Below are 68,575 nucleotides of genomic sequence, written 5' to 3'. Positions count from 1 at the left end.
TAAATAATATTATTTTATAATTCTTTTAAAATTCAATTGTACAAGTCATTTATGGTGAATTTTACAAGTCATTTCATATTTACAACGAATAAAATAAAATGCTCTCCGTATTTGTAGACTTAATTTATTTCTCTAATAAAAAAAAAATAAAACATATAACTTATTAATTTTGAATTTTGAATTTTCCATTCAAACATAGGGTATTTTATTTATATTATACTGATATTAACATAGAAATACAAATTCCATTTCAAAAAAAAAAACATAGAAATACAAATTAAAATTTTTTATTGATTGAATATTTATACATCAAGCAGTTTGCACATAATCCACGTGCTCTCTCGACAAAACTTCATCAGTGGGTTTTATCCAGTGAAGAGCCTCCACCGGGATCATCACATGCTCCGGGAAGCCGACGATTCTCAGAGGATGCAACTATCACGTATGGCATGGATTTAAGCGGCAAAGGTTGAACAAAATTCGTGAAAAGTTGTAGAGGCTGCAGTCAATAAAATAAACATTCCGCCGGGGAAGTATAGTTATGAGAAGGAATTGGAGTGGGAATCAGGGACTTGATTGATAGGGACGTCATTGAACTTGGACAGAACCAAATTGCTGGAGGGGCAGGGGAGAACCGACGGATCGACGGAAGAAAACCTAACCTCTGGCGGTGAAAAAAGAAGGAGACGAGAGAACTAGGCCAGCACTGAAGATGAAATGAAACTTTTGTAAGCCACATACATGGCCTTATACTTGGAGGGATCTACGACCTCTACTCCATGGCAATGTCCCTCCACAAAATGACTCTCAACTATTATACCCTTCTCTCTCAGTATTTTTACCAACTCACCTTGACGGTCCATCAGTAGATCTCCATCACCCCAATGAACGAAGATCCTCCATCCTAATTCCCTAATTTTAATCAGCGCCTTCGAATCTCCCTCCAGTACCGTTGGATTGCAATACTCATGATCACGGTCAGCACCGATTGGCAAAGCTAAGTCCCACATCAGATCACTCGAACAAAGTGGTAATATCGGATCGTTCACCATCCTCAACTCCGATTCTGTCCTCTTTGACCCACCGAAGAAGGGTTGGCTCAATATTAGACCCTTGATCTTTAAGGGATCTAGATCTTCCACTGTCTCAGCTACTCGGAGCCCAGCACGGTAAGCAATATTAGCGCCTGCACTATTCCCCATGAGGAAACAATTGCTAAGATCAGCAAATACTCTGAACCACTCATCAGGACTTGATTTAATCCAGTACAGTGCCTCCACAGCATCCTCATAAGCAGCTGGCAGACGGTGCTCGGGAGCGAGGCGGTACTCTATGGATACGACAATAGCAGCGAGCTCAATAGCAAGGTTTACACAGGAATCGTGCCAAATGGTTGAAGCGGCGCTGCAAAGTATGAAGCCTCCGCCATGGAACCAAACAATAAGAGGAAGCTTAGGGTGGGAAGAAGTGTAATCTAGGGATTGTTGGGGTACGAATATGCGGGCCCAGGTTTTATTTGATTGATTAATAGTGATGTCTTTGGTGAGAATAGGAACAGGGCGATGAGGTATGGGTGATGAGCTTATAATTTCTGGTAAGCGATGAATAGTGCCGTCAGGGAGCGGAATGATACGGAGGTGCTTGTATGAATCGATGGTGAGATTTTCCGGTGGAGTTTGAGTTGACATAATGGATTGGTTTGAATGGTAATATGGTAATATCGTGTTATCAACTCAGTTTTACGGATGAAGAAAGCCTCAACTTAATAGGCGGGGAGGGGTCATTATTGAAGCAGTCCCCAACACGTGAACCATTTAGCTTGCAAACAAAATGTGTGAAATGCGAGTTGAATGTCCACAGCCACTGTGGACCAGATCGTGAGTTGGAAACAACCATGCATGACGACAGTTATTTGTGGGAAAGATTTACTTTCCACAGAATTCAAAACAAAACACATAAAGGAGCGTTTTATAAAATTGGGTTTAAAATTGCAAGCTTATCGTCTTTTTTTGGAACGTTTCTATGATGATGGAGCTTCTTTGGTTTGGTGATATAGATGAAATAAGACCATTTATATATTATAGTTTAGAAAAATTTTTGGATCAATCCGATTTATTAGGAGACTTTATATGAATTATTTATAAAGAAATTTATTTAACTGTATTTTCAGTTTATATGATTTTTTTTATGAATTTGTTGATTTTTAAAGAAAATATGAAAATGAAAAGACAAATGAGATGAGAAGGTTGTTTAAGTTAAAATCTTTTGTTTGGAGGCAAAAAATATAGAGGAAATAGTAAAAAAATGAAAGGGAAATTGAAGAGCGGAAAATAAAATTTCATTTTTTTATTTAAAATTATTTATATAATTTAAAATTTTTGACACATTAGTATAGTGATTGAAAAACTGGTTACTGCATATAGAAAAGGATTTTTTTTCCAATAAATTTAAATTTATGTGATTTTACATTATATTATAACACTCTAAATTTGAAGATGATGATTATATATATATATGCTCTCTCACTTCTTTTTTTGGGAGAATCCATGTTCTTTCACATTAAAACTGTGATTATGGATATCTTTTTAACAGAATTTATGAAATTTGATAGTTGAAAGATCAAGATTTCAGAATAAATTGGCAAAATACTCATTTATTAGGAATAGCTTTTGGTCAAAAACGAGGGATAAGAACTAGTGAGCCTTCTAGAACAAAGATAAAAAAATAAAATAAAATAAAATAAAAAGCTAACAAGTCACACTTGATTCATTTTTCTATATAAAACAAATACATCTTTGTTATTTTATATAGATCTGAAAAATAATAAGTGTTATTTTATTCATTTTTTTAAAAATATATATATTATTTTATATTTTGCATATATTACTTCAGCAATTTGATGATTTTTTTTTCTTTTTCAAATGGAGCAGATAGTCCACTAAAAGCAAAACATGAAATCCTTGATAACCACAAAAAGTGAGTCAGCCTTAGACATCTCAATTAACTCCACGCTATGGCAACCCTCACCAAAGTGAGCCACAGTTCGCACTCCTTTCTCCTCCAGCATATTGGCAAATTCCACCTGCCTGTCAATCAACGGATCCCCGTGGCAACCCGTCACCAGAATCCGTAATCCGTTTGCCCGAACATCTTCAAACATGTTTGACCCACGCCCAGCCATTGGATTAGAATATTCATGATCCCTGTCTGCTCCCACCGGCAATGACAATTCCCACATGAGATCATTTCCAGACAGCGGCAAAATTGGGTCCTTCACCATTTTCAGCTCCGATCCGGTTCTCTCTAACCCTCCAAAGTATGGATGGTGCAGTATCAAGCCCTTGATCTTCAATGGTTCCAACTCCTCAACTTGCTCACATGCTCGTAGCCCTGCATGATACGCAATATTACCGCCTGCACTAGTGCCCATCAAAAAACAGCTCGATAAATCAGTAAATTTCCTCAACCAGTCTTCTTCGCTGGTACTGATACAGTGCAGAGCTTCAATGGCGTCCTCATAAGCTGCCGGTAGACGGTGTTCCGGCGCTAGGCGGTAATCAACGGAGATTACAACTGCGTCGAGTTGTTCAGACATTAATAAGCAAAAATCATGCGTTACACAAGAAGCTGCACTCAACAAAATAAAGCCTCCACCATGATAGTAAACTATGAGAGGAAGGTTGTGTGCGGTAGAGGAAGAATCAAGCGCACGGCGGGGAAGATATATCCGTAGCCAAGTTTGTTTACTGGGATTAATAGGTATGTCCTTGGAGACGACCGATGAGGTGGACTGGTTGGGATCAGGCGAGGCAGGGACGGTTGGCACTTGCAAAAGACGCGTATAGGTGCCGTCAGGATTACAGACGATTTGGGGTTGATAATCGGAAGAAGGAATTTGCACTGTATTGCTTTCAGGCATGTTTGATTGCTACGATTGAGACTTGGGAACGCAGAGAAATATGATTAAACGATCGATGTCTAATTTCAAAGTGAACTAATATGTGTATATATAGAAGTCCCCCTTTCTTTTCTTGAATGTAAACTTCATTGCTTAATTAAAAATGAACTCTTAAAAAAATTTTCTTTTTCAACCACTAAAAATAAATTGATGTTGAATATTTGGGAGCGAGGAGGAGAAAAATGCAAGCAAAGGAGAGTTGTTGGGTGTTCTTTGTCTTGATTTGATTATAGTTTAAACCAACCAACCACTGCTTCGCGGCTTATTGCCGAAGCTACTTAAATATTAGATGAAGAAAGTCGAAGCTTGAAATTTGATACCAAATTGATAAAATGGTCAGGCGGCTTCAAGACCAAAAATTAAAAAAAAAAAAAAGAATTTATACATTTATATATTTGAATATGAATAATGTATTTGTAGCTTGAAATGGAATGATGGAGGTCGGGCTTGGCCCAAACCTCGAAGTAAATCTGGATTATCAAGATGGACTCTTCCACCCCTAAACTCAACATTCTAACGTCCGAGTTTGGGCTATCCTCTGACTGCCCTCATTTCCTTTTCTTTTTCTTTTAAATAAAGGTTTAGATCATAGATCTCCATGATAGAGAAGAGAAAAATCAAAATTAAAGTATTATTTTTTTATAAATTTGATACCATCAGAAACAATATATATATGTTTTGTATATTATTAGTTAATTTTTTTATTTGCAAAAAAGACATTTATTAATAATATAAACTAGACATTTAGTATGCTAAACCTACTTTTTAGACTTTAATACACTTAAATACTTCTCTCATTTATGTGTTATTTTTACATTGAATGAGATTTAAATTATGTGGCCTCTACTCAGTTGAAGAGAAGGGTTTTATCAATTGTGGTGAGAGACTTTAAGAGGGGTTTATTGGCTATTGTGGAAAGGGACTTTTTATCAATCATGGTGTAACACAATCCTATGAAGAGAGGAACAATTAAAAACATCATTTGTGGTGAGTTATTTTTAGAAGAGATTGAAAGAGAATAACTAATATATTTATTATGAGCAGTTTATATAAAAAAAAATTATTGAGTTAATGGATAAATAACTTAAAGTTTTATTAATGATTTTATGGATAGATAGTGAAAGATGAATGTCTGTAAATATAACATAGTTGAACTACTTAAAATTTTATATTATTCTTATTATTTGTAAATTATTGTCACAACATTATTAATAGAGAATGTGTAAAAAGTTAGCACAAGTCTTCTTCTTAATCTCTAGCTAAGGATGTTTTCTTACAAACATGTCTAATGTGATCACTATTACATTTTAGGATTTAAATAATAGTATTTTAATAGCAATTGTAATATTATTATTTTAATATTATTAGGTAATTTAAATTTTTTTATAAAAAATCAATTTTAATTAAATAATAAAATATTTAAAATATTATTTATTTTATATTTAATAATATTATAATTTTAGTCATGCTTTTATCCATTAAAAAAATAACACCGCTTTATATTATGTTGGAGGAAGTAGATGCAATTATTTTTAAATTGTTATTGTTAATTTATGGATGATGATGAATTGAAATCCAGAAAAATAGAATTTTATAAGGGTTATGTGAATTTAAAAAAAATTTAGCCCTAGAGGAGAGTATTTTCTCTCTTTTATTCTCTTTCTTCCCCTTCACGCGAAATGGCCTCTCCGCTATAGGATCACCTACCTCTTAGTGCAGGTCCGTACGTAGGGATAACTCCAGGACTCCTCTGTGTCAGCCAAGCATTTAATTCCCTTCGACGCGTGAGTGGACATGACTGCGAAATGACTGAATCCGCAGTCTTTTCTTCTTGTGATCGGGTATAAGGGAAATGGACCGGAACCTAGGAAAGAACTGGCTTTAAGGCTGAAATGGGCCGGGCCGGTCTGAGTGAGTGACTTAAATAAGAATCCGATCAGGAGGATGACCGGGTTGGGCCTGACTTATTCTGGAGCTTAGGGGCCTTCTGATTATGGGCTGCTACTATCGGTCTGACCTCGTAATGGGATGGATAAATCCAGCGGATGATATATAATTTAGATAACAATTTATAATTATTATTTTAAATTTACTTTTGTAAGTTAGTATTGTTGATCCATTTTTATATTAGCAAATAGCGTAACAATGTCTAAGTTGGCAACAATATACTAAATAAAAAAAAATCTAAAAAAAATATCATTACAAAATTGTACTAAGTGAAGATTAGGTACAAAAAAGACCAAACTAGCAAAAGCCAAAATTAAGCAAAACAGGCAGCAGCCAACTTGAATTCAAGACCTGATGAAGGTTAGAAATTCTTCTGCTCAAAAAACACCCTACTTAATTAACTTACCTAAGCAAAGGAGCCCGCTATTGAATTGACTTTACGAAACTTTCTTCTTTCAACTTAAAAAGTTGGGACTTCTGGAATTTATTTTGTCAAAAAAAAAAGGGGCAAAAAGGGAAAATTATTATGGCAATTCATATAAAAAGCAGAACAATTTCTTGGTGAAAAAAGAGGAAGAGATGCCACATTTCATAACAAAGGTTGCTTGGTGGATGAGGCTATTTCACTGGTAATTAGTTTGAGAAGGGCTGAGGGATGAGCTTGACCTTGAAGTAGGGGAGTGTCTTAAAAAAGAATAGCAACCCAAAAAGGCAATATACACTAGGACTCGTGTTCCCTATCTCAAAACCTTTGCATTGTACGCTCTCTGCAGGCCTGCAGCCAAGGCATGGCACGGCGGCAGGCAGGAGCAATCTTGAAGGTTTCTGCGTAGTGGCTGACACACCAGCTACATTCATAGATATTTGCATACCTCATGTCACATGCAATGAAATCCAAGTTATATCAAAATTATGAGTCACATATCTATCTGCTTCATAATTGAAGGGCTCGTTTTAGGCTATAGGATGCCACAATGGAAGCACAGTGTCCCCACTTGCTCGGCAACTTCCCATCCGCCAGTACAACAAAATATGGACGGAGGATCACCTCCCACTACTCTCAAACGTTAATATTTACCATGTATGTGTTATATTCCAAATCATGCATTCCTTGTATGCACCCTACGATAAAGATGTATCATATATATTTCTTTCTTTTTTTTTTTTTTAAATGTTGGGTGGTATGTATAGTCAACTTCTATGTTTTTATTGAACGCTGGCAATAATTTCGTTAGTGTAAGCATAATGACAAACCCTAAACTTCCTTCTGTATTTGCACAAGAGTTCAATAAATGAGTCTTAGAAGCCGGTCCGTCCTCCATCTTGAAGAATGATTTGTCTAAGATTCGATGAGATTAGGAGATGATTACACAGTAGGCGAAAGTTTAATTTATAGAGAAGTTAATAGATGTGATTAGGTAATTGAGGTTCGAGAGTAGATTGAACTGGTTTTTCTGATTTTCGAACAATATTGAAATTCTCGAGAGAAGTTTAAAGTTTTAGGATTTGAAATTTATAAAAATCTTTTTTGCAACGTAATTGGTCCAGTGATATTAATATATTGACCATTTTGGAACGTTCTGACAAATTGTTCTATTGAATGCGATGGTGGAGTGCTGAGGCAAACGTGTCAGATAATTCATTTGTGGCTGGCAGTCGTCTAATAAATGTTGAATCGCTTTTACTTATATCTTGTTTATTACACATATCTTATCTGTCAATTCTGCTGTACGCACAATTATAACTCTAAAAAGGATCTGCGTGTTTTAAAAAGGTCGGTTTGCTTACTCTGAATATTAGTGAATTCGGAGAATGAAAAATGATTTTTTTTCATAAAGTGATTGATGGATATGTTAGCGTGAACCTTCTATTTTTTTTAGACGTATCATGATCTCAGAAAACGGAACCCATCTTTATTATGTTATTAAAGAAAGATCTATCCTATTCAACAACAGTTGTAAAACAGCATGATATGTTTAGCAGATCTCCTTCTGCACAGCAGAAATAGGACTACTTTTATTTGGTTTCCTATTCAGCTAACTCACTAACGAAATATATCTTTTTATGAATTCTATTGTTGTCAAGGTCTTCTTTGTTCATGTAATTCTATTTGAAATTTAATTTATGAGATAGTCAAATAACTATTTTATTAACAAAAAAAATTAAAAGTCAATAATTATATTTAGTATAAGTATAAAATTTTTAAAGATAATTTACAGTATCCTCCTTTAGATTTAGTAAAACTCAATTTATTAAAAACAACAATTTAGTTACAGAGTTTCATTTTGTTGACAAAGTAATGCTTTACTAAATAAGCTAATGAAATGTGATTAATTGTGTAATTTACCATAATTATGACTAATTTGTCAATTTTACACTTAAATTATTTCTATATATGAACAGGTTCAACATTCTTCTAGTTCAAGTGAGGCCAAGCAAATACTCGAGCATTTTAATATTGATGTCTAGACTAAAATAATTATTTCTATATAAAATTACTGGATTTTATAATCAAATTTTCTTGTCCTAGTCGTATAACCCAGCAGCAAATGTAAACAAATTGAGATCAAAATTCATCACAAAGGAAAACTCGTCCAGATTACACAGACCACAGATCAAGGAAAGAAAAAAAAAACATCAAAACACAGAAAGATACTGCAACAATTAAATGAAATGAAATAGGAAAATCTGAGACTTGATTAGACAGAAAGGAACCAACTGTTGCAACCCATGAGCCGCCCTGCAGCAGTAGCAGCCGCCATTTTTCTCTAGAAAACAAATTTAACCTTCTCAATTGAATTTTTAAGGTATCAAAATCTGCCCCCATAACAATCTTCTCCACCACCCTGTAAATTAACATCCTATACAGCCCACTATTAAAAGTCACAAAACAAGCCCAAACAACCGCATATGCTTTACATCTGTCAATTCAATAGGGCCCCCCTGAGGAGGATGATTGCAGTGATGACTGCACTTGCAACAGGTGGTGATAGCAATCGGCGGCAGTGGGTCTCTGCTCTGGGTTCTGGTCTAGGCACCTATTTTGCAACTCTCTAAGCATCTTTGGCACAGTATTCGGACCCAATCCACACGTCTTCACCAAGTTACCTACGCCCCACACGTCTACTTTCACCCCATGCAATCCCCTTCCCATCTCCGGAGCGTGTCTCCCACGTGCTTCCACTATTCCATGTGGGTATAACTGAGGGGCACCCACCGCCTCATCGAATCCGCATACAAACCACTCATTTTCTCTGTCCGTCCTCCTCATTACCTTGTCCCAACTCAGGTCCCTGTGCATGAAAGATAAATCATGCAGAGCTACCAAGGCTTTGGTCACGTATTTTAGAGCCTCTACCAGTTGCTCACAGTTTATCGGCTTAAATTTCACACCTCGAGGTTTAAACACCAATGCCAAATCTTTTTCCAGTGATCGGAATATAAATTCTGCGTGTGGGATTCTCTGGTCAAGATAATCATATATTTCTTTGACTGCTGCCCATTTTCTCTTGCTGGGGAAGAATCTTGTAACTGTGTTGGGTGTCATTTCAATAATGTTTCCATCACCCGCGTCCACTCTTTCAAAATCACTGAAGGTTAACTGCTTAAAAGTTCCTCCATTATTGATGTTGTTGAAGCAGCGTTCAGCTAACAATGGCAATAACCCAGCTATTCTGTAACATGGCACAAGGGCTTTTAATCTCTCCACCGGCGAAGATAGGTCTACAGCACAGAGATCGGTTCGGATTATTCGATCTTGTGATCGATACAATGCACAAAATGTTACCGAGTAGCCAACTGCATAGTAGCCCAGAATATACGGGATGTCCATATATGTCCATAAAAGCTTCTCTACTATGGTAGAAGAGGGATCAGCCTGCCCTTCTCTCAACTGGTCAGCTTCCTCTCCTCTCCACAAACAAAAGTTTCTAACAAATCCTGTAACGTTTGGCCACTGGTCCTGCAACGTATCCACCAACGATGGAGAAGAAGAAGATGCTTTTCTAACTATAACCACTTCAACAGAACAAAATTTCGACACAACCCTATTAATGCAATCATCCCAAATGCCAATATAAGAGTCTCTACTCGCAGCAGTGGCACCACTGATGCTAGGGTTAGTTCGGATAACTGAGCTCAAGATATCAAACGCGATGCCTCTACAATCTAACAATTCAGAAGCAGTAGTGAAGAACTGTTCTTTGCCTTGTGGCAAATCTCTATAAACATCTTTCCTTAGTGGGAAGCGTAGTTCTTCGGGTGGTGGCTCCTGTAAATACCATGAGAGTTCAAACAAGTTTGGAAGTGCTGTTGGTGGAACTCGAAGACAGCCCACGTAATATTCAGTTGGGTCTTGAAAATCCCACGCTGGAATCGCTGTTGATACAGTTAGCATTTTAACATAAGAACATGCATATACATCGATCTCATAAATGAAAACTGTATTGCAAGTAGCTAACCTTACAATAATTTCCCATGTACAAAAAATATTTAAAAATGAAGAAATGTAAATTGAAAAGTTCGCAAGGAATAAAAAACCATAAGCTCAGTGTTGGATAACAATAAATCACTGGACTCACATCTTACTGGAGGTTCAATGGACGGAGGCGGAACTCTTTCAACGAAACCTAGTCCAAATAGAAAAAACTGTGAGATGTTGGATTCCTAGGCTGCTGTTTGAAAATGCACATGTTAAGAGAAGGTATTTGTACCAGAAGCTGAAGCAGAAGACTTTCTTCTGCCAAACACTTTCACTTGTTGGCCAGGAACGAATCCATCAACTGAGAAACCTTTTAGAGGTCCATCTTCGAAGATTTCCATGGTGCAAGCTACCATCGAATCGTCAAAGAATGTAAGCTCATCTGCATTCAAAAAGCTTGATCCTTGAATCCTCACTCTCCCTCTATGTTCCCCTTCTTCAGCCCATAAATTTACTGATTCTTCCCATGTCATTCTTATTTTACCAATTCTACGAAGCTCCTTTGATGATGAAGCAGCACCAGCAGCCACGTCCATCGAAGATTCAAACCCTAGTAGACTCCCTCTACTACTCTGAAAGTAAGCTTCACTTCCACTGGGCATGACTTGTTTTGTCCTTGCTGCATGACAATATAGAGTTGCATTCCTTGAAAAAAACAAGTGAAAGAAATAGAAAAACATGGAACTTTGTTATTGACTAATACATGTAGTGTGCCTACCTGAGACGGAGTAGTCATCTTCTTTGAAAAGAGGGGGGAGAGGAAGGCTTCTTGCACCAGCAAGAGCAGACCTACCATCATCAGCGGTACCGATGGCAGCTCTGCTCGAAGTTCTCATGCGAGAACCCATATATTGGGACAACTCTTCAAACACTTCCTCGTCAAAAGAAGCAGGCAATCTATATTGCTTCCTTTCATGAGGAGAAAGTCTAAAATAACTCTTTCCTACTTGATCTCTCTCACCGCCTCTCTCCCACTCATATACCTTTCTAAACTCGCCCAACATGTTATCCCATTTTGTACCCGCTGTTTTTGCATCTCTATTTACCCCATGCCTTTGTAAGAAATCTGCCACCTCTCTATCTTTATCAGCTCTCGTTTTCCCCCTCGTTGACTGGACTGTGACTTCACCGCCGGTGGTTTGACCAATATCTGGGTGCTCAGTTCTTGAAGATGAACCAGAGGCATCATAACCACCTTGGTATTGGACTCGCCAAGCTCTGGCTAACCATAACATCTCATTTGGTTTCCAAATTGGGCTCACATACTTGCCTTTTCTGAACTGGTGGTGGGGTTGTTGTCCTTCCGTTTTGGTTGTCTCGTGACCAGAAGCTGCGGAGAGAGAAGCGAGGGGAGAGTGTGGGGGAGACGACGCCGTGTCCGAGGAGGAGGCAGCTGTAGTGTGAAGTTGTTGGGTGTGAGGGTTGGTGGTGGAAGTGGGATTTGCTGATGGTGATGGGCTTGATTCGTGGGTGGCAATAGTAGCCATCGCGGTCTGTGTTTGTTGTTGTTGTTGGGGTGGAGATGGTAATATTTTCCATTGTGCAGTAGCATATCTGGGTCTCTTGGGGGTCACAGTCTCAAATTGTTGGTCAAAAGCAGAGGAAGTTGCGCCGATTGGAACATAAAGAGTAGAGATAAAAGGAGCTGCAGTGACGACAAGAGACGACGGTGGCTGTTGGTGATGCTGTGGTCTCGTTTCTGGTGTTTCCTCAAGAGGGTCTTTTGGAGAAGATGAAAGCTGCTGCTGCTGTGATTGTTGGGTTTGCTTCTTGGCCGTTTCTCCTTCGTTTTCACCCATCTGAAATGGGCCCAAAGAAAAGGAATTCGATCGCTAAGAGAGAAGCAAAGGGCTTTAGGCCGAAACCAGAACGAGAAGAACAAGCGCCGTTGTCATAGAACTAACTTGGTTAAAAAGTTGTAGAACTTGGTCCGATGTTTGTTTTATTGCGAAATCTCCCTCTGGTGGGATTTGTTACTTGAAAGCAATCTTTAAAAGGTTAAAGAGTCAGAAAATAAGAGTGGGAAATGATAGCAAGCTAAAAGCAACATCAAAGGAAAGAACAGAAAAAGACGAGATTGTGGAACTGCCACGAATAAGACCCTTCAGTTGATTATTAATCAGTTAATGCAACAGAGATTAGTAAGTTGATGTTTGATTTGGACAAGTAATGGAGACAGAGAGAGACTGATAAAAAGGAATACAACTGCATGATTATGATTAGAGAAAAGGTCATGATTGTACTTTGGACTGAGAAGAGCGGCCCTAAAAGAAATAATTACTAATATATTTCTCTTATTTTAGGACAGTTATTTAATTGTGTTTGGGAAGAGAGAAAAAGAAGAAGAGAGTCCCCGCGACGAGTGAGGGAGTGAGTGGAAACTGTGAGTGTGCGTGTGAAAGAGAGCAGCAGCAGCAGCGTACTTTGGCCGCAGAGTGTAGGATGTGGACGCATCGAATCAATGGCTCCCCGCCTTGCCTTAGTGCCTTGTTTTTCCCCTATTTTGTTTCTTTCATTTGCTTCCTCTTTCCCTTTTTCAATTTGCTTCCTCTTTCCATTTATTTCTTAAGCTTTGACCTACAAAATAAAATTAATTACTTAGTTTTCTACATAAAATTTTATTTTTATCTAACGGAAGTTTCAAAAGACTAGTATTCTATCTCTACAGCCATTGAAAGAGCCTGCATAGAGGTACAACACATCCAATCTGAGTAAGAAGCCAGCTTTCCAGCAACCCAACTCATCACATTGCCCATACATACATCATTATATTTGGTTGGGTGCATGCTTGATTTTGTGTAATAAAAAAAAGATGCATGGCAATGCCATTGCCGTAGGTGTAAACAATTAATGGGACATGAAACTCGTAAAAGGAAAGTGTCCATAGAAAGGAGAAAGAGAGAGAGAGAGAGGTTTTTATGTCTGTAAAAGCTATGAAAGAAAGACATGTAGGGCGGCTCACAGAGTAGAATTTCAATTACTGAATACTGACTGACCAACCCAGTATTAAGATTTAAGAGCAGCGTTTGCTAAAAAGACAACGCCCTCTGTATCTCTCAGTCAACTTTTCGCCCGTAGCTTCTCCCCTATTCCCTTCCTCTCTCGTCCTTTTTGTCTCTCCATGTTCATTCACTCTGTGCTCTTTCTTTCTTCAATTTCTTGCTCCAACATTGATTCTGCGATATCTGCTATTTTTTTTATTAAATATACATATTTTGTGTTTTTTCTTCTTCTCATGGCGCCAGCCTTATGTAAATTTTTTTTATGCCCGTTTGATATTGAATTTGAAGGTTTAAAAAAAAAAAAACATTTTAAAAAAGGCACCATTTTAAATATTAAAAAAAAAAACAGTTTAGAAAAGTTATTTTATTATTTTTTAGTCCATAATAAATTAAATCTATTTAAAAATTTCTCTAAGTACTAAATATATTTTGCCATTTAGTTTTAAATGTTTTCAATGAACTATAAAATACATTTTTTTAAAAAAAAATATAATTTTAAACTCTGTTTATTTAATAAAAAAATATATATTTGATGCATTTTTTTTATATTTGGACTATTTAAAAATTTATTCAACAAGAATATTTTATTGTCAAAAGAAAATTAAGCTATTATTTTGTTCAAACTATTTTTTTTCAACAACATGTAAACTAATATTTTTCTAAAAAATACTTTTTTGAACTCTAAACAGACTCCACATGGCTGAATATTTCAAGTAAACTGTGCATAAATAAAATTTCACGACCTTTAATAAAAATTAGTAATTTTTTTGTTAGCCTTTCATTCAATTTATATAAATATAATTTCATCAAATACATATATCAAAAGCAAAATCCTTTTCTTTGCATAATTTTATTTTTTTTTCAGATGCTAGATATTAAGTAAAAAAATATATATATTGTACTAACTTGCTTGCTTTATTATGAAAAAATCTTCAACATTTCAATTGTCGCATCTAATTTCCAACACTCAAATACGAGATTTTATAATTTTAAGGACGATTTTAGAAATTTCTTGATATATTTGATAATGAAATTACTGTAACAAGTCAGGCGTCTCTTTAAAGAAGAAATTTAATTGGGTTAAAGCAATAGTCGCCGGCTACTTCACTATAATTGAGATTTTTTATTTCGGCCGTTGCCGCTTTCCGGCCCACATATGTCTCTTCATTCCTTTCTTATTTTTTTCAAAAACAGGCCCACCAATATTTGCTGTCTTGTTTTGTGGCAAAAATTTAACTAATTCAACTGATCATAGCTCCCTACTCCCTACACATTAAATTTCAATTTATTTATATATATAATTGAAATGGCCAATTTAAGTATTTTAATTTTTTTTTTGTCAGTTTCCACAAACTTTCTTCCTCAAGTAGTCTTATTTCTGTATTTTTAGAAGAAAGAATTGCTGATATATATGTGTCTGTAAATATAATAATCTCTGACAAGTAACATCATTTTCAGTAGAAGAGAGTATAGAGTGAGGTAGTTAGTGTTTTTTGATCCTTTGATGTAATATGCTTCTCGTGATTGCCATTCATGTCATGGCATGGCATTGATCCACTCTCCTCTCACCTAATTTCCTTGTGAACCTGCAATAAGGCTGCAACTATGAAGCTGGACCATCATGCCCATGCAACTCCTTCCCATTGACCACACTTTTCTTCTCTTTTAAATAATTTTTTTACAACAAAAACAAACCATTAGCCGTTGAAACACAAAATGTAAAGTAATTAAATAGCGTGGACTCTACGGGGGGGGCTCAAACTTGAAAACCCTAGACATATATAACAGTTAGGCCGGCTGATTTCCTTTTCAGCTAGGTCCAACTAAGCCCCTTTTCTTTCTTTGTTTGCCAATGAAAATGCAAATGGCTTCTACTACCGTTATCGTTTTACCCTTCAACGGATAATTGCATTGCTTTTTATGACTGTGATCAGAGATTATAATACATAAACATGCATGCACGTTTGTCCTGTCAAGTCCTTCCGTTTACCAATCAAATTAAAGGAAGCCTCCCCAATTCGTAGGGAGTCCTCATAACTAAAGCTAATTACACACCTACGACACCTAGGTTTTTTTTTTTTTCTTTTTAATAAAAGAAATGCACTTTGGGATTTGAGAAGCTAAAGGCTGTTGCTTTGTAATATTCTGGCTATACAAACAACTTTCTTCTGAATTTTGGACTCCATTGTCCAATGTGTTTTGTATAGTAGCTGGAACAAAATTATTTTGTCCCAGTTTATGTTGAACATAAAATAATGATAATTAAATTTTCAGAAACATAGCACTTGGCAATTTCCAAATCTGAATACTAACTACACTGTTATTTTGGGCTAGCACATCCGGTTCACTTCTTCTAACAATAACCTTTTCAATATTGACAGTGGGCAATGTGAAAAAAAATATGGAAGGTATGTATTCCACCAAGATGAAGAACTTTCTTTGGAAAGGACAAAAAGCTATTCTGCCCACTAAAATTAATCTACAAGATGGAAAATGGTCGATGTTACTCTGGAGGTTCATCTTGCTCTAAACCGATTGGCATCAATTTGCCAGTTAATTTTTATGTCAATGTCAAATTTAAACTATGTATTTTTATTTTCTTCAAATAAAAACCATTAGCAAAGGCCCATTTTAGCTTTTGACAATGTCTTTTATATGTTGCTTGTAAGAGCTAAAGTTCCTAATAAATTATAAATAAAAACAAATGGAGAACTTCAAAAAAGAAAAAAAAAAAGTCTTTCAATTTCTTTATTTACATCACTTGAACAATAGCCGACAATAATAAATTGAAGATTCCATTGAATAAATAACATTTAATTTTAAATATTGTCTAGCTATTATTTCATGTTGAAATTTTCCACTTCAAAAATTTCTTCATAATCGGTATCATTCTGGTCGTCTTCATCGACCTTGTCTTCTACATAGGATACCTCTTTTGTCCTTCTCTTCAGCCCACCCTTGAGCCAATCTACCACCTCCATCATGTTCGGCCTATTCTCTGGGTTACCGTCTGTGCATCTTATTGCCACCATAATCGTCGATTTGAGCTGAGTTCGATCAAATTTGCCCTTCAATCTAGGGTCAACAATGTGATCAAATGCACCCTTTTGAATATATGGAGTGACCCATTGAACAATGTCTCGCTTTCCTCCTCCTCGAAGTTTCTCTAATGGTTTTTTCGAACTAATTATTTCTAAGAGCAAAATTCCAAAACTATAAACATCACAGCTTTCAGAAACTTTCCCCCACATAGCATATTCTGGAGCCAGGTATCCTAAAGTTCCTTTTACCCTAGTGGTCAAATGAGTAACCCCATCTGGTATCAGCTTTGCAAATCCAAAATCTGCAACTTTTGCTTGGAATTCTTTATCTAGGAGAACGTTGCTGGCCTTTATATCTCTGTGTATTATATGAGGATTGGCCTTGTGGTGCAAATACCTAAGTAGCTGGAATCAATAAACAATCTGTTTGATATAAATTGTTTTGTTTGTAGGAATTAATTAAGATTACTTACGCCAATCCTTCAGCAGATCCAATGGCTATGTTCATTCTCCGAGTCCAATCCAGCAAACAATCTGAAGCGAGTTGGCCATGTAAATGAGTGATCAAGCTATGATTAGGCATATAATCATAGACTATAAGCCTTTCATCCCCACCTGCATAGAATCCTCTTAAACCTAACAAATTCTTATGCCTCACCCTCCCAAGTATCTCCACTTCTACTGCAAATTCCATCTCCGCCTTTGCACTCATCGCCTTCAGTCGTTTTACTGCTATCTGCGACAGCAATTTCAAATTCACATAAGCTGCTTAATTATATAGCTATATATTAAAGATTTTGTTTGCTTCAAAATTGTTAAAAAATCAATGAGAGAGAGAAGAAGAGATGAACATGATTGCCTCAATTCCTTTACTTGTTCGACCCCAGTAAACGCTTCCAAATCCACCTTCGCCAATCTTGTTATCATTATGAAAGTTGTTCGTTGCATGCAAAAGCTCCTTGAGAGTGTATCTTTCCCAGGGATAATCTGTCTCGTTACTTGCACTGAAAATAAGGATTTAAGGGTAAAAAATTCAAAGCATGAAGTATTAATTAATTGATGAATATAGTGTGGCATACCTGATCATCTTGGGTTGAGTTTCCCTGGGAAAGCCGCAGCAGAGGCATTTCAAAATCATTTCTTGTGCAAGAAAATTGGCAGATGTGAACCCAAATTAAATTACAAGTGGGAAAATCGAAAGAGCGATCGAAATTGGAGAAAACAAGAAGCACAAAAGGAAGAAGTCTTATGGTGAAGACAAAATGCGGCCTAGGAAGTCAAGCAGAGCTTGGCTGGTGCCTAGTGGTATAAGATTGTTGAGAGTTTAACCATCATTATTAAATATTAGGTTACGTATTTAACTTAATAATAATAATTCAGATAATAAAATATATTTAAACTTATAATAATCACATCAAAAAATATTTAAAAAAAAAAAAAAAAATACAAGAAGGAGCCTCTTGCTTACGTGGTCATAACGTGGATGTAATTTAGTGGTTGTTAGTATGCGTAAACCTGCTTCCCCATTCGAAATGTAATGATATTAAATTATTACTTATTCCTTTGAAAATTCTGATGAATTAGTAGTGCAGCTATGACGAATAATTAACAAAGGTTTAAAGAAGTTTTGTTTAGTGTAGGAAAGTGACGAAGGATCAATTGCCTCTGGGCTTTAAAAATTTAGATGTGGATTGGCTAAATAAAGGTCATATATCAAAGACAATTGGTAAGCTGTCCAAAATTTCTTTTAAAAATATTTGTTCTCTCTTTCATGATCCAATGAAGGAGAGGAAAATTGGACATTTTAAATTCTATTTTACTCCTACTATCTAATAAGCTTGATGGGAAGTTGCCAATTCAAAGTTCATATGATTTGATGCTCAGAATAATTTATTTTTTATTAAAATTTTATTTTTCTTTTACGTATTTACGTTTTAATTAAATCATTTAATTATGACAATTAAAAGTAAGTATTTTAATTAAAGCTTTGATCTCTCCAAAGAGTTGTTTTAAATTTTATAAAATATCATTTTAATTAAATTAATCAATTTGATAAAATTACAATCAATTTCAAAAATTATAACTAAATTATCAAATCTAGAAAAACTTATAAATTTGTTAATATATTTTATTTTTTAAAAATTAAAATTAAACAAGACAAAAGTCATTTTATTAAAAAATATTTTCTATAAAAAACATTTCTAAAAAAATCCAAAATACAAATTAAATTAATCATATCATCAAAAATTTCTTTGATATTATTATTATTATTATTAATATTACTGTTGGCAAAATAATTTTTTAAACTAAATTAATTGATAGCATTATAAAATCTTAAGTATTTTTGGCATTTCAAATCGTATATTTAAACAGGCAGTTGCCGTTTGCAGATGCTTATCTAAATCTTCGTAGTTCCAAGCAGCGTTATATTGTGGGCTCCAGGATCTCTTTGTTGCCCTATCGGGGCCTCAAGCCTATCCGATTACCCAATCTTAACGATGGGCCACCCGTGCCACTTGACAGAAACTCCTTTATTTTTCTCTTCAGGAAAACTTACAGAAAGTTGAAATATGAAAAGTTTTTGTATTTTCATTTAATATACTCTTTAATTTCTTACATTTATGTAAGCTTTTTATTTATAATAAATGGATTTAAAAATATTTCGTTTAAGTAATTAATTTGTAGATTTCTCTATGAAATGAAGAAAAAAAAAAAAAGATATGGTTCCTTCTTCAGTAGTATGTAAAATAAAAATTTGGGAATCATAGGATATTGTTCATTATTTAATGAAAAAAAAATAGTACTGTAGCTTTTTAAAATTTAAATATGAAAAAAATTTTAAAGACATCTAAGAGGAATTTATTATTGGAACTTAATTAACAAATTGAATTCTACCCTCCACAATCCAAAATTTTGAAAAAATAAAAAAGATAGAATAATAGGAATACAGCGCAGGTGACCTATAAGCAAATATGTTAATCAATTCCTACTCGGATATATGCAAAAGAAGAAGAAGGAGTTGGATTTTTCTTGTGTACTGTACACTAGGAGAAACAGTTCTCTGTTTCACCATATATATGCATGGATCCAACCCTAATTCGTCTACGACTCGCTCTGGATGGAGACATGACAATCATGAAAATCATAGTCTTCCTGGTACGTACTATATATTCTGTGTGTTATCGCGCGCATTGTGCCTACAAAATTCTTGCTGCTCTATTGCCAACTTCCACAACATGCCTAACTAGCTACAACAAGCGTACGTCAGATCATGCACTAAGTGAAACAAAAAACCTAGAAAAATGCAAACAAAACCTACCCAAGAGAATAAAAGCCATAAAGACTGCTATGAGTTCAAGATAAACAAACCAAGAAATAGGGTGCCACAAAAAAAAAAAAGATAAAGAAATCAAAATCAGATTTTGTGCTGCATCATTTTAACAGATGCAAAGGGCAATACAGCTCCAAGAAAATTTATAGCCACCAACTTTATAAATATATAAGTGTGATAATTTTATCAAAATATTCATGAAAATCCTCAACATGATGAATCCTGTAACTAAGCTCGATCAGCAGACCTACTCAATACATCCAATCTAAAATAAGTCATGTTAAATAACAAAATCTGGAAAAAAAACAAAATCACTACAAAAAGAAGAGGCAATAAAACACAAAAGTATAACAACCTGAACTAGAACATGTGATCAAAACCTGCAGTAATAACTGCTAACATTGCCTTGCTACAATAACACTCAATCTATCGTTTATGCTTCAACACAAAAGTATGAAAAAATCACTATGTAGTCAAGAATACTGAATAAGCGAGTATGATAGTTAGATAAGAATGAGTTGCTTAGCAGTTATGTGTATGAATGATGTATGCTTCAAAGTTACTGTACTTATGCAAGATGATGTAATTATATATTTGTCTTAATTAAATTTATTAAAATATAGTAAATAGCTATTATTGATTTTACATATTTATAATTATATATCAACTTCTATAAATGCATGCTTTCAACAAAAGGAATTTAGAACTTCATTTTTCAACTATTTCACAAATTCTCTTACTAGTTAGAATATGTTAAATTTATCATAAAAATAAACTAAAAATAGCTAGCACATAATCAACACATGTCCAAATGAAGACTGAAGTAGTATTTAGAAATACTATCTTCGTAATTCTCATCATCAGCATTGCAGTAATTATTAATAAAATTACCTGAGTGGCCTTCTTCCTTTCCTCAGTGATTCCCATCAATCCCCTGGATTTCATGTCATATAGATTATTTTTTTTTAATCAAAAATAGGCAAACTACTTAAGGAATATCACGAAGATATGGTTAACGATAGAAATCAACATCAGATTCTTTTTAGTTCACACTCTACAAAAAGAATATCTCAGAAGGACATCATCAAACAGTTTGCAACTGCATGTTCATATATATACATATATAACCAATTCTAGCGTTCATCATAGCTCTTGAGGCGTGCAGATATAAATACTCATGAACGAGAAATGAATCTCGATGACAATATCACATCATTCAGTTTCTGTTGCAGTGCAGCTACATCAATGCAAGTGAGATGGCTAGTCTGCAAGGGAAATCCCAAAACGTGAAGACCAGAACAACTTAGCAAATTTCACATACCCAAAAGCCTAAAACGCTAGAAATCTTAATAAATTGTTGCAAGAGCATCAATACCTGGCACTGCATAGTGTTATATAACCTTCCATCTCTTTTGGTGGAAATGCAGCTAACAACTTCAAATCCTTCTTCTATAACAGCTTCCAGCACTCTTGATAGAAGAAAATTGCCTTCTCCGGACTCAGAACTTACAACAATCTCCACTCCACTCACACGAGACAGGACAGTAACAGTATTGTTCATCAAATTATCGAGTGAACTAATTTCATTCCCTTGGTCATCAAGAGAAGTCGAATTCAACAGATGCTTGAGCTTATCTCTCGTAACACTCAATTCTTGGACGTTATTCTGAAGGTCTTTTATATATTTTGCAGCCTCATTTATGTGATCAGATATTGCACGCTTTCCCTGCAACCCCATCAACGAAACCCTAAAACCATAATTATGTAAATCAAAAATACCAATCCAAAATATAATTCATTTTTCCTTTTTGGGTCTGATATAATTAAGCAGCTCTAGTAAATTTAGAGAGTAAAGACAGCGAGAGAAAGAGAGAGGGGCCATTATTATTATTGACCTTGAGTGATTCAAGAGGGAGGAGGGATCGCAGCGATGCACAAAGAGTAGACATTTGTTGCCTTCTCTGCCGTTCAATCTCCTTGCGAATGATCTTCTTGTCATCGCAAGAAAAACCAACATCATTTTTAGTGTTTGAATTTGCTAATATTGCAGGAGGCTGAGGCTGGCCATCCCCCATTAACTTGGTAAGGTTGTTAGAAGCTCCACCCGAGAATTGATCGTTTTGGACAATATCTTGGTGGGGATTACAAGGGATCTGCTGCTAAAATTCAATAATTTGTTGGAAGGGAAACATTGAACAGAGGCAAAATCGAAATTAGGTGAGGCAATAATTGAGTAAAAGAGATGGATATGCTGGCTGACACTGTGATCTCTAATCCTCAAAGGACAATAATACCAAGATCCTCTGCAATGTCATTATAGTCAGAGTGACAGAAAACGTGGCTAAAGCTAGGCCCGTGGGACACTCTCACTCTTTTTATTTATTTGAGAATCCATTCTCACTAAAGTACTCGAGGAATTCCAACACAGAACGTTTTCACATTGGCCGGACCGCCTTGTCGTTTGCAATTTTACGGCTCATTAATTTATATAAAGTTTGTTAAAGAATGGATGTTTTGGATTTTGTGGTTCTCACAGTAATAGAATTTCATAAAATAAACTTGTGCCACATCTTAGATGAACAGAGTGTAAATTCAAATCCTGTACATACTGTATTGATAACCAAATCAATTAATAAATTGTAAAACTGCTTCTGCTTGAATTGTATTCACATTAGCAGGTGAGTCAAATTTTAAAAAAACATTATACACGTGCACAATTAGTTTAGATCATGTGAATGTTTCTAATATATATAATATTAATATGTTACTCAATTTTTTAATTTTAATTTTCATGATTAACTTCATACTTCCTTTAAAAAAACATCATAGTGTAATTAAAAGGAAAAAAAAATTATAACCAACTGGGTGTGAATGTAATCATTATTTTATGTGGTAATATTTTTAATAAAACTGAATTGTGACTTAATTTAAAAAGGTTTTTGTTAAGATTTGAAAAAAGAAAATTTTGTGATATCTACAAATTTGGCCCAGTCCTTACTAATTAAGTTATGGTTGTTTAATGGAAGTATCAAGGAGATTGATATGGCTTTAGAGGCAAATAAGGAAGCATGTGGACATTAACATCAGTATAGAAATATAAAAATGAAGATTAGCTTAGCTTAGCTTAGCTGTTTCGTATATTTTTGCTTTTTGAAGATCACTATTCTATATATAGGTAGTGGTTAGAAAATCGTTAATTATAGAGAGACACCCACCTCATCATTCTTTATGAGAACCAATGAGGGGAAGGTGATTTTTTCTAACGGGTAAAGTTAAAACAAAGCATATTTATTTTATAGTCATCGATTATACATAGAAATATGTATGCTAAAAAAAAAAAAAACACCCATCTCTATATATAAACAATAGCTAAAAATCAAATTCTCAAGTGAAAACTTTTTGATTTAGGTACTTTGTTTGCTTTCGTAGCATACGTTGCTCTTGGCCAAGTTCTTAATACTTTTTTGGGGATAAGCAAACTTACTAAAAAATTTAATTTGCTCAAAGTTGGATGTCTATCTAGCATATCAATATGCTTATCAACTCATTGGTGTTCATGCAATTAATAAAATGCCAAAGGAGTATTCTCATTCTCAATGTTTCTTTAGCTCCCAGCTTTTCTCCTTTGGGACCGCTACTTAATTCATTCATATCTAAACCTCTAAAAGCATATAATCTCTTCAAAGCTGAGAATTCAGTTCCCGACCTTCTTCTTTCTGAATACTCTTTTTTTTTTTTTCTGAGTTATTACAATAAACATGATGAATGTAAAAGGAGATAGATGAATGTAAAAGGAAAAAGAATAGTAGAGTATTTCTATTTGCATATGATTTCGATTGCAATTATTAATTAAAGATAACTTTGACTAAAGCTATTATCAAATGGGAATGCACATTAGCAAACATAAAGTAACTCTATTAGTTAAAGGCATCATAGGAATGACTAAAGCCATTATCAAATGGGGCAATTTCAAATTCTATAACCTTAAAATTAATGAAATGCACACCAGAAAAGTAATTCTATTCGTTATTCAATAGAAGATGACTTGACAATATTGAATGTATGCATGATAATGAGAAATGGAAAATCGTTCGGTGTACGTTGAACACAAATTAAATTTTAGTGCCTCTTAAACTGCCTGTCCATCCATAGGTTACAGGGAATGAATCTCACATCTATATGGGTGGCATTTCCCTGAAAATATTTCATAGGAACCATTCTACAACTAGTAAAATAAAATGGTCTACATAAAGTTTTATCCTACAGTCTCCCATGCCATTGATTCTTCAATCATGAATTGATATATCGTTAATTTCTCATGTAAACAGCAAATGATTATGATGACTTGCATATGTTTTTGCACTGATGTATATGTTTAATTTCTCTTATAACTTGGTAAATCCATATCAGTTGAGTGAGTTTATACTCAACTCATTATGCATATTACAAGAGGATGAGGAAACGTATGGAACCATGCACAGCAGAATCACCCCTCTTGCTCACGCAACAATATGGCGGCATCATTTCCACTTTCTGATTCTGAAGATGCTGTAATCTAATATCTTATTGTCAAAATTCTGCTAACGAGTATCTCACAAACAAACAACTGGGTTTAATATTTTATATCATACAGAAATGAACTGAACCAACCTCAAGTTTTCGTGAAATCAGATGATACCCTCTTTGCTGGAGGATTTAATTCTTAAAGACCATAGGTACATTGTTAATTACTAGGAATTTTCAGCACCCGTTGAAGGAATTGCTCGAATTAGTTTGTTTTGCAGCTCAGACATATCAATGCATGTCATGTAGCTGACCTGTGAAGCCAAGACAACATAATCCTGCAGTTAGAAACTTGATCAACAAAATAAAGAAATGAATTTAGCTAATGATCATTGCTCTAGCGTGGCTGTGGATGGTACCTCAAATTGAATGGTATGGATAACTCTTTGATTCACTTTGGTGGAAATGCAATTAACAACATCTAGCCCTTCTTCAAGTAGCAATTCCAATGCTCTTGAAAGGTGCAAACTTTGATTCCCAAACCCACTATTGATAACGACCTCAACCCCAACAAAACATGGGCGTACCATTACAGAAGTTGGTGCAAAGCCATTCAACCTATCACCCTCGGGCTCAAGAACCCTCAACTTGGATAGTTTTTTCATCTCATCTCTCAGGAAACTAAGTTCTTTAATTTTCTTTTGCAGGTCGTTTATATATTTCACAGCTTCATGGATGTGATCTGACATGGCACGCTTTCCCTGCAACTCCAAAAAAGGGGAAAAATGAAAACCCTAATCATGAAACCCAGAAAATATTTGCTAAAAGAGAGAGAAGGGAATAATTATCAAGCATAAAAAGAAAGTAAAAATTAAAGGAAGAAAACAATGAATTAATGACCTTGATGTATTCAAGAGGTAGTAGATTTCTAAGCGAAGTGTAAAGGGTGGTCATCTCTTGCCTTCTTCGTTTCTCAATATCTCTATGTACATTCCTTTTGGCACTAATCTCGTCAGTATTCTCATCTTTGTTGTGACTAGAACATGGGTTTCGCTGACGGCTCTTTCCCATGCTATGGTTCTCACTTGGGTCATCAATTGCCTTCAGATCTTGTGGAATTGTGTTTTCTTGGTACGGAGTAAAAGAAATCTGAGAGGAAAGCTCGTTATTTTGATGAGAAGGAAACATGGCAGCAGTGTGCGAGGGATTTTCAATGATTTGGTGTGTCTTGCTTTGGCTGCATATGGATGCGGTTGTTAGGGTTTGAGATCTGAGATTCCATCGTCTAAATATTGCTTATCCATAAGAACTGATATCATTTCTGATTAATTTCTCATATTAAATGGAGATCTTGTGGGTACAATATTCCTCCACTCCCACCTACCTAATTTTCTATACTGCAGTAGTCGAATGCTAATCTTCACTCCAATTCAAAAACAAAAAAAAATTAATGCTTTTTTTCTTCAATAATAATTAGTAAGTTCAAAATTTTATTTGTTTTAGCAAAATTTTTAAAATTGCCTTGTTTTATAATTTCTATACATCGTTGAATTAAGATTAAGAGATTATTTGAATTTTTATTAAAAAAAAATTAATAAAGTTATATTAAAAATAAAATAAAATAAAATATAATTATAATAAAAATTTATATGTTGTAATGTAAAAAACTAAAAAAATAATATTTTTAAACGTTTAAAAATAAAAATTGAATTAGTAATATATAAATCCTAATTTAATACTATTAAATAATTTGAGTTAATTTAATATTACTAAATAATTTAAATTAATCATGGTGACACAAATAGAAAATAAATCCAAAAATTATTTGAATTAGTTCCGACTCGATTGTTATAATTTATTTTATGATTAATAAATTAAAAAATAAGCACTTAATCAAAATAATTAATTAAAATTATTTAATAATTTATTTACTAAAAAATAATTAATTTAAATTATTTAATAGTTTATTTGCCGTGATTTACAAAGGTGAAACGCTTTCTGCGTCCTAAGCGACAAACTGTTACACTCTATTCTACTAAATTTATGACGTTCTCTTCACAACTAGATTGAATAATGTAATTACTGAATTAAGAATCGAACATTTAAATATTATAGTTCGCTATTACTGCGGGCGACTCCACCTCATCTACTAGAAAAACTTAAATGTAAGCATTTTTAGTGTGAATCTGCTCCACCTCATCTATTAGAAAAACTTAAATGTAAGGGTTTTTAGCATGAGCGAGTATCATGAAGATCTTCAACAGGTAAAGGGAAGATATATAATATTAATTATGGCACTAAGATGTTGGAGCAGCAGTTGTTAGTGCAGTTTGTAAACACAAGGAGAGACGCTAATTTTGGTGGCTGCTTTCTTTGGCCTAATTATTCCATTTTGGTTGGGATTATTATTATATGGGTTTTTTTAAATTATATTTTATTCATATGTGATTGATTGTTGGCAAGGCAAGCAAACGCTCGGATTGTGGACCCCCTCATGCTTAATATAATTTGCCATTACTCTGACTACACCATTGGCTTTACATTTTAATTTTTAATATTTGTTCTGATTTGCAGATTCAAAAGAAAATGTAATTATTTAATTGCAAAAATAATTAAGGCCACAGCTCCAATTTAAATCTGTGTGTACAAAAAAACAAGCCGAAGGAAGCTAAGGACAATGCGAATGTTAACAAAAAAAAAAATAATTATTAAAAAATTATTTATTTATCACGTGATATATATTTTATAATTATTTAACATTGATTGATTGTCATATAATTATATATTTTAAAAATATAATCAGTAAAAAACAATCAGAAGATAAAATTTGTTTGGTGAAATTAAATAACCCATATGTCACGTGAAAATCGTGTTTACATAGTTTGGAGTGTGAAACCACTCGATTGCCCTGCCCAGCAGAAAGACCTTGCTTTTCTTCAGATGCCAACTTTTAATACTAGTTTCCAAAAAATAAAAGAAATTCGTAAGTAAAAGATAAACGATGCGGTTTCATTTATCTCCTTTTTAATTTGTATTTATTCAATTTTATTTTATTTTATTAATTTATATTTATTTAAGAAGTACGAGTTTATGCTAAACTTCAGCTAACTGATAGCGTTAAAGAAAATTGATTTTTTCTAGAAAATAAAATAGCTTTTATTGAAGAGATTAAGGTTCTCACACACACACACACACACACACACACAAATCATAATATCCACTAATTTTGCATAAGAAAATTTTAGGTGATCATTTAAAAAAGTCATTATCTTAATTTGAAAGACTGATTATATTAGTGAAGTATTTAGGGCTATTCAAGGGAAATATATTCTACTCTGTTGCATTATATCTTTATTTGATGTGAGAATTATTATACATTTCTTAATTTAAAAATTATTTTTTTTTATTTTTATAAAAAGATTAATTATTTAGTCTTTAACTAAGAAAATCAGTTAATTGACTTATTTTATCTTTAATAAAAAAATTTAAAAAGTATGAATTTTATATTTATAAAAATTAAATAATTATATAATTAAAATTATTAGTCATAAATAGTATTAATATGATAAAATAAGCGATATTTGAAAATAGTATTAACTCTTCTTCAATACTTATCCTCTTAATTTTATGAGAAGTTATCGCTAGAAAATGTAATTCAACATATTTATATTATGGCCAATAATAAAAACTTTTTAAAAAATATGATAATTAATTTTATTTTTTTATAATATAAAAATTTATTATTATAAAAATTAAAATATACTCTTTTTATATAATTATTCCTGAATTTAAAGTATTATCGTTATTATCTTCAATTTACTAAGTTGAGTGTTGGTTTAGTTGTTATAAGCGTCAACCACATTACATTTTATTTTTTATAAATTAGCATTATAATATAATTTCGTTTGAAATATCTAAAAAATTTTAAAGTTTATTTTGTAAAAGGATTAAAAAAATTAATTTTATGAGAACTGAGTTGTTTTAATTTGTGTAATTTTAAAATAATAATATATTAATAAATTATCTAAAAATATAATAATACCTCTCTCTTATTTAATTTTAGATTTTTATAATTTATTTTGTAAAAAAAATTTAAATAATTTTTTAAATAAAATTATATATAATTTTATTTTTCTAAAAAATAAATATTTTATAAATAAAAATAAATAAAATTTTTTATTTTAAATAAAAAATTTTAATAAAAAAATGAATTAAATTAAATTTTTATAAAATCTTTAGTGGAAGCAATTTGGGAATTATAAAATTTTGTTAATATGCTTTTTTTTTGGAAATGCAATTTATTTTGAAAAAAAAAAAATTAATATGCTGATGGCAACCTATTGTCAACGTGATATTATAATTACAATACATAATTTTGATAAGATTTAAATCTCATATTATAAAATGTCACAAAAACTGACATCCTAATATATGTTTTTGTATTTTATTCTATAAAATATTTAATTAAATTCGTTTACCCTATATATATATATATAATTTCACTTTCCATTAAGGTTTTGAAAATAAAAGCAACTCTTTTTTTTTTTTTTTTGAACTGAAAAGCAACTCTATTTTTATAAAGTAGAGAATATATTAATTTTAAAATCATAATTAAACTTTAGTTAATAATTTTTTTTGTTATATTCTAGTTACAAATTTTTAATTAAATAAATAATTTTTTTACTGTAACTTTTGGTGTAGGTACTTTTACATGTTACCAGAACTAATTAGGATCATGCTGGTACTGTAACTTAAAATACATGTATTCCAATACACTTAATTATCGAATAAATATACCTTTTCGAATGATAAAACAGATAAAAATTTGTCATCATCTAAATTTGGAATGTCCAGCTTCTAATTCTATTGCTTTCTAATTTACGAAAAACATTGTTAGTTAGCCAAAACAGATGCACCAGTCTCAATTTAAGACGTGATGGACATCTTGAAGCTTATATCCCAAATAGTAAAACGAAGAGCATTGAAACTATATTCTTCTACTTTGTTTAAGGAGTGACTCTTCCAGCAGAAGCACAACATGGGAAGAATGGTGTCCCCTATGCATAATCAAATTTCGCAAGAAATCGATGAGTCCTCATCTCTGTTATGTGTGTGTATTGCAAAGCAAACAATTTCCAACTTGCATTCACAAATTACGATCACCAATAATTAACATAGAGAAGAAGTAGTCACCAATCAGCAGCAACCTTAATATTTCCCAAAAAACACATCTGAAAGATAACTTACTTAGGTGAGAAGCAGAAAGATGTTCATTATCTGTGTATAGAGCATAACAAAGACAAGGATGTCCCAATAATGCTGGGACTGAATGTCACTAATGCACATATATTGTAGGGCTGGAGTTTGCATGTAGCACGTGGATCCATTATCATTGCCAAGGTCTTTAAAGGTGGTGGATATTATAAACATATAATAAAAGAGATTTTAACAGTTGTAGATGCACAAGCTGGAATCAAAATACCGGATAATGAATTGAGATTTTTGTGAGTTGGGCATATATATGCATAGCTGGAAGGTTTCAATATACAAGGCAGAAACCTTGGACCACATACCCCATTCTGCCTGTTGATGGCACATCTAATTTTTTAGACAACTACCCCCCAAAACTAAATTATTATGTATTTGCATTAGAGAGATCACTCATTTTCCCACCACCATATAACATATAGACATGCAGGAAAACTAAGTTCCAAAGAAATCAATATGCAAGTTCAACATCCTTTAGCACACTATATGAGTTGTGTGTAACTCTGTGCATGTGTACTGTGGGGTAAACAATAAATTCATATAACTATATGAGCTGATCTTATAATTTTTAATGAGGTGATTTGTAAGCAAATGAATCATTCATAATATTATATGTCTATTCCTATGTACCTTTTAGAGTCTACATATCTCATTATGCATTTGAAGTTAATGATTTTGTCAAATAAAATTTCTTTCAAGCAATAATGCAGCAATCAATGGCCATAATCTGTCAAATCTTTTAAATAGCTAAATAAATTATCTAAATCACAAATGAAAAATGAGATCTCGCACAAGTTCAATATATATGCACCTTATGCCACGCACAAGGCTTACTAAAAGAAAATTTCTGAGCTAACCTCATCATTTCTCAAAATGGTTAGAAGATTGACTACTAATTAAAAATTTTCCGAAAATGCAAAAGAAGATTGAAAATTTCATTTTCCACCAAAAATCTCAAAAACATACCAAAACATAAGGATAGAGTATCTATGGTTCATCTTGTTAATCAAAATCAAGTCAACATCTAACTAAATCAGCAATTAAAACCAAGTTTAAGTGTTCAGATCAAAAGTTAGAAATGTATACAGTGAAGCTACGAAGTCCTCAACAATCACGAAGGTGGTTATTTGAAAAACATGACTAAGATCAAGGGACAAGTGGGTTTAATTTCTGCTGCAGCTCGGAAAGATTTAAGCAAGTTGGATCTTTCACCTGTGAAGTAAACATCATAAGTGAAGCTAAACTATTCCTGAACTTAATTAATCAGATAGCAACTTCAAAATATGTAAAACCCTAAACCTAGCGATTCAGAACAATGGTTATACCTCAGCCTGGACGGTGTGCAACACCCTTTCATTCACTTTGGTGGAAACACAATTAACTACAGAAAGTTCAACTTCAAGCAGCAGTTGCAGTACTCTTGATAGGGTGAATCCTTGCTCCCCAAAGCCACTGCTGAACACAATCTCAATACCACCCAAACGAGGCCGGATTATGACTCTCGTACCTGGGGAAGTTTTATTTGAACTTCCACTTCGTTGGGGAATCTCTCTCAAATTAGTCTGCTGCTTTAAGGCATCCCTCTTGACACCCAGTTTTTTTATCCTCTTCTGCAGGTGGTTTATATAGTTCACAGCCTCGTTCATGTGATCAGATATCGAACGCTTTCCCTGAAAACCCAGCAACGAAACACTTGTGAGTTGTGGCGGTGTAATTCTCAATAGAATTCTAATAAACTTCACCCTCAAACATACACGCAGAACAGAAATCGAGGGGTGGTGCAAGGAAAAGGCGTTTTCTTTGGGGAATTTTAAGGAACAATACATGACTATATACCGCAAAGAATAAAAAGGATAATTAACCCATTTCTGGATAAAATTGTACAAATTAAACGTAACCCAGGAAATCTTTTACAAGTATAAGTAATATTCAATAGTAGAAACAAGAATAGGAAACTTTTCTGACCTTGATATATTGAAGGGGAAGTAAAGATCGAAGAGATGCATAAAGGGTAGCCATTTCTTGCCTCCTTTGGCGTTCAATATCCCTATGCAACTTCTTCTTATCATTATCGTTATTCTCCGCAGTCCCATCATTGTCCTTAGAAATCGATTTTCGCCGACGACTTTTTCCCAAGTCATCTGTTATGTCACTGCCATAGAGTGCAGGGTTGGAAAGAATCAGATCTTGTGGGATTTTGTGTGGATGATTAGATGAAATCTGGAAGCACAGCTCATTGCCTTGGTGTAAAGGAAACATGGTTGAGAAAATTCGTTGAAGCTTGAAGGGGTAAGGTGGCAAATGGCAGTGGAGGTTAAAGAAGCAGATACGGTTGTTAGGGTATGTGATCTTCTGACTTCTATGGCCCTGAGACGCCAAATATTCTCTAAATTTTAATTTTCATTTTCATTAAAATTAAGATGAGTTATTGGCTATTTTTTTTTTTAAATTCAGAATCGAGGGAGTAGAATTTGAGATCTCTCATATTTATTCAAATGCACTTACCACAAGATCGGATATTTTTTTCTTTTAAATTCAGAATCGAGAAAGTAGAATCTAAAATCTCTCATATTTATTAAATACACTTACTACAATATCAAACCTGTGTGTTCCGAGTACTCTCTCAAAATGCACTTCACCAGACTAAGTCAGGATACACTTTTCCTAGCCATGTTACATATGTTAAATTAAAATATTATATAAGAAAAATAATTAACATGTATTAAAAAATAAAGGCTTCACATGTTATTAATTAGGGCAAATAAAAAAAAAGAAAAAAGAAGATAACAATGTGAGACATCCACTTTCCCTGATTTGAATAAGGGATCATTTTAGATATTTTCTCTGTATATAGTTTGGAGAAAAAATATTGAGCATAAAAATGAAAAAGAAAACGTTTTCTTTTCTAACATAAGAAAAAAAAGAAAATTAAAAAATTAAAAAAATATATTTTTTTCTTTCCTTTCTGATAATTATTTATTGTGGCTCAGTGATTAGTCCAACCCTAATGTATTCTCAATCAATTAAAAAAATAATATCAATTTAATAAATGTGAATATAGCCGTACAACCTCGAGCAAAAGAACAATATTAATAAAGAGATTGGCCTTCCATTGGGTTAATATTTTAAAAATCCAATATTTAAAAAGGTTTGATACGTAAGATCTGAGAAGAAGAAGAGGTCTGAAAATGGTGAACCTTCTGCAGTGCATGCACCGAACCAGTCACCAGGAAAAGAAGCAGACACATATCAAACAGGATGAACCATAAAGATATGGAACCTATATATAATACTAGTGTTTTAAGGCATTACTGAAGTATTTTTCTTTATGCCGACACTCATTTATTATTATATCATTTTTATAATGATCATGTATTATGCACCAAACCACTCAAGCTCAAGAATTTTTTTGGGACCATTGGGGCATTGGGATTCTCCGAGTTTTATTGCTTCTTTTTTAGTATATGCACTTAGCAATTTAAAACCCTATGAAAAGCACTCCACAAAAGGAGCTATTCAATCCAAAAAAAACCAGGATCCAAATGCTATGTCTTCAATATAACGTCGTCCCACATCGGCCACAAATGGAAAATATACATGATTTGTATAATTAATTTTAAAAAGAAAATTTAATTATTTGTATTTTTATGTTTTTTTAATAATTTAAAGATTCAATAACTAATGACATGGTATGTTGCCATGTCAATTGACATTATTTTAATATCTAAAGTGTAAAAGTGCGAATGTAAAACATAGGTTTTAAAAAATTATATAAAAAATTTAATGGTTATTATGAATTTGATGAATGGGTGAGAATAGTATGATACTCTGAACAGTTAATAAAGCTGATCAATTATTAAGACATAATTTATTTGCTAAATTAATTAAGTAATTTATTTATGGATCTTATTCTTCCACCGATGTGCATGTACGCAAAAGTTTGGATCATTGGTGCCTAGGACCAATTAATATCAAGTACAGCTTATAAGGTTGTGAAAGATGAGGTGTCACTAGAAAGCATCCCCCAACAAGCATTTTTAATTCTGTACTTGCTTGATAATTAAATAATATTTTATGAATATAAAATAAAGTTAAATAAGTTTAAATAAAATAATATTAAAAAGATATATCAAATACATAAATTTGATCTTGCCAAGATACAGCCATTCATTCGTATCGTGCTGTTGAGATTTGCCCACTCTGATTTGGTACAGGATCAACATGTATGTGATTCTCCTTAATTAATATAATTCAAATTATAAATGTATTTTTTTAATAAAAAATTAAGATAATAAATAAGAATATATTTTAAAAAAAATAAATTTTTTAACGCCTAGTTCTTTCCTATAAAAGTGGGTATAAGACTTGGATGAAAAAACAAAAAACCTACAAAACGTTATAAAAGCAATTTTAGATGAACACGGCATCGCACCATTCCAACCTCCAAGAATTATATCAGCAAATCAGGGGACAGGTCCATCTGAAAATAAGGTACAATGTCCTATTCTTTGTAGGGCCGAATGGATTGGGCTAACCTCTATTGTATTCATAAGCCCAATCCACGTCCCAATGGATCCTCCCTTAATCCTTTTATTCGGCTGCTAATGTGGTTATTCCACACGTATTGCCTTTTTCATTTATATTTGAGTTCTTAGGCAAATCCATGTAGCATTAAAAGAAGAGGGTATCCGACTTTCATTTATAATTCACCATCAGATTTAAGGGCCAAGAGGCTGTTTAGGTGGCTCCTATATACCCTTGCCATTCACCTGTTATCCTGCCTTGGGATTGCTATTGTTTTACTTATTCCCGGCATAAAATCAAGTCATCGATTAAAGTTCCTATACGCCCATTGATTAGATAAATGACAACTTCAAAATGAATCTTAGGCTGAAACCATGCGAACATGCCTTAAAAGACAGTAAAGAAGGATTTAACTGGTCCAGGCTCCAGCCCATGTCCAGAGTCTAATAATACCCACACTACCTTGTTTGTTTTGCAATGCACAAAGCAGGATAATCCCAGTGAAGTATAACTTGAAAGCATTCCTCTGATTGGTAAACTGGATCAAATTATAATATTTGCTACTTGTCAATAAATAGTGCTCTGCCTAAAACAGGTTGCCGACATTTCTAGCTCAGGACACAAGATAAAAATCTTCTAATGGAAATCGTAGAGCGCCTGAAAAGTTCATCACTCTTACAACCAGAAAATGGAAGTGGATTGTAGGATCATATTCCCATCAATCACATCAAGATCAAATATGAGCAATATTCTCTTGCACGGACTATTTCGAACAAAAATGAAGAATTAAAAGGGAAAAGCTGCAAAGCAACCCTAAGAAAACATCACAGTAAAGCATGGCTCAGCGCATATTAACAAAGAGGGATGTTGATTTCTGGTGACAATTTTTAATAAAAAACTCTAAATTGGAAACGTAGTACAAATGACTTGGTAACACCATGAAAGCATAGTCTTCCATCTTCTCATTCTTCAAACAGACCAAGAGGGATTCTGAAGTTGGTTATGGACAATTTGTTACAGCTAAAAGCACATTATAGAGTCGATTGCTATTTGCTAATGACTTGGATAACATTGAATTCATATTTTCTTCTACTGCACTCTTGCATTCTGAAACTACTGCTTCAGTAATCTCTTTCTCTCTCTCCCTCTCTCTCAGGCTTTCTGTTGAGTGTGGGTTGGAGGACGTAGGTGCAACCCATGGTTAAAATTAATGATGTTTGGGCAGACAATAGCAAATTGCAAACACCAACCACGGAGCAAGTAAACATGCCAACTTCCTAGACTAAAACTTCAATCCTGTCTTAATAGTTTGAGGACCATGTACCCTACTTGCATCAATGAATTTACTTGTCCCTTTCCATGATAGCAACCACAAACCCTTGACCAAAACATCAGCAAGTAGAGGTCCTCTTCAAAACCAGACCAAGCCTATATATCATAAAATTCTGGCAGACAGAACAAGGTGCATTTTGGCATCACTATACAATTTACAGCAGAAATTGGTGGTTTTACAGTGTTGGTATTTGTGAAGGTATGACTATTGCCAACACCAGTACTGGTTTATATGAAAACCTTTTGAATTGCTCACTTAACTCAGAAAAGGTTGCAGACAAAAAGGATAACTCCAAAGAGGAAAAGAAAGCTGCTTGTTCAAAATTCATAGAGGGTGATGAAAGTTTACTGAGTTAGCTTCATCACTGAACACCTGGGCCATCTCTAAGAAGGCATACTCAAGTACTAAATGACATTCCTAAAACTCAATGTTGGAGCAAAGATGGAGTGGGGTCACCATATGGTGCTTGCAAATCTATAATGTCTCCACAGAAGGATTATGATATTAGTAATGGATTGGTAGGCCATGCACTATTAACAATAGAGCAAGTGAAAGCTATTTCAATCTGTTTCATGTTAAAATATGTATTTATATTTTTTTTCCTTTACATGTATCATCCACAAAGATGATCAAACAATAATCTTTAGGACATAGTACTGTTCATTAGTATTGGCAACCAACTATGAAAACTCACCGAATCCTCTTATTTGACCTGGACTTGAATGGGAAGCGCGAGGAAGGTGAAGGAGAAAATTCAACCGGCAATTGAGGTGCCTCTGATTGACCAGTGAGCATACCCACAACCTCCTTCATGGAGGGCCGGCGAACAGGACATTTCTGCAAACAAAGAAGAGCAACAGTAATGCATAAAAGAGCTTGATCTCGATCCAAAGACTGCACAGACTGATCAACCAAATCAAGAAGCTTTCCAGCGCGTGCCAGGTGACGAGCCCAATGTATTAGATTAGCACGTTGAAACTCAGACATGGGCGAGTTTGTAACCTGAAGCGGACGCCTTCCAGCAATGAGGACTAACAGTAGAACTCCAAAGCTATACACATCAGATTTGTCTGATAAATTCCCACCGCCTCCATACTCAGGGGCCACATAACAAACAGTTCCTCTCATACTCGGTGTACTGCTAATTCCTCCACTCTTTGCTATCTCTCCGCTTAAAGAATCATGGCTGTTGAATGTACCTCGAAATAGCTCACCGCTAAACCAGTCAATACTGCCCCGACTACTTCTACTCCTACTCCTCTTGTTCTTCTTTCTCTCAACGTGCAATTCCTCGTCCCTTGGCCACCACTCTTCTCCTCCTCCATTGTTATTGCTGGTCAACCCTGTATTTCGTTTCTTCTTTTTCTTTTTCTTCTTTCTCTCCAATTCTTCGCAATACTCCTCCTTCCACCACTCTCTAGGAGGCCTTCTCTTCTCCTTCTTCAAAACCTTCTCTTGCTTCTCCTCATCCAACGAAACCCACCAATCCAAACGCTTTCGATTTTTCTTTTTATCTGTTTTCCCAGTTGTTTGATTACTCGATGAAGCTGATCCAATCCAATCACTCTTCGGTCTCTCCTTCTTTATCTCTGTCCCAATCCACTCCATCACATAGTCCTTCACAGTTCCGTTCTCCATCACGCCACTGTTCTCTTGTTTCCACCACCAGTCTCCTCCAGATGCACTCTTCATCCTTCTGTCCATCATTTTTCCTCCGTTAATCAATTCGTTCCCACTCTCAATACTAGCCCCATCGAAATTCCCCTCAGACGGCAGTGCCAATCCACCTGCCTCAGGCGAGGCACTTACAGCCTCTCCAGTCTCCGGCGATGTTGCAGAAATTGAAACTGGTCCCCTAAGATAGCTCTCAGGGGACTGCTCCACTCCCAAGTTAAACTCCTCGAACCCTGTAGTTACACTTTCTGTCTCCACCACAGATCCATAATCCTCGATTGGAGCTCCATTATTACTCTCTAATTCAGCTTTCTTCAAATCCGATCCACCATTCATCTTCCCCGCATCACTCTCTTCGATCTTAATCTCGCACTGATTCTGATTTTGATTGTCTGTTTTCAGCCACGCCAATCCAAAATCCGCAATCTTTGCGGAGAAATACTGATCCAGCAAAATATTACTAGGCTTTATATCGCCATGAATAACAGGCGGATCCAAACAATGAAGATACTCAATCCCCTTAGCTATATCAACCACAATGCTAAACCTTTTCTTCCACTGCATCAATTCGGAGCACTTCCTATGGAGAAGGGCATCCTGTAAGTTACCGTTAGGCATGAGTTCATATATCAGTAACATCGTCCGGTGTTTCCGATCAGAGGAGAAGCCGAGAGCCGTGACGATGTAAGGAGACTCAAGTTTCGAGGCAAAAAGCAGCTCGTTTTGGAACTCACGCTCGCCCTGCAAAGAACCGGAGTCCATGACTTTTATGGCGACCAGTTTCCCATTAGGGAGAGTGCCGCGGAATACAGAGCCGAACCCACCTTGGCCCAGGCGTAGGGAGGGGTTGAAGGAATCGGTAGCGCGGCGGAGGGTAGAGTAAGAGAAGCGGTGAGGTGGCTTAGAGTCAGAAGGGACAGTGCGCTTACGGCTAATTTTACGGAAACAGATAACGAAAACTAATAGGCAAGAGAAGGCGGCTGTGGCAGCGCTGAGTGGGGGGAGAAGACGGGAAGAGAGAGGGCGGTGATGATGAGGAAATTGAGTGGAAGACGGCGTAGCTACAGGAGGAGGAGTGACAAGTGGGAGAAACAACGGTGGAGATTCCGGCAACGGTGGAGGAGTTGGACGAGATGGCATGGTGAGAAATAGATAGACTAAAAATGAAAGGCGTCGTAGAAGGAAAGCTTCGTTTTCATGGTCGTTCTAGTATTGTGTTGTGAATTGTGATGGATTCTGAGCCTTCCGCCTGTTATGCATTTTTGTTATGAATTTCAATTTTCATCAATGTCGGCTCAACGCTAATTGCTATAGCTACGGAGCTGTCCTCTCCCTTGATCACCCAATTAAGAATTTAATTATTAGTTAATAAGAGTCAATGCCCTCTTTTTACAATAATCAAACGCCAAATGAATTTAATTGCAGACTTTATTTACATAACTTCCAGCTTTAATAAAATTCCCTAATTAGAATCTCAATATTTTTTAAAATCCAATCCGCAATTATTAAGAAGTGAAATTATTAAAAGAGAAATGGAAGATGAAGTGAAGAAGAGGTTAGTGGAAGAAAGGCAAGTCATTGACAGTAAGTATCGTTAATTATAAATAATAAAATTAATTAAAGAGGAGCAAGTGGAGTAAGTGAAATTTATATTATACTATAAAATAATAATGCTTAAATTAAATATTTGATTAAAAAATTTATTTATTTTTTGTTGGTTTGCTAATGAAGAATATCAAAAGCCAAACCCTTGTTTTTGTTAATTTCTTCTATTAGGTTTGACCTTTTACTTTTCTTTGTTCTTTCTCCTTTTCATTTTCGTTATCTGATTGTACCCTTCTTTTTTAATTTTTTTTTTAGGTAAATTTATAATAAAATGCTATTAATTTATTATTAGTGAGTGTGAAAATTGAAAAATACCCACTCCTCACTTCTCTTTCTTAGCTGTTTATCGCATTATTTTCTCTCTCTTTTTTTTTTTTTATATCTACATGTATTTTTAATGTGTAAAATGGATATAATAGGTGAAAATCACCATATTGAAATTAAATTTAATTAACAATTTATTACTTAAACAAATTAAAGTTCATTGTGAACTACTTGAACCTTTTTGATATTCAATTTTCATCATTATCTTAAATCTTTTTTCCTTTTTATATCTCTCACGATATTAGCAAGCAAACCAAGATTAATTAAACAATAAAATCCAAAATAATTCAAGTGAAACAAAAATTCTCAGAACAAAAATCAAAATCGAAAGTCTTAGTTCGAGAATTTTGAAAGATTGAGACCGAATGTAAATTTTAATTTGATTAATTATGATTATCATTTTATTTACTAAATCAAAATAAAACTACTCAAAAACGGGAGTACCGGCAATAGCTGGCATTGCTTTCTGGTCAAAAAAAAAAGAAGAAAAGTAGCCAATGGAGAAAGGAGGCCAGCCCAGGCCAGCCAAGGTTTCTGCACTCGTCATCCATTTGGAAATCAGATAAAAGGAGAGAGAATAAAAATTTATTCTAAAAGAAAAAGCACCTGCTTTTTCGTTTGGTTTCCAATATATTTATTAATTTCTAATATGTGCGAATCATAATTTAAAAAAAAAAAAAGAAAAAGAAAAGAGAGAAATAAGTGGGAATCATTGAAAATTATGAAATATTATAACAATATAATTATAATACAAAAAAATATTACAACAGCAGATTTTTTACTATTCATATAAAAATCTGCTCAAAATATACAACAGCAGTTGAATGGAAGATGGAACAGATGAGCAGGGTGACAGAAAAATATCAGTTAACACTGACGCCATACCAGTCATTTAAACAGCTCCTCTCTACAAATATACAGGTAGAATAAGCGTAATGCAGAACTAGATTGCAACATGGAGGTGAATCTGAAAGCACCATCACCATTCGGCTGCCTCCAAAAAATTCCAAGTTCGCATCTACCAGAACCATTCTCGTCTTGCATCTACAGCTTTTACATTGCTTGAAACAAGCGGCACAGTCCCGCCATACAGGGAAATCAAGTCATTCAGGCATTTGTTTCTCCTATCACTATGCCCTTTGAGACCACTTATGGCTAATGATCCAATCTCATGCATCTTTCCTGAAATTTCAGGATTGCCATCTCAATACTCCAAAAATTAACAGAGTTCATACATTTTAATACTCCTAAGATATCACAACCGTGGTAAAATTAGAAGAGGAATCATTAATCCTAATCTACAAGTTTGTAGAATTAAAACCATAATCAAATTAGTAATCTTTCTGATGTAAAAACTCTCAAACAGAAAACTGGTTCTCCAGTACAGTAAATAATAACGCATTCTTTTCTGAATCAAAACATAAACAGACAAATGTGTCTTATTACCATTTAAAACAATAACTTGGATTACGACTAATCAATAAAGCAGCATACTTGTTTTCAGCAACATGAAAACGGAACTTTCTATACAAGGTGAGATACCAGACACTAGATGGTAGTCCATCCAATCCATAGGTGAAGCTGATTAGTCATTTTCAGCGAATTTGCTGCAGTCTCATCTCATAATTAGTAAAATGTGATTTCGATAATCACATGTCAAACTGAGTTCTATTTAATATTCATGATTGTGCTGATTTTATTCCTTTCAGTTTTGTCAGTGTATTAGGGTTCCATATATATCTAAAATTTTTATGATGAGACGTTGAATTAGCCTGTGGGTTTCAAATTTTTTGGTAAATAAATTTAAGTCCCAATAACCTTTGGAAACAAACAGTTCTAAACCTTAGCTTAGCTCCTGTCAGCTAACTATGAAGCCCAGAGCATGCCCATCAAAGCAAAAATGGGAGGAGCTATCTGGATAGAATTCTGTTTATGCTGCTGACAACTACCTGAAGAATCCATGCAGGTATTGCTAAGGATAATCACCAGTGATCAACAAAAAGTAGAACTTAAAACTGAGAAGGGGTGCATTCTTGGTCAAATCAGCTTCAAGCACAAAACATGTTATATTATTAGGACAGCAAAACTCTAGAGTATTTTAAAAAATATGTATATGAAATTTTTGATAATTGGACGTGAATTCTCCTAGAAAAAGGAAGGAAAGGTCATTACCTTTCACCCAAATTGGAGGAGCACCTGTAGCATTGGCAATGTGTAAAGACATTGCAATATCTTCACAGTTCCTGTAAGAGAAGAGGAAGAAAAAGTAATCTTCTCGCTCAAGAACAAAATTCATGAGAAAAAATGTGAAAAAAAATGCCATTAGGCACCTTTCCCTCGCTATGTAATCTTGTATTGATGGGGGCATCGCGTGTGTATACAAGTCCAAGTACTTCTTGTGAAAGAATGCAGCTCTTGAAAGAACCATATTATAAGTGCCCATCCACCAAACTCTCCACCATCCTCCATATTTGTGATATGGGACACCATTCTTCTGAATTGGATAGGGATGAAAAGTCAAACAAGCTCATTTATGTATGAATGCCACAGAAGCAAAGAAAACTATTATGTATGTAATTCACTTTGAAAGGAAAGCATAGAACAATCAAGTACTAGCTTTTAAAAGTTCATGTTTACTGCCACGGACATATTGAACCCTGTTCAATGCATTTTTTCATGAACATGAAGAGAAAATTAATAAATTTGAAAAGTAAAAACACTTCCCAAAAATTCCTGATTAGTTGCCTGGCTAATAAATCCTTAGTCTGCCTTAAGAAGAATGCAATCATACTTCAAAACTGCAAGATAAAACTTAACTATGAATTTGGAATCAACCTACAGTTGGATGGTTCAGCAGTTCAGTCATTTATTACTGCCATGTCATTTGTGGGCTTCCTCTCTTCTGTTCATAGCCATGCTTAAAGCCTCAGATGTAATAAAATACATGAACATTATAGTCTCTTGGACAATTTCACATATGCGGCACGGACATGAACTAAAAATCCCATACGAGGTAGCCAGCATTAAGTGAAGTAAAATCAACGCACAATCACTACTAGTAGTGATTACCTTTACTTAATATACTCCTATATGGAACGCAGTGCAACGCAGAAGAAGAAATAACAACAGCTAGATATAGATAACCTCGTCTTTCTGAATACAATTATATATGTTAAAAATTTTCCACCCTCAGCCCTGCCTAACAACATCAGAGCAATCTTTTCAAACAAAACAGATTCCATCAAGTTTATTTACCTTTTAAAAAATTAATACAATTTCAAACTGCAATCATAAAATTCCACGAGATCATCACAGATAGAAAGTAAAAGAAAATAACTTATCCGCCATAGTGCAGCAAAGGAAAAACCAAGAACGTAAATCCCACCAACAGGCATATACTTCAAGACTGTACAACTAAGTTAAAAAGGAGAAACGAAACAACCAACCAAATCCAGCCAATGCATACGCGGCACGAATCCCACCATAGCAGAAGGAGCACTCTGCCACACAGAAAAAGCGAAATCCAGAAAGGAACAGGGGACAATCACATCATCATCAACTGAGAAAATCGCGTCAGTTCTAAGATCAGCGAAGGGCTTAAACCTGTTGTTTAAATTAACCTCCTTGCTAATATCGAGTTTGAAATTGGGTTTGAGACCTGTTTGTAACTTCGAAAGCACGACCCTTTTGAGATAAGCTTTCAAGTTCTTCGATGGAGGATCAGTCTCACTCCACACAACATGGATTGCATCTGTGCAAACACAGGACGCGTAGTGAGCGACAGATTGCGTTAGAAGCAAATTTCCTTTCCTCGCGTTGATAAGCACTGCGTAGCCTCCCCTACCCACGAAAGGAAAAACAAACTTGAAAATACATCACCGCAAATCGATCGGACAATTACATACGATGCTCAAATACAGCCAGCTACTTAAAGATGCTACCAAAACTAGATGAAATTATGATTGTTTCGTTTGGTAGTAATTCATTTTACAATAATTAATGATCCCTACTCAAGTGAGTGATCACCTAGTAAGCATTATGGGTACCAAAAATTAAGCATCCAACAACTTAATTGAAGAATTAACGATCCAAGTGTTTGATGAAATTTAGCAATAAAAGGAACCAAACACGAAGCTTCAAGGAAAAGGAGGTACTTAGAAGGAGAAAAGACGGCGGAAGTGTTATCAGGGATCCAGCACATAAACGAGCTAATCCTGGAAGTCATGTAAAAGGTGGCGCAGAGGATAAGAAGGCCCAGCACAAGCTTCACCTTAGTACCGGCGAGCAGCTGGCGATCTCGGCGCAGCAGAGGCGTCCAACGGCTGCTGTGGAAGCTTTTGTTGGCAGCCTTCTGCTTGGCCGGAGAGGATAACTCGTCGACGACAACGTCGCGTATCCCGATGATGGCGGACATTGGCATGCGATCACTGAATGAACAGCGTTTGATCGGTTAATGGCAAGACAGTTGATGTGTGTGGTCTTCTTGGCAATTTAAAGTCGAGCAACCACCTCAAGTAACGTTTCTTTAAATTTTTTTATTTGGACAATAACTAAAAAAAACAAAAGAAAAGAAGAAATATTATATTTCTTAATCTCTTAAAATAAGTTTAAAATATTTTTATTTAAATTAGTGAAAAATAAAGAGAATTTAAGATTACTTGTATAAATTTTTTTTAATATCTTTTAATTTAAGGGTTTTCTTTGTTAAATTATGTGGATATAATAATTATTTCTCATTTTCTTTTAAAAAGAAAAATTATGTTTCTTTTCTCTTTTAGAAATCCATAAAAAAAAAAGGTAATTCTTTTCCCAAATAGAAACTGCAACCAGCGTAATTCAATCCCATAAATTTTCATTAAAAAGAAATAAATACAATTTAATTTTTTAAAAAATTATTATTATTTAAGAAAAAAACTCATTAATAATTTTATTATAATAAATTAATTATTTTATTGAGATTAGTAATTCATTATTATTGCTTAAAAAAATAATATATTGTTATCAACCGTAGTTATAAATTTGAATCGATATTAAGTGTATTAAAATTTACTTAAAAAGAGTTCTTTAAAATAATAGAAGGTTTTTTTAATGTTTAAAAAACCTTAATATGTACTTAGGAGAGGTGAGGTTTTTTAATTTCAATCCGCCAATTGACAAGGTTTTCAAAATACCTTAAGAATCTTCCCTTCCTCTTAAACTATAAAAAATTATTTAAATTCAAAAAATATGTAAAATTATACATAGTAAAAACATACTTTAAAAAAATTCTTTATTATACTTTTTTCCCATTAAAAAGAGTGTAAGAGGTTAATTCTGTTTTTCTTTATTTTTTGGAGTGGTTCAATCCTGATCCTCATCCTTATAGTCCGCACCTGTGTACCCAACTCACCACATATTTATCGAAGAGGGACATGATCCCTATTTCATTTCTCCGTTCCCCGATTTTGAACCTTAGCCTTCTCTCCATCTACGGGTGCTTTTGCTTCTTCTCCATCTATCAGTTTTCTTATCTCTCCCTGCACCGACTATCATCTCACACCCAGCTAGTGAGGGCTCACAGAGGTCAACGATATCGCAACCTTGATCCCAACTGCTACAAGGAAGGAAATTCCATTTTTGAGTTATGATCTATTTATCAGTTCCATTTTCATTTTCGTCTGCTATTCTCCATCTACGAGCGTTCATTGTTCCATTAATACCGCCGTGGCCCTCCATTTCTTTTGCCTCAAGCGACGATGGTTGCTGGGTTTTGTCAGTAGATTGGATTTAAAAAAAAAAAAAAATCAGTTATTGCTGAATACGTTAATTATGAAATTCTTTTTTTAGTTGTTGATAGTTTATTGTCTATATGCTGGGGTGTTCTATTTTTGAGATTTCAGATTGTTGCTGTGGGGTTTTTATAATGTGATTTGTATAGACGATTCTGTCATCCGTGTTCTTTGAATTGTATGCAGTGAAATAGCATCCACTTTTCATTAAGGTGAATTGATTAATCGAATTTAATCCAAATACTGTGTTCTATTCAGATCTTATTCGATGTAAACAATAAGGTAGTGTTTTTTTTTTTTTTGTCATTTTGGTTCGAAAAAAGAATCCTTGCACACTCGTAAATCGTAATAGAAATAGCCAATTAAGAAAAACGAGCTGTTAGGAATTTTCCTTCTTTTTTTTTTAGAGAAAAAAAGAGCGTAGAACTTACCTTTCTATTGGTGCAGGCGTAGCGCCAATTGGGCAAGTACTGCGGCCGTCTCCTCCAGGAGCCAGTCTCCTTGAACGGGTTATGAAGGTTTTTCCCTATTAACAGTTCTTGAACAAAGCAGTATCATGGAAAACTACGTAAGGGGTCGCTGTGGTAGATTGCTGTTTTAATCAAGGTGGAACCTGGTGGGACTGGAACCTCGAATTTCTTGGATTCTCTGTATTGTTGCTACCCCGAATTTACAGCAAATGGTGTCACCTCTAGAAGAATACACAAGTTACTTGCCAGAGGAAGACGTTGGTTGGCAAGTACTGCAGCAACACCCTGCAAGCATTCGCCGAGTATGTTGTGGTTCCCAGTGACCATAGTGGAATGAGCGGTCGGCCTCGCTCTTGGCAATTGACCAAGACAGAGGAGCATCTCCGATCCAAACATTCAAGACCAACAACGTGAGATTCCAATTCCCAGTATTCAGTTGTTTGATCCCACCAGGACCTCGGGATACCCAAAATATTTTACTGCAAAAGGGTGAGAAGTTGCGTTTCATGCCACACACACTCTCACCTGTGAATGAAGAAGACAGCAAAAATATTTCACATGTCACACCAAATCTTATTGATCATAGGCTACCATAGTTAAAAAGAGAACCAGAGTCAATTTAACGCATTCAATCTATAAAAAGATTTTTTATTCCCCAATTAAAACCTATCTATGCTTGCAGATTCCCTCAGGAGAACTGTACAAAGTTGATATTGACATTGAATGGCACTTATCTCATCCTCAGCTCCTCTTAAGATCAACAACAATTACACTAATGTTATCAGAGCTTCTCCGTCCCAAAGCGAGGCGAGTGAGAAGTGCTGCAGCCAATATGCTTCGAGATGGATATAATGTCCCAGTCCCTTCATCTTCCATGCGAGACCTGGCATTCACAACACTAGAAGGATTTCCTTCTCGCAGGCACTCACAAGCTACCTCACAAGCCAACTCACTCGACAGGACGTCCCACAGGCCATCACTAGCGAGAATTAAGCACTCATCTTCTTGATCTCTTTTTGTGAAGGTAATCTCGGGCTCTGATATCACAATTGGCTTTAAAAACCTGTCCCCTGACCAATGAAGAGTAAAAGAGGAAAGTGAGCAATAAGCACACAAGCATCATTATTTTATTATGGAGATCTTACAAGCTCCCCCGTTAGTCCTATACCTTCTTTTTCCTAATGACCTGCAGTTAGTGCTATGTATTTAAGCATCAAATTGTCACATTAAGCAAGAGGAAACATCCTAAAATAATTTAAGGTTTCTTTTTTTTATCTGTAAGGCAGTTAGATATACTAACATGCAAGGAACGTCCACCCAAAAGAAAATTGAAATGAATACCTTCTTATCCCAGAAAGATTGACAAGGACTAATATCAGTTTCATCATCTCATACCAAAAGCTAAAAACAAAGAGTAATCATTTCAATTTTTGCCACAAATTCGCTTACTTTCAACCTTTCAGCATAGCCCAACAGAAATGCAGGCATTAAGATAATTATTGGGGTCCAACTCCAGGCAAGATGGGTATGTATTGCGTCAATGTCAAGAATTCAGTCTCAAGGCCTAAATGTAATTCTCACACAAAATTCAATTCATGCACTACCTGGTTTTATGCTGGTGATTCACTACAGGAATTCTACAACCATTTGGAAGATAGCATGGCAAGAGCTACCGAACTTTATCTCACAGCTATCATGTGTCTTCTAGATTTATTAACCAAGAAACATTATATCCCTTCATGCTAATGCACCCCCATAGTAATCATGGTAGATTTCTTACAGTAAATATGAGAGAAAACAACAGCAGGACAAACAAAGTCAAACCACCAACTTCTTTGTATCTGTAGTTCTTGACTTCAGCAGTCAACTTGGCAGCTCCATGGTTTGACCAGATTGGGACAAACAGCCAAAATTCCTAATCAAAACCAATACAACTCATTTATATGTTGTGGCTAGAAATTGCAGATGTTTCTACCCCCTAAGATGTATAGCAACTTTAATGGGACAATCACAAAAGGATCTGATTCTCAACGGTGATACTAACATCTGTATATGCACATATATAGATTCAGTCACCAGATAACAAACTTGCATGATGTACATTGATAATGTCAAATGTACTAGCAATTGCTAAATCGAGCATAAAGAATAAGAAATCATTAAAAACATCCATTAGCTAAATACATCATAGCTGTGTAACTTTCAATTAAGAAAATAAACGAACTGGAAATTGGCAGAGAAATCTTATCAAGTAAAGATAATACTGAAAATAAATAAAATATTCCATGAATAAGCATCAATAACAAGCAACCAGGATTACATCTTCTCTGGCTTTTGATTACGCTTGTGATATCTGTGCCAAACTGGCCGGTCTCACACCAGAAGGTCAAAGCAGATGTCAGTACAGTAATTGTATTTACCATCTTGAGATAATTCTAACAAAGCAACAAGTTAAATTCTATCATTAATTTGAGAATATACATAACAAGCAGATGAAGCAACAAATTCAAGAACAGCCAATTGTTTTGGAATGTGTTGCAGCATGCACAACTTAGCCAATTAGAACAAAGGCAGACAAAGAAATGAGATATTACAAGACAAAGAAGGAAGAGAGCCTAAACGAAGAAAGACGATAGAAGTTTTTTTCTTTCTTAGTTGAGAAAAAATAAAGAGGAAGAGCATAACTTTCCCTCAACCTATTCCGTGTTGGCCATCATTCTATCCATTTAATTCTCAAAGGTGCAGCGTTTCACGCCCAAAACTATAAGCAAGGCAAGTGCCTTTTGACGCCTAATGATCTAAAAGAGCCTAAACATTTTTTAGCTGAAAAACCCAAATAAGGCTCAACTCTGAAATAACATATACACCTTGCATACATCATATCTCCTAAGCGAAGGCACTTCCTTAAGGATTTGGAAATCTATTGATCTTAGCATGTCGCTATGATCCTTCATGCCTTGCACCTGACACAAACTTTAATCGACACTAGTAGTTTGTAATTTTCCCTTGGAATCCTCAAAAACTAGTCGCCAAAGAAGTTGGTAATTTTTGGTCCATGCCTATGTGAGGAACTAAAGACTTCACGTTCAGCAAATGTAATCTTTACTTAGAGATACTCCTATTAGGCTTACAAAAAAGGTTATAGTTGTTAGTTTCACTAAACACAACACCTTGCACAAGTACATAATATAAATCTTATACCTTCCGTTATCTTACGTCCTGAGAACACAAACCTACAAAATCTAATCATACATACGACAAACAATGTAATACACACCCATAACCCCAAAAACCGTCCACCGTTTATCACTGAATTCAATAGAATTGAATTTCGCATCAACACAATATTGATCCCACTCCATTGGCAAGCCATCTATAAATTCTTATTATTCTATAAATAACCTATGTTTTTATCACAAGTTATCAAAGATTGATTTTAGTTAAATATGGCATATGCCATTCAAATGCAATCACAATACAAGCCCTTATCTTTCCAAACATGTACCAACTCTTTAATTTCACCAAGTTGGCATCCTCCTCCTCATTATATATTGGCACATCGGCCAAGACTTTGTCAAAATTTGCAAAGTAGCTTCAATCAAATACAGTGTACTCCATCAAAAAAGTAAACTCTAATAAAAGTCCTTATATTTCTCAAACAATCCCAACCATTTTAATTCATCTCATTAGAATCCTTCAATATGAACATGACCATTCGGATGGATCAACAGAAGACAAAAATACACAATATGAAACGATGGGAGGACAACCAAGGAATAAAAAAGAATAAATAATTGCTTGGAAGATTACACATTTAAATAATCTTTTAGTACCAATATGCAACATAAATGCCAAGAATAAGTACTCTTCATCTTAGGTCCTCATTCCCTCTATTCTTAAAGAAGGTATACGGTAAGAGTGAAGGCTAAGCATTATCTTCTTCAGCCAATTGGAGTGAAGGAAACCAAATGCAATTTTTTGGAACCTGATCTATCGTATCTTGTTGATGATGTGTAACATTGGTCCGCCCTTATGCTGAAAAAACATCCCTTAACCTCCTCTACCAGATTAAGTACTATTTATCCTAAACCAAAGCAAAGCAAAACCTAATCCCAAACAAATGCGTAGATGTTTAGCATCTTCCATGAAAATGATGTCTCGAGGGCAAAGATTCTTAAAATCTATGATATCAATCCTCATTTAATATATCAATCATATTGTATTTCAATTGAACACCAAGTGGCAACGAGTAGACATTTCAGTTGACATGTGTTGAACATGACAAATCTTACACCACACTATTTGAAAAGTCGCCTAGTATTGAAAAGTTGGGACTCCAACTTGGAAAACCCATGCTCAAATCCTACTAGTTCAAATTGAAAGGGACACAAAATGGGAAAGTGAAATTCCAAGTTGTGTACCCTAACTATTACAACAAGAAAAAAATTCAATAGATCAACCCTTTTGTAGCTAGGGTCCATTTGTTTTAGCCTTCCGATGTCTTCATGGCCTTCATACTCCAATAAAAACATTATCTCACATTTGGTATTGCAAGTCCCCAACTTGAACAGAGGATAATGGATGCAACACATTGAGTTGATAACTAGGAGGAAATAGTAATCCATCATTGACCTTGAGGCTTGAGTTGAGCGTATGATCCAATAGCTGAGTTGGAATAGCAACATCTATGATACCGATCACGCATTTGGTTGGACTGGATTAATTGTATGATCCCATAATCACATTTCAACGAGTAAAATTGCCTTTGCCACATTTCGAAGACCCTTTTTGTCCTAGAAATGGACAAGAAAGCATTTGCCTTCCTTTTTTTTTTCTCCGTGAAAGAAAAATGAATAATAGAGAACAAAAATTATCGAAAATGACCGAGTAATATTGTATTCCAAAAAATAAAGAACCTCCTAGTTTTAGCATCAAAGTAATTTACAAGTTCAAAAAATAGAAAAAAAAAAAAAAAAAAAAAAAAGAAAAACCAACCAAGTATTGTCAAGAAAACTAGGTACCAATAGCTGAAAGCCTGATACAGATATTAATGGACAGTCCATTCAAATTTATAACCTAAACTAACATACTTTTAGTTCTCATGCTGCTATGAGAATTAACAATAAAAGCTAGAGGAGTAAGCTTATTGTTTATCTAATCTAGCACGAAAACTAAAATCAAATCACACACCACAATTAATAACATTTTGTATTCTAATTATAAACAGTGACACAAGGGAAAATAACACACTTTCCTTTCTGCGCTTCAATGTATCAATGACTCCATAAGGTTTAAAGAATAAAATTGTACATTTGCACAAGAACATTGGCGCATCCATTGAGTGAAGTATTGATATTCTTGTTTTCAAATGACAAAAATTTTAAAGCTTCTATTGCAATTGATAAAGATTACTATCTTGTACATGCAAATGTCATGTGATAGAAATCAAATATATATCGCATTCAAATTATGTTGTACGGAAATCCATATCATTGGGGTTTACACTTCTTTTAAGATTTGTACCACTGGATAAAAGAGAACAATATTTCAGTTAAACCTAGAACAGATTACCTATTGCTCTGGACATAGCAAGAATGCCTTCAACTCGAGCACCATTCACAAAAATGACATGGCCCCCAGCAGCTTCAATCCTTGCAAGTTCATCTGGTCTATCTGGCTGCAAGCAATATTAAACCAAAAACTTCAAATAAATTAGTTTAAGATTCAAAAGGGGAAAAACGATGAAAATATATCAGCAATTAATGATATTCCAAAACTAGGAAGAAAAGAATTTAATTAGGAGTAAAAATTACCAATTTAGAACAACTAAGCAATGCAATTATTGACAGAAAACTAAACCAACCGAGACATCTGGCAAACAGATAAATGTCATAGCCGTCTGAAGACAATTACACAAAAATAATGTCTTTCAAATGGAATGATGCAAAAGGTTACTTATAATAACAAATTCTTTCTACTTCTAAATTCTTTCAAACTTAATTTTTTTTTCAGAAATAATTCGGATATATATATTCATGAACGCCTATTTACTGAAATAAAAATTACAATTCCGAGACCAAGCAACTAATCTAAAGGAACTTGCCTCGCAAAGTTGCAATAATATTGAAACTCATGTAGAAGATAGGGGAAATACAAACGTTGAACAGGATTGGATATAATCTCAGCTGCATGTTCTGTTGTCTCATGGAGTCCTGGTGTTAGAAATAACGTACAAGGGTTCACATATATACGTGTCATGAACCACCAAGCACCACCGAAGCTGAGTTGAGCTTGTGACTTTTGAGCGCTAAGAAAGGTTATTTCGGGAATAATCACGAATAATTATTCTTGGAAATTTGCTAAAATGTAAAACTATAGTATAATTTGGATAAGCTTCATCAGAAAAAAGAAAGGCAAATCCTGACTTCAAAAGGAGACAGGAAACAAGCCTAGGAAAGTGTTGAGTATAAATGGCCTAGTCAGAGTAAAACAAAAGCCACCTGGTGAACAACACAGGTGGCAAGTGCATGCCTTTCGCATCATCAAGTACAGTGCCAGAGTACTGTCATCTGCGTTCAAATTACAAAACTAACCTTCTGATCAAAACTGAGTGGAATAGCCCTCCCGCCTCGGCAGAGGACGGCGCGTGAGTCACCGCAATTGGCAACAACAATGTGCTCTTGAGTCAAGAGCGCTAAGACTGCAGTGGACCCTCCAAGCGCCACCTCCATGTCCATGGGATGGCAAGTACACTCGAACCCTACACAACCACACGCGCACGTGTTTAATGCAGCCTCGTCCATCTTCTCGAAGCTCCTCTTCAACACTGTCCTCCATTTCTCCACTTCATCTCCTCCTTGTCTTTGGAGTTGACGTTTCTCTGAGATGCCACTGCTGCTACCGTTCCCATTCTCACTACTGTCAGTGTGGTCCACGCGCATCAATTCTCCCTCCAAGATCACGTGCATCCTCTCCCTACATAGTTCTGCCACCTGCACATAAACATAGAGAGTCCCTTAATCAAATCGCTTTCCAGGTGACCCAATTGCCCCACCTTCGACTTCATCAACAAGATTAAAAATTAGATGATGAATTTGAGCATTTACGTGAGACCCTCCATGGCCGTCATACACAGCGAAGAAATGTACCGGCCTCCTTTCGTTTATCTCCGGCCTGCAAAGGTTGGTGCATACAGTTATTGCGTCCTCCATCTCACGTAACCTCCCCGCCACTGACATAGTCCCAAACGTCGGCTCAACCAGAGGAAACCCGCTTGGTGGCTGGACCGCCTCGGTCTCCACGTCATCACCGGACGAAACCAGCGAAGACGCCCCCGGGAAATCTCCCGTCTCTGACTTCCGAATTCGCTTTCCGTTGGCAAAACAGCTTGAGCTCTCCGCATGACTCTCACTCTCCGGAGGAGGCGTACCAGCGCCCGGTACTGAGGCCAGCCTCCTCATCTCGATTCTCCTACGACGACGTTCCCTGCATTTTGCCGGCGAATCTTCGTTCTCGTCGCTCAGCATTCTTCGATGCACCTCCGTCATTGACAAAGGTTAGAGAAGGAAACCTTAGCCGACGTCATGTCGCCATGGGCAATCATTATCGACAATTTGTATGACGGGATAAAAACAGACCCTAAGATAAACGAAGAGAGAGAAGAGAGAGAAAGGCGAAATGGAAATGGAAAAAGAATTTAAAGAGAGTGTTTTTCTTGTTTCTGATTTCTCCTTCAGAGAGACGTAAGAGAGAAAAGCAACGTGTTGTGTTTTTCTCTATATCTCGTGTAAGCCTCCTGGGCAAGCCAGCTCCAAGGGGCAGCGTGCCCTTTCTGCCCGTCTCCGACGACTACTTCCTCAAGTTAAGCCGCGTGTCCTGCCAGACTATTCATCTCCCGTAAAACCTCGTCTAATCTCTTTCTTTCTCCGTTGGAAAATGCTTATCGCGATATGTCGAGTTTTCGGGTGGGACACGTGTCGAACGGAAACTGACAAGTGGAGACCCAGAAAGCTAACATTTTAAAAGGTGAACAAATGATACAAGTCCACGTTTGTATTTAAGGTAGCAGGTGGTCCACAGAAGGAGTGCTTTTGTCAAAAAAAATTTCTCTCTCCTGGAATTAGGATTCCGTGAACACGTGGCGGGAGGAGGATAGTTAATGGTCCAGAGGCGACACGTAGGAAAAGAGGGAAAAAAGCTAGCGTCACAAGCGGTGGAATCGTAACAAAAGCGCACATGGATTAGGTCATAGAATGATGGGGTCAAAACAACCGGCTGTGAGCGTAAATCTTAGTGGGGAAGGGCGACACGTGGAGAGGAATGCGGCATGGGGGATTACGAAAAAGAGGTTGATGGTGACAAAAAGGATCAAAAAGGCTTAATAGTGAAAAGCTGTAGCTGGGGTAACCATAGCCCAGTTGTTCCTAGCTTTCCTGCTTGGAAAGTGCGTAGAGGCACAGAAACCACTTGGCAGTTGGCATACCAAACCAGTGCCGCAGGTGGGGTCTGCTGTTTACCTGCTTAATTTTTTTTTTTTTTTTTTGACACTTCTCATGTTCCCCCTGCTGGTTACAATATCTTAAATCATGTTTAGCCTTCTTTACATAATTTTGTCTTCCTCCTCATCTCTATAAGGTGTTTGTGAAAATTAAAATTTGCAAAAATATGGTTTTAATTGATTTTTATAATTTGTAAATATATAAATTCATTCTGAATTTTTATCTTCAAAATTTTATTATTTGTAAAAAATAACATAAATTTTATGAATTTATTTAAAGATAATTACTAATAAAATAAAATGATGATAAAAAAGCTATAAATTTAAATTCAAAAATTTTTTGAAATAAAATGAAATGGCTGTTCTCTTATTGTTTTTCTCAAATGTATAGGTCAAATTGGACCTCTAGAAATTGATAACTGAAACATGACTCGGGTATTAACAGGGCTTGGTCATCGAGCCCATGGTCTAGTCAAGAAAAGAGTAAGCGCAGTGGGTCTCTTAACTCCCTATGATGGGCCTAATCATCATTGCCACACTGAAGTTGGGCTCTCATCTTGGTTTGATTGTTTTGTTGGGTTGGACTTCTTCGTCATCGTCACTGGCCACGAAGCTTTGTTGTGGAGAAATGGAAGCTCGACTTGATTAAATGGAAGAAAGGTGAGTGGTGGAATTTAGAGACAAAAGACATTTGTTTAAAGAGACAGAAAACTGCTTCGTTTGATCATAAAAACTAGTATGATTATAAGTTGCATTGGTTAATCTTCTAATTTTATCTCCCTATTTTGAATAAATTTTTTTTAAGAATTCACCTCTTTTTTTTTTTCATTTCTTTGGTTTAAAACAAAAGAATTTGATTCTATTTACTTTAAAAGAAACTTAATTTTAAAACAAATTAAATAATATTTTTCTACTAAAAATCAACTCAATCCAACTAAACATTTAGTTAATATACACTATCTCCCTTTTGAAATTAAAAATTTTGCAAAAATTCAATTCAATTGATTTTTTTTAACAATTCTCTTATTTATTTGAAATAAAAAATTTCAATTGTTTTTCATTTTAAAACAAAATAAAATTTTTACAAAATGTTGTTAGAGAATGAATACAATTCTGAATATATCATTTTTAGCCTGTCTTCGTACGGATGCTTGAAAATGATTACTGTTATTTGGTGGGATGGTTTGTATAACTGAAGAACAACCCTCAGCATCAGGTCTATAAATTCAGTGTAATGATAATAATAATAATAACAACAAAGGTGATTAAATCTGAATAATCTAAGTTCTTAAACGGATGGACGCAAGCCATCTTTAGAAATATATGATTACCGGGTTTCATTCCCTTCTCCCACCTCTAAATTCCTATCCACCAAGAAAAAAAACCAGATGGATAGCATCAACTTATTATTAAAGTAGCAAATTATGTGTTCGAGGATGATGCTGATAGTGCTCTAAATGTTCATTAATATCCAGGACTGATTCTAAATGAAGTGTGTCCGTACGCTAATCTGGAGAATTCAAGACATACCATTGAAAGAAAGAGAGAAGGAAAAACAGCATTGCATGTAGATGTAGTAATAAAAATGAGTGAGCCATCTTGGCTCTTCATAAAACACCCTGGATACTTATTCTCGAACCATGTTGAATCAAGCGGCAGATCTATATTGGGGTCAACCATGTGATAGTAATTGGGCTTCTCACTTTGTGAACTCCATCCTTCCATACTAAGCTTCCAAACTCGGGCATTATTTGCCGAGATTTTGTGGTGAAGGTAATCTTGTAAGATAGTTTCTGGTTTTTGCCGGTGAACTTCAGGGTTCTTGGTTCAACTTTAACTGTTGCACCTTTGAATTTAGATTCTGCTGCATGGTATGATGAAACTGGAGGACCAACATTGGTAACCGTTCTGTGAAGGGTTAAAGAAGAAATGGATGTATTGTCTGGGAACACTACTGAAATAGCTGGATAATTCAAGTCCCCTGGACTTCTGAGAGATTTTTGGCACGTTCTGTTTGCATGCTTGCCAAAAACTTTCAGCTGCATTGGTGAAAGCCCCTGCGTGCATAGAAATTCAAAGTAGTCTTGGGCTTCAATATCATAAATCAGACCTGGGTCTAGAGCTTTCAATGGATTTATGTGTCCTGCTCCATGATCATATGGGCTGGAAGGAGCATCCACGGAGGCATCTTGTAGTGGCTTCAGGGTATTATCATGAACATAAGCTGTTGTCATCAGAGCTGATTTAATTGCTGCTGGACTCCATTCTGGGTGCCTAGCCTTGAGCAGTGCTGCAATTCCGCTTACATGCGGGCACGACATGGAAGTTCCTGACAGAATGTTAAACCTCACTCTGCGAGGATCTGTCGGCAAACTTGATGGACCTGTATCACCAGTCCAAGCAGCAATTATGTTCACGCCTGGGGCAACAACATCAGGCTTCAGAATCTCAAGGCTCAAGAAGTTTGGTCCTCTGGATGAAAACGCCGCAACCACTGGAGAAGGCTTAATTCCTACTTTCGTACCAAGAAAAGCTAGAGTTGCAGTAGCATTCCTACTTGTTAAAGCATAATGTTTGATCAATTTCCCTTCTCTTTCCCCCACCGCTACTGCTGGAAGTAGGTGACAATCTGCAACAAGTTCTTCTCCATTTGCTGCTGTATTTGATAGAATCATGCCTACTGCTCCTGCATCTTTCGCCACCTGGCCCTTTTGTACTCTTGGACTAATACCACGGTCACATATCACAATCTTTCCAGCAACAATATGAGGATTCAAAGTTCCTTCTAAGCACAGAGAACTTGGATCAGGGCTACTAGAGTTGGTACCCATATAAACAAGAGAATAATGCTTGTTTGCCAAAAGATTCCTCCGGCCTTTATAGAGTGAAACTCCGGTTACAGTTCTTCCTGCTCCCAGGTTGACGATGGCGGGAAAATCTCTGTCCATGGTGCTGGCGCCAACTGTGGTAATCCATGGTGATACATTTGTGAGGCTGGCAGGGCCAGGTCCCCCATTTCCAGCCGAGCAAGAAACAAAAATTCCCATCTCCATCGCTCCAAAAGCTGCTATGGACAAGCTATCCCGATAGTAAGATGAAACGCCACCACCCAAAGATATTGAGAGAACATTCACTCCATCAGCCACTGCCCTATCAACTGCAGACAGAATATCTGAGCTAAAACACCCTCCAGCCCAGCAGACCTTGTAAGCCGCAATTCTTGCACCAGGTGCCATTCCTCTTGCTGTTCCATAAGCGTAGCCCAACAGATTTGCTCCATGTACAGGAGAGCCAGCAACAGTGGCTGCTGTGTGAGTTCCATGACCATCTTGATCTCTTGGGGATTTATACTCATTTTGCTCATTGATTTTTCCGGTAGTGGCTTCATATCCCCTGTAAAAAACTCTTGCACCGACAATTTTTCTATTGCAATGATGTTTTTCAAAAGCTCGGCCTGTCTCACAAGTACCTTTCCAGTGAGCAGGCACTGGACTCATGCCTTTGTCATTGAAGCTTTCACTTTCTGGCCATATCCCTGTGTCTAGCACTCCTACTATAACATCGTGATCTGCAATTTTTTGAGACCAGACACTTGTGCTTACTTCAGGTTCTAACCCGAGGAACATGGGGCTTCTAGTGGTGTGTAGTTGATAGACAGTCTCTGGGAATATAGCCACTACATCATCTGCTTCCTCTAGCCTCTCAGCTTCTTCTTCACTTAACTTGGCAGCAACCCCATGAAAAGCAGTCTGATAGCTATAAATTATTCTCTCTTGATGGTCTGCATTGGTTTCGTTTTCGGGAGACAACACTGATTTTACCAGCGAGGAGTACCATTCAAGGTGATCGGAGAAGGATTCCGGCTTTGCATGCTTATCCATCTGAATAATGTAAGTCTTTCTGGTGAACGGATTCCCTGAGGAGAGGACAACATTGAATACTAGATAGCTTGCTAAGATGAAACACAGCAATTTTACAGTGTTTCCAGGCATTATTGGTCAAGAAAGAAGAGCTATAGAACAGCAATGGAGAGAAAATTTTAGTGGAGATGGTGGATTGAGGCTTGAAAAATCAGAGAGGATAGAGGAGAGGTAATTATGGAGGGTGGTTGTTTCATGAATGCCAAATGGGGAAAGGAGAGCAGGCTGGTGGCAGAAGTTAATTTGTTTATGGTCCTCACAGACAGAGCCCTCTTTTTTCTCATTGACCTGCTTGATGGATTCAATTCAATCGGTGCTTGCTGGTTACTGAGCAAATCGCTTTCAACTGGTCTCAGCAAAGCTTGTTACAGTGCTGTTAACCAAAAATGAGATTCTCATAGTGAAGATAAGGGGCAATTTTTAGCTAGACTGCATTGATATACACTGATGGTTTAAATGCATGACATTTTATGTTAATTTCAGTATTATTTTATATTAAAAGTCCATCGTAAATTCAGTTTAAACAAGTTTTTCCCGAAGATAAGTTTGAGTTTAGTGGATCATTAGCATGAATCTTGATTCTGGATACTTTTGGGGGAGAGTCACGTTCTTATATACTGAATCCTTAATTGCTGGTAGGGTCTTTGTAGGTTAAGATCTTATCAACTGCTTCCTACACACCAAGCTACAGAAAGCATGTAATGTTATCTTACTAACAAAATGAAGATTTTTAATTTGGGTTTTACTACCTGAATTTTTTTTTTCTTTTCCAAAGTTATGTAAAGATTCATTGCTTGAAATATAATATATAGCCCGATCCAAAATATTTACATCTAAATTTATATATTCATTGTAAATATTTTAATTAAATTTTGATATAAATATTTAAATTAATTGTTATAGAACTCATTAAAATGTGATTTGGGTAAGCTCAAGTGTGGAACACTTGGTACAAGACAGCCATGTGATGTGAGGAAAGTTGAAAGTGAACTCTCGTACACAATGATAAAGATTCTTTCTTTCTTACATATTAAAGACACAGAATTCAGAAGCAAACTCTTTATCTGGCAAAAAGAAAGCAACAAATAGAATGGTATTACAAAAATTCAATAGTTGTTTAACATGAATTATAAAAATAGAGTTAATATAGTTTAATTAATAGATTAATTTATATTATTTTTTCAACATATTCTCTGTTTATATTAATTTATAGTTAAATTATTATCAAAATTAATATTTTTATTTATATTAAGATGGAATATATTAATAAATTAATAAAAATTACTTATAATTTAAAATTGAATGAAAAGTGATATTACAAAACAATCGTACAAGGTAAATCATGAAAGTGATATTACAAAATAATCGTTGGAGGTAAATCATGAACTGTTCATAAGATAAGATTATCATAAAATAAGGTCACATTATAAGAATTTAACAAATTCATATGTGGTTTCACCAATGTAGAGAAAGATTTGTCGGATTTTCAGAAAATTCTATAATTTATTTCTTTTTCTTATAGTATAAAAACTAGTGATGACATATATCAAAGTACGCAATTCTTACACAACTACTTTTGAGTTCTCCTTACATTTGCCCTATTCTCTAGTTTACTGACTTAAACGTCGGAGTGACTGCCGTAGGCGCCAACTATCTTATGTTATATTTTCTTGTAGAATTGAACAATCACAACACAATTTCATTTCGGTCGCATCATTTGGTTTTGATTGTTGGGAATTCTACTGAACTCTCTCTATTCATTTGGATTAAAAACTGCTTTCTTAACCTCTTTCTCTTAAAAAGAAATCTTTCTCTTCTCTCTCTCGAAATAGCCGGTGATTCACGAGCTGCTACTAAAGTTACTACTAATGAGAGCAACTGCGAACTTCACTAAATGACTAGAGGCGATAACGAAGAGGCTGATTTCTGGCCAAAACGGCGGCGGCAGAGGAAGGAGAATCGTGGATGACACCCGTATATAAGTTTTTGACACAAGATGATCTGCCGGCCAATGAATGGTCGGCTAAACAGGTAATAAAAAAATTCTCTAAATATATACTAATTAATGATCGGTTGTATAGGAGATCTTCAACTCAACCATAGCTTAATGCGTAATAGAAGATGAGGGCCGAGAAACCTTAAAGACATTCATAAAAGTAATTGTGAAAATTACGAAGGAGTTCGGACGATCGCCCAAAAAGCATTCTGACAATGATACTACTAACCAATGATAATGCAAGACACAAAAGAGCTTGTCCAAAAGTGTCATCGATGTCAAGCGCATGCAAGCACCCTAAGATTTCAGGAAGTCCTAAAGAAAAGAAGTCAGAGTGGTAGTTTACAGGAGCAAAATATTTCAGGAAGTCCTAAAGAAAGGAAGTCAGAGTGGCAGTTTACAGGAGTAAAATATCCAGAATATTCAACAATAGAGTCAAGTTACGTGCTTTTAATGTGGAGGACTTAGTTCTTGAAAGAATAGACGTAACAGGCAGTGGTGTTAGGTCTGGTAAGTTAGGCAAAAACTGAAAATGGTCATTTAGAATCTCGAAGGTTATTCATCCATGGTCCTATAAGTTAGCCAAGTTAGATAGCTGAGTCATTTCACACTCTTGGAATATTGAGAAAATTTATCAATGAAAGTTAGCGACATATTTTTTCATGTGTTGTGTTCTTCAGAGACAAGGAATGTTGGGGTTGCCTTCTTTAAAAAGATTAAAGAGCATTCGTTAAAGGCCACAAGGTGGATTCCGCTAGGCCACAATCTGGGTGTTAGTCCCGCTAAATAAGACCATAAGGTAGATTCTGCAAGGCCACAATTCGCCAGTCCACAAACTGGGTGTTAGTCCAAGAAATTTCTAAAGCATTTAATGCCATATCACAAGGCGAGTATACGCCAGGCTGACCAATTGGGTAATAATCCCAAGAAGTTTCTAAGACATTTGATGCCAGACCATAAGGCGGGTATATGCCGGACCTACCAACCGGGTGTTAGTTCCAAGAAGTTTCTAAGACATTTGATACTAGGCCACAAGGTGGGTATACGCCAGGTAGACCAATTAGGTATTAGTCCCGTTTCACAAAATGTTTCTAATACATTTGATGCCAGGCTACAAGGCGGGTATACGCTAGGCCGACCAACCGGGTGTCAATCCCGTTTCACAAGAAGTTTCCAAGGCATTTGACACTGCTCTTACAATCACTCTTGGAAATCCAAAATTTTTTGCGAAGGAAGAAGGCCCATTGTAGGCGAACGAGACTTTTTTATGATTGACGATATCAGGCCCAAGCCCAGGCCCATAAAAAAAAGAGCTTTTAAGCTCTGGTTTCGAGAATGTCCCGAAACCAAAGTTCTCCCCCCCCCCCCGCGAAACAGAGCTTCTGCTCTGGTTTTATAAAAAAAAAAAAAAATTTCTTTTTCTTTAATCCAAATCTCCTCCCCTCAACCCATAAACTTCTAAGATCCTTCAGCTAGATCCTGATTAAACCTATATTCTGCTTAAAAATTCAATAATTTCTTCCAGAGGCTCCAAAATTTGGGTAGGTGAGTTTTATTCCTTTTATTCAATTTTTACGATATAATTTATTTTCTTTACCTTTTAATAGTGATTTTTGTGATTTGAGGATAAAAATGGGTTCTGTTTTAGTTAGATCCAATTAATGAGTTTTAATATTTATTTTTGGGATTAATGATTTTCATAGGTTGATTTAAATAATATTTACAGCTTATTGAGTATTTTTGTTGAGTTTGGGTATTTTTGGGAGGTCTAGCTATGCCGAAATACCTAAACTTATCTTTTCCCCTTTGTTGTTTATTTATCCGCTCACTGAGTAGTTTGTACTCACCCTTATATTTCTTTTACTTTACAGTTCCTTTTTGGTGATCTGCTCAGCAGTCCTCATATTCTTGTTTGTCCTTCCTTCCACATCATCCACTCAGAGTTTAGAGGAGGTCGGACCAATCCTAAGTCTTTTGTCTTTTCTTTTTGTAATTTTGATAGATTATGTATAGATTGTACAGCCCAGTGGAAATAGTATTTTGTTGATTGTAAATATTTAATGAATTGACAGGTCCAACTATCAGTTTTTCTCTTATATGCTTAATGTTTTGAAATTATAGCAGGTTATATGTATAAATTTTAGGGGAAGTTCTGTCAGTTTTCCTGGTCATATCCATCTTTATAGTTTTGGGTTTGGGTGTGACAGACGAAGGCAGGACGGACTGCTAAGTGAGAGAGCAAAGTCTGTAAGGAGGAAAATGACCAGAAGCTCATCAAGACTAGAAAATGTCCAGAAGCTCATTAGGGCTTATTGGGACAAGAAAATACTCGGAAGCTCGTCAGAGCTAGAAAATGCCCGAAAGAACAATAGGGCTAGAAAATATACGGAAGCTCATCAGGGCTGGAATATGCACGGAAGCTCGCTAAGGGTAGGGAATGCCCAAAAATGCGCTAGGGCTAGAGAATGCCTAGAAGCTAACCAAGGCTGAAAAATGCTCAAAAGCTCACTCCCTTGCTTAGAGCAAGAGAAAGCCTAGAATCTTGCCAAGGCGTTACGATATTGCTGTGATCAATTTTGTCCAGGCACTGGATAAAATCTTGAACTGGGCTGATTGGCAGGGCGAATAGAAATAAAGCAAGGACAACATGACCTCAGCACTGGATATGTAATACCCGGCTAGAATCCGGCATCGGGATTCCTGCCTTCCGGCGGAATCTAAGGTGTTGGATCTCTCTAGAAGGGGTAAAATGTGTTTTCTAAAATGTTTTCACATGATTTCATGGTTTTAAAAGGAAAGAGAATTGAGTTTTGAAGGGAAAAGACCAAGGAGGCAATTGCCAGGTTCGGCCGCCGAAAGTGGAGTTCGGCCGCCGAACATGGGAAGGCTTCGGGAGCGCCTTTGGCCTCCGAAAGTCTTGTTTAAACGAGCCAAGGTTCGGCCGCCGAAAGTCAAGTTCGGCCGCCGAACATGCATGAGTTTAGGGGGCACGTTAGGCTGCCGAAGGTCTTCGACCAGGCCACCTATAAAAGGCCCTCAGATCGGAAATGGGTGAGTTTTCTCCCCATTCTCGAGCTCAGGTGAGTTTATGCCTTCCTTTGGTCGTTTTCGTGTTTTCTCTACCCATCTCTCAAGTTTTTCATGATTTCTACCTTTGTGTTTGAAGATTTAAAGCTTAAAAGGAGTTTTGGGAGCTTGGAGCTTTTGGAGCTTGGATTCTCCATACCTCCGAGTTAGAGATCACGCAACCCTCGATCTTCAAGAGGTAAGTGTAGATCTATGCTTCCTTTTATGTTTTAATGAGTTTTAAGTAAGTTTATTGGAGTTTTGAATGGGTAGAATGGCATGTTTAGGTTTATGTGGGTTTTATACCCAGTGTATGTTATGTGATGTTTGTGTTGAGGAGTTTATGTTAGTTTATGCTCCTTTATGCTTGTGGGAGTGAGTATGCATGTTGGGAGAGAGTATGTAAGGATTTGGGTATGTTGAGTTTGGTTTTTTGGCTTGGCAGAATCGGACCTGTCGTCCAGAGGGGACCAGGTTCGGCCGCCGAAAGGAGTTTCGGCCGCCGAACCTGCATGGGAGGCAGTCTTTAGGCTGCCGAATGTGCCCCCGAAGGAGGGACTTTCGTTTCTGTCCTAGGGTTTCGGCCGCCGAACCTGCCGCCGAACCTACCCGAGTTTCGTCTCTGGAAGGGACTTTCGGCCGCCGAAGGTGCCGCCGAAAGTGCCCTGTCCAGCCGTTTCTTGGGTGTTTTCCATGCATGATTAAGTGATGTTTAGAGGGGTTTTTGGGGAGTTGTTTATGAGTTGTTAGAATGTGTTTGGCACCTCATTCGAGTCCACCTGTGTAGGATCGGACCCGAGGGACCGAGGAGGCCAGTAATGCTAGCAGTTGCAGAGTCAGTCAGCGTCTGCCAGGATGTGAGTAGAACTAAACTTAATCTTTTATGCACAAAATCTAATGCCTAAAGCATGTTCATGCATCATGATTATATGTAGTAGGTTGATTGCACTAGTTTCACGAATATGACGCATTGCATTATTTGATGTTGATAGAGGAAGGGTGGACCGAGGCGACTTCAATAGCCCATATCTGTCACGAGTCTTGTCTTAGTCCTTTGAGAGCCGGACAAGTACATGTAGGAAAGTCCATGTGAGCTCTCTGTGGATCAGACACCATGTCATGTATGTTACAGGCCTTTGTGAGCTCCTATGGGGGAGCCGGGCACCGACAGAGGGATTTTTGATGTCATGTCCATCCTCTGAGAGGAAAGATGCATGCAAAAAGACAGACTCTCAGAAACCAGGGTCCGTGGGGAATAAATATTGCATGAGCCCCGAGACGGACAAGTTATGTGATTTACTTGTGTTATGACGCATTTCATGAAAGCATGTAATTAATGAACTGTTTTCTCTGTTTCTACTCACTGGGCTTTTTAGCTCATCCCTTTCCCCTAACCCCAGTGTTGCAGGTTGAGTCAGAGTTCAGAGGCAGCAGGGTAAAGTCAAGGCTAAGTTAAGTTATGTATGTAATAGTTTATGTTTTGTAGCAGTTTAGTAGTTTTAGAAGTGGACATGTAATATAAGATGATGTAATGTAATTTGAGATAATGTATGTAGCTGATAGTAGAGTTAATGTTTATGGATTAGAGTGTGCTTGGCCCTATAGACTGGTTAATCCCTGTTGACGCATGATTATGAAATGTTTTTATGTTGAGTTGAGAACCAGGCTTGATGTATGTAATGATGACCCAGCTAGAGCATTTGATGATGACTCTAGCATGGGAAAGTTTATGTTCACAGTTATGTTGCAACTTACGAATCAAGCTTGGTGTATGTTCAGATTTCAGGTTTCATGTTAAAGTTTTTAATCATGTATGGGATTTGACCAGGTAATAGTATGTATGTTTGGCTTGCTACGGGTCCCGGCGGCCTTAAGCCGATCTGGATCCTAGCGCCGGTGGCGGTTCGGGCCGTTACAGAGGGGTATCGGTTTCCGGGCTGTTACAGAATGGTATCAGAGCTTTGGGCCTCGAGAGTACGGTGTCTTGCACATCGGAAAGAGGTTGGCTTAGAGGTCATAGAAGGGCAAGCACAATAAGAAAGATCAAGAGTACAATCATGTCCACTAGGATAGGATGTTGAGTCCTGTCTTGCTATGATGATGTGATATGCCATGATTTCATGCATGTGCATAAATGCTATGTATGTATGATGTAGGTTCATGTGTTTCCACATGGACCGTATGATGCTAATGATGGATTGTATGCTTGTGTGTTGTTCTTCAGAGGAGGGATGTCAGTATGGGAGTCAGAGTACCTGAAGAAGGTATGGGAGATTCTCAGGAGGATGCTCAGACTCAGGATTCTAGGATTTCAGGTTCAGGAGGGATTGATCCCTCCACTCTGAGTACAGCTGCCACGAGAGGTAAGAAATGGAAGAGAGGTCTCAGGAAGTCGCAGAAGAAGTTTTGGCAGAATCTGAAGGCTAGTTTGGGTTTTGGTGGTTCAAGCTCTGGCTCGGGCAGTTCAAGGTGCTTGAGGTGCGGAAGGCCGCACAAAGGAGCCTGTCGGGTTGGAACGACAGCTTGTTTTAGGTGTGGACAGGAAGGACACATAGCACGTGAGTGTCCCACTGCGCCCAGGTTGGCTCTGTCCCAGCAAGCAGTTTCAGGTAGATTAGCTCAGCCAGTAGCTCCAGCCATAGTTCAGGTTAGTGATCGAGGCAGAGGAAGAGGGTCAGTCCCTCATTCTTCAGGTTCCCGTGGAGAAGGTCCGTCAGCTCCAGCTCGGATCTTCACCCAAGCTCAGCAAGAGGCAGACACATCGAACATGGTGGTGCCAGGTATGCTCACTTTTGAATGTTCTGATGTGTAAGTTTTTGTGAACCCTAGTGTTTTTCTCTTTCTTTAGTTGCTCTAGGAGCCGTCGAGAGGTTGAGTTGATAACTTCTGGGCTAAAGTGTTCTTTTTGGGTCAGTAGACTCAATTGTGATCCATCTGTGGCAGAGTCAGTCTGCCGGTCCAGTTCTGTGTCAGTTGGGAGTAGATGCCTTCCACTCGACTTTGAGGTCCTAGACTTGATTGTCTGGACGTCAATCGAGGGATGGATTTGGTTTTTCTACTCGTGGTGCTATCTTGGTCTGCAGAAACAAGGTAGTCAGATTTAGAGGACAGGATGGGTCAAAGATTTTCTTCTGAGGGGACACAGTAGGGGTGCCTAGAGGTTTGATGTCAGCCTGTAAGGTTCGTAGGGTGCGTAGGAGGGGTTGTCAGAGGGTCCTAGCTCTTGTTTGAGAGTTCAGCAGTCAGGTCGGGGAACCAGCCTCAGTGCCAGTTGTTCGAGAGAATTCTTAGATGTCTTCCCAGGCGAGTTGTCAGGTTTACCATCTGTCAGGGAGTTAGAGTTTGGTATAGGAGTGGTGTCTGGACGCAGAACCATTTCTACCCTTCCCTATAGGATGGCGCCTGCATAGAGAGAGGTAGCAGTAGAGTAGAGGCGAGACTTGGTAGACAAGGGGTTTTGTCCGACCTAGTACCTCACTCTGGATTGCTCCAGTATGGTTGTGGGAAATGAAGGATGAATCCTTGAGACTTTGTAACGACTGTAAGCGGTTAAACAAGGTCACTACCAAGGGCAGGTATTCCCATGTAGGATGGATGATCTATTGGGACAGCTAGTAGGAGCTGTTTGTTTTCCCAGATAGATTTGAAATTCGGGTACTACCTGTGAGAGTTAGAGTTAGTTTTGGGTTAGTAGTGAGAAGAAGCCAGTTAGTAAAGATGAGAAGAGACGAGTAAGAGTAGAGAAGGAGGAAGATAGAGAAGGATCAGAGTAGCGCAGCAGAAGCTCGTGGAGTTTAGGAACCTGGGAGTTCTTACTCCAGCGTTTGGTGTCTCTCTTTGGAGAGAAGCTTTAGGATTCGCTTGCTTGCTTGCATGCTTGTGTTTGTTGTTTTAACATTCGGGGACGAATGTTTTTGTAAGGGGGGTAGAATGTAATACCCGGCTAGAATCCGGCATCGGGATTCCTGCCTTCCGGCGGAATCTAAGGTGTTGGATCTCTCTAGAAGGGGTAAAATGTGTTTTCTAAAATGTTTTCACATGATTTCATGGTTTTAAAAGGAAAGAGAATTGAGTTTTGAAGGGAAAAGACCAAGGAGGCAATTGCCAGGTTCGGCCGCCGAAAGTGGAGTTCGGCCGCCGAACATGGGAAGGCTTCGGGAGCGCCTTTGGCCTCCGAAAGTCTTGTTTAAACGAGCCAAGGTTCGGCCGCCGAAAGTCAAGTTCGGCCGCCGAACATGCATGAGTTTAGGGGGCACGTTAGGCTGCCGAAGGTCTTCGACCAGGCCACCTATAAAAGGCCCTCAGATCGGAAATGGGTGAGTTTTCTCCCCATTCTCGAGCTCAGGTGAGTTTATGCCTTCCTTTGGTCGTTTTCGTGTTTTCTCTACCCATCTCTCAAGTTTTTCATGATTTCTACCTTTGTGTTTGAAGATTTAAAGCTTAAAAGGAGTTTTGGGAGCTTGGAGCTTTTGGAGCTTGGATTCTCCATACCTCCGAGTTAGAGATCACGCAACCCTCGATCTTCAAGAGGTAAGTGTAGATCTATGCTTCCTTTTATGTTTTAATGAGTTTTAAGTAAGTTTATTGGAGTTTTGAATGGGTAGAATGGCATGTTTAGGTTTATGTGGGTTTTATACCCAGTGTATGTTATGTGATGTTTGTGTTGAGGAGTTTATGTTAGTTTATGCTCCTTTATGCTTGTGGGAGTGAGTATGCATGTTGGGAGAGAGTATGTAAGGATTTGGGTATGTTGAGTTTGGTTTTTTGGCTTGGCAGAATCGGACCTGTCGTCCAGAGGGGACCAGGTTCGGCCGCCGAAAGGAGTTTCGGCCGCCGAACCTGCATGGGAGGCAGTCTTTAGGCTGCCGAATGTGCCCCCGAAGGAGGGACTTTCGTTTCTGTCCTAGGGTTTCGGCCGCCGAACCTGCCGCCGAACCTACCCGAGTTTCGTCTCTGGAAGGGACTTTCGGCCGCCGAAGGTGCCGCCGAAAGTGCCCTGTCCAGCCGTTTCTTGGGTGTTTTCCATGCATGATTAAGTGATGTTTAGAGGGGTTTTTGGGGAGTTGTTTATGAGTTGTTAGAATGTGTTTGGCACCTCATTCGAGTCCACCTGTGTAGGATCGGACCCGAGGGACCGAGGAGGCCAGTAATGCTAGCAGTTGCAGAGTCAGTCAGCGTCTGCCAGGATGTGAGTAGAACTAAACTTAATCTTTTATGCACAAAATCTAATGCCTAAAGCATGTTCATGCATCATGATTATATGTAGTAGGTTGATTGCACTAGTTTCACGAATATGACGCATTGCATTATTTGATGTTGATAGAGGAAGGGTGGACCGAGGCGACTTCAATAGCCCATATCTGTCACGAGTCTTGTCTTAGTCCTTTGAGAGCCGGACAAGTACATGTAGGAAAGTCCATGTGAGCTCTCTGTGGATCAGACACCATGTCATGTATGTTACAGGCCTTTGTGAGCTCCTATGGGGGAGCCGGGCACCGACAGAGGGATTTTTGATGTCATGTCCATCCTCTGAGAGGAAAGATGCATGCAAAAAGACAGACTCTCAGAAACCAGGGTCCGTGGGGAATAAATATTGCATGAGCCCCGAGACGGACAAGTTATGTGATTTACTTGTGTTATGACGCATTTCATGAAAGCATGTAATTAATGAACTGTTTTCTCTGTTTCTACTCACTGGGCTTTTTAGCTCATCCCTTTCCCCTAACCCCAGTGTTGCAGGTTGAGTCAGAGTTCAGAGGCAGCAGGGTAAAGTCAAGGCTAAGTTAAGTTATGTATGTAATAGTTTATGTTTTGTAGCAGTTTAGTAGTTTTAGAAGTGGACATGTAATATAAGATGATGTAATGTAA

General features: G+C 36.3%; 11 protein-coding genes and 1 long non-coding RNA gene across 19 annotated transcripts; 1 reads left to right on the top strand and 11 right to left on the bottom strand.

The window, feature by feature from the left end:
• Nucleotides 1-267: 267 nt before the first annotated feature.
• LOC110618019 (carboxylesterase 1) lies at nt 268-1,975 on the bottom strand. Its single transcript, XM_021761017.2, has one exon. The coding sequence runs from the start codon at nt 1,686-1,688 to the stop codon at nt 696-698; it is 993 nt and encodes a 330-aa protein (XP_021616709.1). The 5' UTR covers nt 1,689-1,975; the 3' UTR covers nt 268-695.
• A 665-nt stretch (nt 1,976-2,640) lies between these two features.
• LOC110617064 (carboxylesterase 1) lies at nt 2,641-4,094 on the bottom strand. Its single transcript, XM_021759661.2, has one exon. The coding sequence runs from the start codon at nt 3,917-3,919 to the stop codon at nt 2,939-2,941; it is 981 nt and encodes a 326-aa protein (XP_021615353.1). The 5' UTR covers nt 3,920-4,094; the 3' UTR covers nt 2,641-2,938.
• A 4,365-nt stretch (nt 4,095-8,459) lies between these two features.
• LOC110617164 lies at nt 8,460-12,630 on the bottom strand. The gene is made up of 4 exons (XM_021759780.2): nt 11,104-12,630; nt 10,618-11,004; nt 10,486-10,533; nt 8,460-10,282 (listed from the first exon to the last, which is right to left on the bottom strand). The coding sequence occupies exons 1-4, from the start codon at nt 12,182-12,184 to the stop codon at nt 8,835-8,837; spliced, it is 2,964 nt and encodes a 987-aa protein (XP_021615472.1). The 5' UTR covers nt 12,185-12,630; the 3' UTR covers nt 8,460-8,834.
• A 3,479-nt stretch (nt 12,631-16,109) lies between these two features.
• On the bottom strand, nt 16,110-17,743 carry LOC110618244 (PTI1-like tyrosine-protein kinase At3g15890). 2 transcript variants are annotated; one of them, XM_043957843.1, is made up of 5 exons: nt 17,508-17,743; nt 17,288-17,432; nt 17,044-17,164; nt 16,902-16,962; nt 16,110-16,825 (listed from the first exon to the last, which is right to left on the bottom strand). In XM_043957843.1, the coding sequence occupies exons 1-5, from the start codon at nt 17,564-17,566 to the stop codon at nt 16,225-16,227; spliced, it is 987 nt and encodes a 328-aa protein (XP_043813778.1). In that variant the 5' UTR covers nt 17,567-17,743; the 3' UTR covers nt 16,110-16,224. The 2 variants fall into 2 exon arrangements, with proteins under 2 accessions (XP_043813778.1, XP_021617067.1); XM_021761375.2 differs by having other exon boundaries at nt 16,902-17,164.
• A 1,539-nt stretch (nt 17,744-19,282) lies between these two features.
• Nucleotides 19,283-22,112, bottom strand: LOC110618280 (transcription factor bHLH126). Its single transcript, XM_021761431.2, has 3 exons — nt 21,655-22,112; nt 21,135-21,485; nt 19,283-21,024 (listed from the first exon to the last, which is right to left on the bottom strand). Exons 1-3 carry the CDS (start codon nt 21,832-21,834, stop codon nt 20,935-20,937), a joined length of 621 nt encoding a protein of 206 aa, XP_021617123.1. The 5' UTR covers nt 21,835-22,112; the 3' UTR covers nt 19,283-20,934.
• Nucleotides 22,113-23,904: 1,792 nt separating this feature from the next.
• Nucleotides 23,905-25,555, bottom strand: LOC110616549 (transcription factor bHLH118). Its single transcript, XM_021758946.2, has 3 exons — nt 25,163-25,555; nt 24,682-25,023; nt 23,905-24,576 (listed from the first exon to the last, which is right to left on the bottom strand). The coding sequence occupies exons 1-3, from the start codon at nt 25,448-25,450 to the stop codon at nt 24,490-24,492; spliced, it is 717 nt and encodes a 238-aa protein (XP_021614638.1). The 5' UTR covers nt 25,451-25,555; the 3' UTR covers nt 23,905-24,489.
• A 3,373-nt stretch (nt 25,556-28,928) lies between these two features.
• On the bottom strand, nt 28,929-31,909 carry LOC110618146 (transcription factor bHLH126). Its single transcript, XM_021761213.2, has 3 exons — nt 31,496-31,909; nt 30,856-31,200; nt 28,929-30,742 (listed from the first exon to the last, which is right to left on the bottom strand). The coding sequence occupies exons 1-3, from the start codon at nt 31,787-31,789 to the stop codon at nt 30,677-30,679; spliced, it is 705 nt and encodes a 234-aa protein (XP_021616905.1). The 5' UTR covers nt 31,790-31,909; the 3' UTR covers nt 28,929-30,676.
• Nucleotides 31,910-35,943: 4,034 nt separating this feature from the next.
• LOC110617254 (receptor-like serine/threonine-protein kinase At4g25390) lies at nt 35,944-38,404 on the bottom strand. Its single transcript, XM_021759926.2, has one exon. The coding sequence runs from the start codon at nt 38,199-38,201 to the stop codon at nt 36,078-36,080; it is 2,124 nt and encodes a 707-aa protein (XP_021615618.1). The 5' UTR covers nt 38,202-38,404; the 3' UTR covers nt 35,944-36,077.
• Nucleotides 38,405-39,693: 1,289 nt separating this feature from the next.
• LOC110617256 (glycosylinositol phosphorylceramide mannosyl transferase 1) lies at nt 39,694-43,530 on the bottom strand. Of its 4 annotated transcripts, none has more exons than XM_021759932.2 (6): nt 43,145-43,523; nt 42,649-42,830; nt 42,437-42,549; nt 41,321-41,484; nt 41,163-41,233; nt 39,694-40,172 (listed from the first exon to the last, which is right to left on the bottom strand). In XM_021759932.2, exons 1-6 carry the CDS (start codon nt 43,408-43,410, stop codon nt 40,009-40,011), a joined length of 960 nt encoding a protein of 319 aa, XP_021615624.1. In that variant the 5' UTR covers nt 43,411-43,523; the 3' UTR covers nt 39,694-40,008. The 4 variants fall into 4 exon arrangements, with proteins under 4 accessions (XP_021615624.1, XP_021615622.1, XP_021615621.1 ...); XM_021759931.2 differs by adding an exon at nt 40,940-41,036 and having other exon boundaries at nt 40,041-40,172; nt 42,437-42,830; nt 43,145-43,530; XM_021759930.2 differs by having other exon boundaries at nt 42,437-42,830.
• A 1,479-nt stretch (nt 43,531-45,009) lies between these two features.
• On the bottom strand, nt 45,010-53,143 carry LOC110617255 (probable protein phosphatase 2C 75). Of its 4 annotated transcripts, none has more exons than XM_021759928.2 (5): nt 52,335-53,143; nt 51,822-52,220; nt 50,800-50,905; nt 47,060-47,143; nt 46,161-46,298 (listed from the first exon to the last, which is right to left on the bottom strand). In XM_021759928.2, the coding sequence occupies exons 1-4, from the start codon at nt 52,773-52,775 to the stop codon at nt 47,085-47,087; spliced, it is 1,005 nt and encodes a 334-aa protein (XP_021615620.1). In that variant the 5' UTR covers nt 52,776-53,143; the 3' UTR covers nt 46,161-46,298; nt 47,060-47,084. The 4 variants fall into 4 exon arrangements, 3 of the variants coding, with proteins under 3 accessions (XP_021615619.1, XP_021615620.1, XP_043813478.1); XR_006351024.1 differs by having other exon boundaries at nt 46,163-46,298; nt 47,009-47,143; XM_021759927.2 differs by lacking the exon at nt 47,060-47,143 and having other exon boundaries at nt 45,010-46,298; nt 52,335-53,136.
• LOC110617257 lies at nt 45,316-46,502 on the top strand. The gene is made up of 2 exons (XR_002488336.2): nt 45,316-45,717; nt 45,911-46,502. It is a non-coding gene; the product is annotated as an uncharacterized LOC110617257 (long non-coding RNA).
• Nucleotides 53,144-55,236: 2,093 nt separating the features above from the next.
• On the bottom strand, nt 55,237-57,975 carry LOC110616712 (subtilisin-like protease SBT1.3). Its single transcript, XM_021759183.2, has one exon. It carries the CDS (start codon nt 57,715-57,717, stop codon nt 55,387-55,389), a length of 2,331 nt encoding a protein of 776 aa, XP_021614875.1. The 5' UTR covers nt 57,718-57,975; the 3' UTR covers nt 55,237-55,386.
• Nucleotides 57,976-68,575: the final 10,600 nt, after the last annotated feature.

This window comes from Manihot esculenta, chromosome 6 (assembly GCF_001659605.2).
Source record: "Manihot esculenta cultivar AM560-2 chromosome 6, M.esculenta_v8, whole genome shotgun sequence".
Taxonomy (NCBI): domain Eukaryota; kingdom Viridiplantae; phylum Streptophyta; class Magnoliopsida; order Malpighiales; family Euphorbiaceae; genus Manihot; species Manihot esculenta.
The sequence above is the reverse complement of the archived record's forward strand: the minus strand, read 5'-3'. Positions and strand labels throughout refer to the sequence as shown.

Coding starts and splice junctions, on each gene's coding strand:
- LOC110618019 (XM_021761017.2), bottom strand. CDS start 1,688: ATGTCAACTCAAACTCCACCGGAAAATCTCACCATCGATTCATACAAG.
- LOC110617064 (XM_021759661.2), bottom strand. CDS start 3,919: ATGCCTGAAAGCAATACAGTGCAAATTCCTTCTTCCGATTATCAACCC.
- LOC110617164 (XM_021759780.2), bottom strand. CDS start 12,184: ATGGGTGAAAACGAAGGAGAAACGGCCAAGAAGCAAACCCAACAATCA. Junction 11,005..11,103: donor AGATGACTACTCCGTCTCAG/GTAGGCACACTA, acceptor ATTGTCATGCAG/CAAGGACAAAACAAGTCATG. Junction 10,534..10,617: donor GTCTTCTGCTTCAGCTTCTG/GTACAAATACCT, acceptor TATTTGGACTAG/GTTTCGTTGAAAGAGTTCCG.
- LOC110618244 (XM_021761375.2), bottom strand. CDS start 17,566: ATGATTTTGAAATGCCTCTGCTGCGGCTTTCCCAGGGAAACTCAACCC. Junction 17,433..17,507: donor ACTCAACCCAAGATGATCAG/GTATGCCACACT, acceptor CCTTATTTTCAG/TGCAAGTAACGAGACAGATT. Junction 16,826..16,901: donor GGATCTGCTGAAGGATTGGC/GTAAGTAATCTT, acceptor CCAGCTACTTAG/GTATTTGCACCACAAGGCCA.
- LOC110618280 (XM_021761431.2), bottom strand. CDS start 21,834: ATGGGGGATGGCCAGCCTCAGCCTCCTGCAATATTAGCAAATTCAAAC. Junction 21,486..21,654: donor TCCCTCTTGAATCACTCAAG/GTCAATAATAAT, acceptor ATGGGGTTGCAG/GGAAAGCGTGCAATATCTGA. Junction 21,025..21,134: donor ATAACACTATGCAGTGCCAG/GTATTGATGCTC, acceptor TTTCCCTTGCAG/ACTAGCCATCTCACTTGCAT.
- LOC110616549 (XM_021758946.2), bottom strand. CDS start 25,450: ATGTTTCCTTCTCATCAAAATAACGAGCTTTCCTCTCAGATTTCTTTT. Junction 25,024..25,162: donor TACCTCTTGAATACATCAAG/GTCATTAATTCA, acceptor TTGGAGTTGCAG/GGAAAGCGTGCCATGTCAGA. Junction 24,577..24,681: donor TCCATACCATTCAATTTGAG/GTACCATCCACA, acceptor TTGGCTTCACAG/GTCAGCTACATGACATGCAT.
- LOC110618146 (XM_021761213.2), bottom strand. CDS start 31,789: ATGTTTCCTTTACACCAAGGCAATGAGCTGTGCTTCCAGATTTCATCT. Junction 31,201..31,495: donor TTCCCCTTCAATATATCAAG/GTCAGAAAAGTT, acceptor CTGGGTTTTCAG/GGAAAGCGTTCGATATCTGA. Junction 30,743..30,855: donor TGCACACCGTCCAGGCTGAG/GTATAACCATTG, acceptor TTTACTTCACAG/GTGAAAGATCCAACTTGCTT.
- LOC110617254 (XM_021759926.2), bottom strand. CDS start 38,201: ATGCCATCTCGTCCAACTCCTCCACCGTTGCCGGAATCTCCACCGTTG.
- LOC110617256 (XM_021759929.2), bottom strand. CDS start 43,410: ATGCCAATGTCCGCCATCATCGGGATACGCGACGTTGTCGTCGACGAG. Junction 42,831..43,144: donor GCCGTCTTTTCTCCTTCTAA/GTACCTCCTTTT, acceptor TTTCGTGGGTAG/GGGAGGCTACGCAGTGCTTA. Junction 40,173..41,162: donor TCCTCCAATTTGGGTGAAAG/GTAATGACCTTT, acceptor CTGAAATTTCAG/GAAAGATGCATGAGATTGGA.
- LOC110617255 (XM_021759927.2), bottom strand. CDS start 52,775: ATGACGGAGGTGCATCGAAGAATGCTGAGCGACGAGAACGAAGATTCG. Junction 52,221..52,334: donor ACGGCCATGGAGGGTCTCAC/GTAAATGCTCAA, acceptor GTTTATGTGCAG/GTGGCAGAACTATGTAGGGA. Junction 50,906..51,821: donor CACTCAGTTTTGATCAGAAG/GTTAGTTTTGTA, acceptor TATTGCTTGCAG/CCAGATAGACCAGATGAACT.
- LOC110616712 (XM_021759183.2), bottom strand. CDS start 57,717: ATGCCTGGAAACACTGTAAAATTGCTGTGTTTCATCTTAGCAAGCTAT.